Here is a 72,089-nt window from a genome sequence, read left to right on the forward strand (position 1 = left end):
ACTGAAAAAGAAAGTGATGTAGAACACATGAATGAACTCTCTTCTATGAGTAGCTTGTTTTCTGATGATGTCAAGATGCGTACTTATTTCGTTGCTAAAATTTTTCCTTTCTCATTAAAGGATGATGCTAAAACTTGGTATAATAATTTGCCTCCTGGTTCTATTAAAAGTCCAGGTGATTTGCTTGATGTTTTCTTTCGGAAATACTTTCCTGCTAGTGCTCAACATGCTGCTTTACATAAAATTTATAGCTTTGACCAGGAAGATGGAGAGAAATTGCCTGAAGCTTGGGCAAGATTTTGCTCTCTTATCAGAGCTCGACCTAGACATGAATTGGAAAAGCATGATTTACTTGATATATTCTATAGTGGACTAACCGTTGAGTCTAGGCCATATTTGGATAGTTGTGCTGGTTGTGTTTTCAGGAAAAGAACTCCAGATCGAAGGTCGAAGAATTATTGGCTAAAATAGGCCGGAATCATGATGATTGGACTACACCTGAACCAACTCCAACGCCAATATTGAATAAGAGGGGTTTAATTAAATTGAATGATGAAGATATGAGGGAAGCCAAGAAGTCTCTCAAGGAGAAAGGTATTAAATCCGAAGAAGTGAAGAATCTACCTCCCATAGAAAATATATGTGAGATAATTCCCCCTTCATCCATGATTGAGGTAAACTCCCTTCAACGCTTTACTAGGGAAGATATTCCGTATTCAAAACCTCATGCTCAATGCTTAGATGAGTTTGATAATTATATTGTTAAGCAAGAAAATTTTAATATGAGAGTAGAGAATCATCTAATGGAAAATTCTCGAGCTATTAGCAATTTGCATGATATTGTGGAGAGAATATCCAATGATGTTAAGATGCTTGTTAAACATTTTAAAATGGTTCAAACTCAAATTGATCAACTCACTAAAGTATAAAATGACTTGTTAAAAAATAATTCTAAAGAGAAACATGCTTATGAAGTAACAACTAGAGGCGGTGTCTCTACCCAGGATCCTCTATATCCTGAAGGGCATCCCAAAAGAGTTGAACAAGATTCTCAACGAATTGAAACTAGTGCTCCTTCTAAGAAAAAGAAGAAGAAACATAAAAATGTTGTAGAATCCTCTGAACCTGTTAATGATCCTAATAGTATTTCTATTTCTGATGCTGAAACTGAAAGTGGTAATGAACATGATAATGATAATGATAATGATAAGAATGATGCTTCTGATAAAGAAGAGGTTGAAGATGAACCTGAAAAGCATGCTAAAAATAAAAAGTATACTAAAGAATATTTTATTGCTAAGAAACATGGTAATGAAAGGGAACCTTGGGTACAAAAGCAAATGCCTTTTCCTGCTAAGAAACTAAAATCAAAGGAAGAAGAACACTATAATAAATTTTGCGATTGGATGAAACCTTTATTCTTGCAAATCCCTTTGACTGATGCTATTAAATTGCCTCCTTATTCAAAGTATATGAAAGATATTGTCACTAACAAGAGGAAAATCCCCAATGAGGAGATTTCCACTATGCTTGCTAATTATTCTTTCAATGGCGAAGTTCCAAAGAAGTTGGGCGACCCAGGTATACCTACTATTCCTTGTTCTATTAAGAATAATTATGTTAAAACTCCTCTATGTGACTTGGGAGCCGGTGTTAGTGTTATGCCTTTTTCTCTTTATAAGAGACTTTATTTAGATAAGTTGATACCTACTGATATATCTTTGCAAATGGCTGATAAATCTACTGCTATTCCTGTTGGTATATGTGAGGATGTTCCTGTTCAAGTTACTAATAACTGCTTGATATTAACTGATTTTGTTGTGTTGGAAATGCCTGAAGATGTTAATATGTCTATTATTCTTGGGAGACCTTTTCTTAACACCACAGGGGCTGTTATTGATTGCAATAAAGGAAAGGTTACTTTCAATGTTGATGATAAGGAGCATACCGTCTATTTCCCCAAGAGGATTGATAAAGTATGTGGAGTTAATATCATTTCTAATGTGAGAACTATCAAAGTTGGAACTATCGATTGTCCTACATATGAGCCTAAAGAAGGATATCAAAGCCTTATGATTGGATCCATATCAATACAATTCAAGGTAACATGATTGATTTGAGGTTTATTTCTCTTTATGCTATGTAAAATTTATTTGGTGGCAAGACTTGATCAACCTTGTTAACAAATACTTTTTATATGCATAGAGGAGGTAAACAACATCTCTTTCTCCCTCCACTTGTCTTACTTGCTGTAACACTTTTGATTTGCGAAGTTCCTTAGTTAATTAGAGATTTTAAAAAATTTCCTCGCCAGTAATAATAAACTTAATACCCAGAAATGTGCATTTTTCAAAGTTTTCAAAAATTCACAAAAATTATACCGTTGGTCCTATTTTTCGAAAATGCACCCGGGAGCACCTGGGGATGATCAGTGGGGCACCCCAGGGTGGCACCCCACAGGCCGGCGCGGCCTGGAAGGGGGGCGCGCCACCCTGGTGTGTGGGTCCCCCTTTGCCCCACTTCAGCATCTCTTCCTCCCACACTCTTCTATCTCCCGAAAAAATCAGCACCAACTTTCTCTCACTCGTGTTTTTGCTCAAGAGCTCAGGATTTCTCGATCTCTTTGCTCAGCCCAGATTTCTGTCTGAAATTTGGCACATTTACTCTCCGGTATGTGACTCCTCCGATTATCTGTTGCGGTCAAAACCCACCGGCGGGCAGCGACGGGCAACACAGTAGAGCCGGGAACAACTTAGGGCTGCGGCTGGCCCTGGTCCCTCCGAGCGACGGCCCGCAAAGCCTTCTGGTCACACGTCCGATGCTGATTGCAAGGGCGTGCCACCTGACCTATACCCGGTCGGGAAGGTGATGGAGATGCCTCGCTTAGTTTCCCGCATGGCATACACGTAAACATTAAATACGAGCCTCGATCGGCTCTCGGGTTATCCCGTGAATCGGCTCAAGGAGCCGATCCACCCATGATTCGTACGAGGTGCACGAATATATGGTGGTCTTGCTTGATCAAGATAAAGCTAATGAGATCTACGACGATTTAGGGTTTTCACCGCATAATCGGATCATCCTACTCACGGTTGGGCCTCGCGGCCACGCACGGTGATCGTAAGCCGATCCTAAACAAGGCCTAAAAACCAACACGAGGTTGATCCCCGGAACATCCTGTTTAGGGCTAGCGAACGACACCCTACGTGCCGCTGGATCCTCCACCCCTTTGTAAGGCCTAACTATTGCAGATATTAAACTAATCCTTGTAGAACAAGGAGCAATCGTAACGGATCGGATCTACTAAATAATGATCAAGCGGGGTGCCGCCCCTACATCTAAGATAGGTGTAAGGGCGGCTAGATATGCAAGGGTTGCACTACGACAGCATATGATACGAAGAACAATGCTAACCCTAACATATCTATGATAACTACGTTGCTCGCCATAAAAAAGGCTTCAATACGAGCAACGCATGAACAACATAAAGCTTGTGCTGCCTAGATCGCAAGATGCGATCTAGGCAGCATGTTGCTTACCGGTAGAAACCCTCGAGACGAAGGAGTTGGCGATGCGCCGAGATTGATTTGGTTGGTTGAACGTTGGTTGTTGTTTATTCCATAAACCCTAGATACATATTTATAGTCCAGGGGACTTTCTAATTCAGGCGTGCACCTAACCGTGCACGGGTAAAACTCTAACTAACCGACACGTATCCTAATATGTTACAGATACACGGGCCAACTAGCCCACACTTTGCATATAAAGGCTGATTCACATATTTCCTCCATGTATATCTTCAAGTCCATCTTGATCGCGGCCCACCTCTAACTCGGTCAAATTCTGGTGATAACACATGCCCCCCTGGTTTTGGAATTGATAATTCCAAAATCACCCTGCTATTCCTTCGTTGGGTCATGTCGTGGCAGAACCGTCGCAATATCCTTCATCCTGATGCCTTGCCTTCTCAACTTCTCCGCGTGACCTGGCAGTTTTCTTTTTTTTAGGCACCACTTCCTCGGAAACTGCTGTAACATTGAATTTCCACTATATCCCCTTTTATTTAACCGCTATGAAAAGTTTTCTTCCGCATCTCCTTCGCATTAGCACTCCAAAAGCCCTCCTGCGCCACCATGTCTTCTTCCTCCTCTGCTTCATCGGATCTTTCCACCCAGTCCTCCTCCTCTCGCGAGCCGACGCCGGAGCCGAACCCGGCGGAGGTCCACGCAGCCAACACCCGCCGCGCCATTGAGGCCGGGGAGGAGTCTAGCCATGACTTCTCCATCTGGTCAGAGGACGACAAGTCCCTGACCGATGGGGAAAGTGACCTCCGCTTCCTCGCCAACAGGGAAACGGAGGAGGAGAGCGATGACGATCGCTTCTCCTGTGACTTCACCTCTCCCGAGGAGGAGGAGGACGAAGAAGAGGAGGAGGAGGAGGACGACACCTCCTCCGACAAGCCGCCGGCCAAGCGGTTCTGCCCCTGGCCGGGGAACCTCAGCGACTTCGACAGCGACGACGATGACGCTGACGAAGAAGACGAGGACAATGAGGGCCCGGTCGGCGGCCATTGGAGCGACGACGAGCCCGCCGGGAGCAGCGCCGATAGCGGCGACGACGGCGACGACGAGGGCAGTGACGGCCCGTAGATAGGACCTCTAGTATAGGACCAGTAGCAGTAGTGGGGGCAATGTATCCCCTAGTACTTCCTTTTGAGAGCAATCAGCTCTTTATGTAAGAAATCTATCAATGAAGAACTTTTCCCAATTTGATTTTGCCGATTTCCTTTGAGCTTGATTTAGCCGATTTCCTCCATACTGATCTTGCCGATTTGTCCCCTTTGCCAATGCGTAATGAGCCGATAGCAACGCATCGGTCCTTTAAAATTCACCCTTCCATTCTTCAACTGATGATTTTGAAATCTGGTGGATAATGTAGAATCTTCAGGGAAGCCTTTGAATTCTTCCAACCAAACCTAATGGTTTTCTTTAAACACTCATCATCTTGTGAAGAAGGTTGCGACGAAAGATCAGCCGATGGTACCCCAATCGGCTCCTGAACAGAGCATCCAGCAGGCCTGCTGCCCCCCGAGCCTCACTCGAGGCGAGAATGTCAGAGAGGATGCACCAAAGCCGATCACCTCTCTTCCTTAGAAAGCCGATATACCCCTTCTGTCAACACTGCTGAACTAGTACCAAGGGTTGAAAATCCTTGACAAGAAGGTTCCGGAACCCGGATCGGCTCAAAGCAGCTGAAGAAGTTCTCATTGTTTTTACTCCCGCGAAGAAGCGGAGGGCCCCACAGCTGAACTGGATTTGGTAGAGATCCGGTAATCCTCGTACAATTGCACTAGAGTCGATGGCTGCGCACCGGCTTCGTTTCCCAGTTCTAAAGTCGATACCCTTGCATCGGCTGTATGTCATAATTTTTTTTTTACTGGACGATTTTCCCTAATCGGCTCCCAGTGTTTCACTGCGCACATGTTTACACATGTTTGTCTGCACATGTTCATCTGACTATATGCCCCCCCGAGCCGAATCTGCCAGGTGACTGCAGATATCGGCTTTGTGGTTAGCCAAGGCACTGTACTTGTACGTCAGCTCCGCGAGAATTTGTGTTGACTGTCATCCGCCGACGTGACCGCTGCCCAGTAGATCGATGTTGAACACAAGCAGAACATGTGGTGAAGATAATTTTGGCCGATTGCTGGAATCGGCCACCACGTTGATTGAAGCGCTGACTGAAGGTTCTGTAATGTCCCTTCATAGATTTTTGGGGCCGATCACAAGGATCAGCCTCACCACGTTTGCTCGTCGGTTTGTCCTTGCTACTCGGTCAGGCTGGTGGATAAAACCAGCCCAACCTCTGACATTATGCGCTTGCTGTCGTCCATCTTGAGTGCATCGTGTAATCGTGGAGCACCAAGCTCCGTCGGAAGGACGAGCACCATGTTTGTGCCAGCCGATGTTTCATCATCGGCTTTCCTTTGCTTGGGACGCCACTCCATTTTCCGTGGACGATCCTCTTCGTCCAGGGTTCGCTGAACTTTCGCAGCCAGATCAGGTCGTGCCTTCCTTAATGAATGCAGGTATAACCTTTCGGCTTCCTCCAGGCCGCGCAATCGCTGAACCCTGTGCTTTTGTGAACGGCTGAGTCCATCAGGGCACCACCTTGGCCGGTGGTACCTGTCTTCTTCTTGTTCCTCGTCTTCTGAATCCTCGAGCTCTTCCGAACGAGGTGACTCAGCGCGTTTGCTTTGTGGCGGGAGAGGCCCTAGGCGCTTGAACACGGACACGTTGGCTGCCTCCTTCTTCTTCTGGTTGCATTCTGGGCAATTGCCGATTGTGGGTAATCGGCTCATTCCCGAATCCCAGCGAGTGTACGAAGAAGGGGCAGTCCCAGTGCCTATCGTTGTCGTCTTGCTCCCTTGATATTTCCTTGGCACGGCGCTCGTGCTCCTCCTCATCGCGATCGTGCCGACGATGTCTTCTGGCTTCTCTAGCCAAACAATCTCTTTCATCATCATCGCTGGATCGTCGGCGTTGGTCATACTGACTCACATACTTGTTGAGGAGGTGATCAGAGAGGGGTCGCTGATATCTTATGTTCTTCACTTCTCCCTCTGTGACGTAGCGCTTGCCATCATGATGGAGCCGATCGCGTGGAGCGGCCTCCTCTGTGTCCTTGCTACGAGAGCAGCTGCCCTCGTCTCCATCTTTGCCAGAGTGGTGCCCAGGTCCTACCATGTTGATGCTGAACGAGGATCCTGGCTGGCAACCCTCAGGGTAAGTGCATCCCACCATGTTAACGGCGGGGAAGGGTTGGGTGTCGACCTTCATGGCGTACTGGTTGAAAATCAGACGTCCTTTTTCTATCGCCATTTGGATCTGCTGACGCCAAACCCTGCAGTCGTTGGTGGCATGGGAGAGCGAGTTATGCCATTTACAGTATGGCTTTCCGTTCAGCTCCTGTACCGTGGGGAATTTGAGACCTTCGGGTATCTTCAACTGCTTTTCCTTGAGTAGGAGGTCGAAGATTTGTTCAGTCTTGGTCACGTCAAAATCAAACCCCCTGGGCGGGCCTGGTGGCTTTACCCATTTGCAGGACACGGGGGTTGCCCCCCGAGTCCATTCAGCCACTGCTACCTCTTGATCTCCCGCAGAAACTTCGTCTTCCTCTGCCTCGACCAGGACTACTGCACGCTTGAATTTGTCCTCGGTACAGGTCCGGGTGGCGCTGTTCATATGCCGACAGTTTCGAACCATATGCGCCGGTGAGGGGTAGTACGCTTGGGAGGCCATGTCCTTGAGCGGTGCTTGCAAGGCCTGCTACTGCCAACTCGATCGCTTCCTTTTCAGTTATACGAACCGAATAACATCGATTCCTAAGATTCCTGAAGCGCTGGATGTATTCTGTCACAGTTTCTCCACGCTTCTGACGTAGTTGTGCTAGATCGGCAATGCCGGACTCGGAAGCCTCTGAATGGTACTGCATATGGAACTGTTCTTGCAACTGCTTCCAAGTCCGGATGGAGTCTGGTGGCAACGAGGTGTACCACCCGAAAGCCGATCCCGTGAGGGACTGTGAGAAGAACCTCACGCGTAGTTGATCCGACACTGAGGCCGGTCCTAGCTATGCCAAATATCGGCCTACGTGCTCGATGGAGCTGGAACCATCTGATCCACTGAATTTGGAGAAATCAGGGAGCCGATATTTAGGTGGTAGCGGGATCAATTCGTAGTCGTCGGGGTACGGCTTGGAATAGCCGATTGCCCTCCTTTTCGGCACCATGCCGAACTGGTCTCTCGGTATGGTACGATCCGATCCGCCGTGCTGGGCCGTAGGAGTTGAACTCGAAGATTCGCCGGGGTGGCGTACTTAGCCAGCCATGTTTGCTTTTCCAGCTCCGAGCCAAGCTGCAGGAGCTGAGCTCTGGAGGTTCGTCGGGGTGGCGTACTTAGTTAGCCACGTCTGCTTCTCAAGATCTGTCGCTGACGTCCCTCCTGTTTTCCCAGAAGTCCCTGATGTTGTGGCCTGGTTCGTGAGCGCCCAGTTATCGCAATCCGGCACATACATGCACGCGTACCCATGAGGGATCTCCTTAGGCGCCTCATGCAAGAACTGGTAGTCACTAGGGTCACCACCGATCTTGTAGACGACGAATGCTGGTGAATTCGGCACTTCTGGTGCTGCCAACGCAAATGGCAGCGGTGGACGGGACTGGAGTGGCAACTCTCCTTGATGCGTCCCGAGAGCTGGTCCTGACGGCGAGTACTGGTGCCTCATGATCTCCTGGATCACCCGAAGAGCTACACGCTCCAACGTGTTTACCAGGTTCTCAGAGTGGCGATGTAGCGAGTGAGCCACCAAGAAGTTGATCTCCTGCCGCAGGGACCTGGTGCGTTCTTCTGACGGGGCAGAGAGGTCTATCCCATCGAGTGCACCATCGGGCGAGAACCCCTTCCACCTGATGCCATGTGAACGGGTTCTGTGAAAAGAGCCGATGAGGTCGGCTTCGAGGATGGTTTTGACCTCGTCATACTTCTTCTTGAGCTCGTCGGTCAGATCCTCGTACGTGACTGGCGTGCCATCCGCCATCTCAGATGTAGATGGCGATGTGGTTGATGTAGACGATTGTCCCACCGGGCGTGCCAGAATGTGTTGCGGTCAAAACCCACCGGCGGGCAGCGACGGGCAACACAGTAGAGCCGGGAACAACTTAGGGCTGCGGCTGGCCCTGGTCCCTCCGAGCGACGGCCCGCAAAGCCTTCGGTCACACGTCCGATGCTGATTGCAAGGGCGTGCCACCTGACCTATACCTGGTCGGGGAAGGTGATGGAGATGCCTCGCTTAGTTTCTGCATGGCATACACGTAAACATTAAATACGAGCCTCGATCGGCTCTCAGGTTATCCTGTGAATCGGCTCAAGGAGCCGATCCACCCATGATTCGTACGAGGTGCACGAATATATGGTGGTCCTGCTTCTACGATGATTTAGGGTTTTCACCGCATAATCGGATCATCCTACTCACGGTTGGGCCTCGCGGCCACGCACGGTGATCGTAAGCCGATCCTAAACAAGGCCTAAAAACCAACACGAGGTTGATCCCCGAACATCCTGTTTAGGGCTAGCGAACGACACCCTACGTGCCGCTGGATCCTCCACCCCTTTGTAAGGCCTAACTATTGCAGATATTAAACTAATCCTTATAGAACAAGGAGCAATCGTAACGGATCGGATCTACTAAATAATGATCAAGCGGGGTGCCGCCCCTACACCAAAGATAGGTGTAAGGGCGGCTAGATATGCAAGGGTTGCACTACGACAGCATATGATACGAAGAACAATGCTAACCCTAACATATCTATGATAACTACGTTGCTCACCATCAAAAAGGCTTCAGTACGAGCAACGCATGAACAACATAAAGCTTGTGCTGCCTAGATCGCAAGATGCGATCTAGGCAGCATGTTGCTTACCGGTAGAAACCCTCGAGACGAAGGAGTTGGCGATGCGCCGAGATTGATTTGGTTGGTTGAACGTTGGTTGTTGTTTATTCCATAAACCCTAGATACATATTTATAGTCCAGGGGACTTTCTAATTCGAGCGTGCACCTAACCGTGCACGGGTAAAACTCTAACTAACCGACACGTATCCTAATATGTTACAGATACACGGGCCAACTAGCCCACACTTTGCATATAAAGGCCGATTCACATATTTCCTCCATGTATATCTTCAAGTCCATCTTGATCGCGGCCCACCTCTAACTCGGTCAAATTCTGGTGATAACATTATCCAAGTAGAATTTTGTTTGGTTGAGTATATCTTGAATATTTTGCTGCTGTAGGTAACATGTTTAGTGAGCTTGCATGCTTGTTCTAAGTTGTATAAACTAGTTTTGATGCATGATTAGTACTCTAGCAAGTTCCTATGGTAGTTCCCCTCAATTATATGTCACCAAATCAAATTTTATAATGTTTGTTGAAAAATTTCAGAAAAGGAAGATGGATAATTTCAACTTTGGAGAAGTGTTTGAGAGAGAGACAACCAGCACCGGAAGGCCCTCTAGGACCGCCACCCGATTCAGGCGATCCTACAATGTGGATGTCATTGCGCCAAGCTTCGAGCCCGAAGAAGACAATGGAGTTCCTAACGCCTCATCTTTCCCATGTTATGACTTTTTGAGTAATGCAGGGTTGCTGGATGATTTCTTTACCCTCGTCAACAAGGCGGGCTTAGCCGCCTACGTGGGAGATGAAAGGGAGCAATATTTCATGCTCACCAAAATCTTTGTTGAGAGCTTCAAGTTCAACAACAAGCACTATGGCCCGACAGTTGCATTCAAGATTTATGGTGATACTATTACTATGGAATTGGAAGAATTTTGTGTTGCATTGGGTATTGCCCCTGTAGGTACAGCAAGGAGGATTGAGGACAACCCTAGGGTCTTGTTGGAGCTCTATCGAGGGATCACTAATGATGATTGTCGCACCATTCAGCGTGGCAAGATAAGAAACATCCAACTCCCCGCCATTAAGTATTTTGCCTACTACATTGCTACTAGCATTCTTGGTAGGGAAAACACTAGCAATATTTCTAGCTACCATCTTTCTTTCTTAATTGCTGCACTTACTGGAGAGACACCTTATCATCTTGGTTCTCTTATTGCTCACCGTTTGTCTAACAAGGGGCCTATTTTTGGAGGAATTATTGCATCACGCATTTTAGCACATCTAGAACTTCCTCTTGACCCTACTGATGTGCAATTAACTCCTAGGAGTCTTGATATTGCTGCTATGAAGAGCCATCATTTTGTTACTGCTGATTCTACTTCAGATAATTTGGTCTATATAATGTTGTTTGCTGACGGGGATGAGAAGGAAATCCCTCTTCCCCAGCCAGATTTGTTCAGTATTGACAGGGAACCATGGTCGCGCTCTAAGGAGGAGGTGGAGGAGAAAATGAAGATACAAGGCTTCCACCAGCAGCATGACTCCGAGGACGCCGAGCCCTCCTACGATTACACCGTCACGTATCCGGGTGCTTCTTCTAGCACATACCCGGAATATGATCCATCTTCGTCGTACTACGGAGGTGCTACTTCATGGGCACCATGGGATTGAACTCCACTTAGGCCAAAAGCCTAAGCTTGGGGGGGAGGTATACCGGCATCACTCATTCTTTGCATATTATGGTTGCTGGATACTTGTATATACTTGTTTAGTTTCTTTGAGTGGTTTTCTAATGAAAGGGAGATGATATTTGGGGAAGTGCTGCCTGAAAACAGATTCTGGACTGTTACCGAAAAAATTCCCAAAAATAGCCAGAACGGTATTTTGCAAAGCCAGTTTTTGTGCATGTTCCCCAGGTTGTTCTCTATCTTTCATTAGTTGAACACTTTTCGATTTGAGCAGTGGAAGAATTTCTTAAAAATCGAGTACTGTACTGCTGTCAAGTTTGACGAATTTCTGCTGCTTTGTGTTTATGTGACTCTTCTAGTTTCCATTTTCTTGTTTTTGCTTTGTTTCCTTCCTAAAACACAAAAAGACCAAAAATATTTCTTTTGTTTCTTTTCACCATTTATTTATTTTGGTTTCTTGCTTTTATTTTGCTTTATTTGTTATCGTTGGTTTGCTATAAGAAAATCCAAAAAGATTTTGCTTTGTTTGCTTGTTTCCTTTTGTTCTTGTTTCCAATTCGAAAAAACCAAAAAATATTTGCTGTTCTTCTTTGGTTTGTAAAGTTCACTATGAGTTCAATGGTCTTCGGTGGCTGGAGCGTGGTTTTCATTTCATATTATCCAAGCTACACAAGTGAAAGGCAATAATGACGATCTACGACAATTCGACTGTGGTAAGAGGCTGGTATGAACTCTATTTGTTTTCATTTTTGTACATATACTCATCCATGTGAGCATGCTTAGTTGGTTCATGTGAGGTATATGTCATTTAAGAAAGTCTAGTAGTTCATGATCTCTCATGTTTAGCTCCAATTTATTAATATGAGTAGCATGTCATGGATGTTTGCTTGCATTGTTTTATTCATAAGTAGGTATGACATTGTGGTATCCTCCTCTGAATAATTCATTTGTATCGACTTGGCACATGCTCACGCATGCATATGACTGAACAAAAGTCAATTAAGCCTCGATGATTTACATTGCTTCAGAGTTCTTGTATCACTTTTATGCCTCCGTTAATTTATTTTGCCACAAGCATGATTATGACAATGACTGCTCTCTTGATTTGTCGCTCCCCAGTCTATTGCTAGCCTTCACTTGTACTGAGCGGGAACGCTGCTCGTGCTTCCAAACACCTGAAAACCAAGTTGTTCCAAAGTGTCCACCATAAATACCTATGCATGGCATTTCAAACCATTCCAAGTAAATTCTCATGCGCTACCTTTAAACCTTCAAAATGCTTCTCAATTTGTGTTAATGTTTCATAGCTCATGAGGAAGTATGTGGTGTTTAACTTTCAACCTTGTCATTTACTCTTGACGTACTTTCATAATGGACTAGTGGCACATCCGCTTATCCAATAATTTTGCAAAAAGAGCTGGCAATGGGGTGCCCAGCCCCGACTAATAACTTCATTAATAATCCTCTTCACATGTTTTGCTCTGATTCATCAGTAAGCAACTTAATTTTGCAAATAGACACTCCTCCAAGGTATGAGATTGATGGAAGCCACCCGAGGATTCGGTTAGCCATGGCTTGTGTAAGCAAAGGTTGGGGGGAGTGCCGCCCATAATAAAACTAAAGTACATGTGTAAACAAAAGAGAAGAGGGATGATCTACCCTGCTGGTAGAAATAACGTCCTTCATGGGAGCCGCTCTTGAAAGTCTGGTTGGCGAGGTAGTTGGTGTACCCATTACCATTCGTTGACAACAACAAACACCTCTCAAAATAATTTTATTCCTGTTTTAAAAATGAAAAGCTGTAGCGCATGTTAATCCCTGCTTCCCTCTGCGAAGGGTCAATCTTTTACTTTTATGTTGTGTCTCCATCCTTTCTTTGAGCACTTTCTCGAGAGCACAACTGTCATTCTTAGTGTAATATTCTTGTCCCAGAATATGATTGACTGTGGTATAACTTTGATGCTTTTATCTTTGACAATCTCTATTTCTAGTCTTTCTATGAACTTCAGAGGTGCCTGGGCATTTAGGTTTTGCTAATCAAATATGGGCAAGCGAGATACCACTTTATCATACTCTTTTATGAACATCACAATCCTGCTTATAGACATGATTCATGATGCTTATTATTAATTGTTGGTACCTTTCCATGATTGACATAGCTGTTAGATGATCTTATTTGCATGTACCTTATTATGAATTGCCTAAGTGTTAGCCATATCATGAGAATATTTACATCATATGAGCAAATGCGTTCGTGAAAGTTCTTTTATCGCACTCAGTTGTTAACTGAATTGCTTGAGGACAAGCAATAAGCTAAGCTTGGGGGGAGTTGATACGTCCAAAACGTTTCTACTTTCCCGAACACTTTTGCTATTGTTTTGCCTCTAATTTGTGTGTTTTGGATACAACTAACACGGACTAACGCTGTTTTCAGCAGAATTGCTTTGGTGTCTTGTTTTTGTGCAGAAATTCAACTTTCGGGAAAATCCTCGGAATTTATATCAATGGGCCTATTTTACAAGAATACTCAGGGAGCCAGAAGGGCAAGCCAGGTGGAGGCCCGAGGGCCCCACACGCCAGGCCGGCGCGGCCCAGGGGGGGCGCGCCGCCCTAGTGTGTGGCCCCCTCGGCTGGCCTCCGACGCCCCCCTCTGGACTACTTAAGGGGTTCGATCTAAAAATCGCGAGGAAGAAGTCGAAGTCGCCAGAAACCCTCCAGTACGCCGCCACATCGCGAAACTCCGTCTCGGGGACCAGAAACTCCGTTCTGGCACTCCGCCGGGACGGGGAATTGGAGGAGATCATCGCCATCATCATCACCGACGCCTCTCCATCGACCAGCCATGTTTCCCCCATCCATGTGTGAGTAATTCCCCCACTGTAGGCTGAAGGGGATGGTAGAGATTGGATGAGATTGGTCATGTAATAGCATAAGATTGTTAGGGCATAGTGCCTAGTGTCCGTAATTGGTACTTTGATGATATTGTTGCAACTTGTTATGCTTAATGCTTGTCACTAGGGCCCGAGTGCCATGATCTCAGATCTGAGCATGTTATTGTTTCATCATGATATGCATTGTTTTATGATCTTACCTGCAAGTTGTATACACATGTCGCTGTCCGGAACCAAAGGACCCGAAGTGACAGAAATCGGGACAACCGGAGGGGATGGTAGTGATGTGAGGATCAGATGTGTTCACGGAGTGTTAATGCTTTGCTCCGGTACTCTATTAAAAGGAGTACCTTAATATCCAGTAGATTCCCTAGAGGCCCGGCTGCCACCGGCTGGTAGGACAAAAGATGTTGTGCAAGTTTCTCATTGCGAGCACGTACGACTATATATGGAACACATGCCTATTGATTGAATTGTACTTGGACACCGTTTTATTATTATCTGCAAATGCCCTGCTTTGATTGTTACATGAGTTTCTCTCATCCATGCAACGCCCATTATCCGTCCACTGTGCCTACGATATTTTAATCCTGCTTGTTTACTAAAATCACTACTGCTTGTCTTTGTTACTCTGCTGCTTGTTATTTCACTACGCTGCTCTGCTATAAAACTGTTACTACTGATAAACTCTTGCGAGCAAGTCTATTTCCAGGTGCAGCTGAATTGACAACTCTGCTGTTAATGCTTTCAAGTATTCTTTGTCTCCCCTTGTGTCGAATCAATAAATTGGGTTTTACTACCCGCGAAGACTGCTGCGATCCCCTATACTTGTGGGTTATCAGTGCATGGTCATGCCCTCTTTATTTGTCAATTACCCAACTGTAATTTGTTCACCCAACATGCTTATTCTTATCGGAGAGATGCCTCTAGTGAACTGTGGACCCCGATCCATTCTTTTAATCGAATACAATCTCATCGCAATACTTGTTCTACTGTTTTACGCAAACAATCATCATCCACACTATACATCTAATCCTTTGTTACAGACAAGCCGGTGAGATTGACAACCTCATCGTCACGTTGGGGCAAAGTAATTTGGTTGTGTTGTGCAGGTTCCACGTTGGCGCCGGAATCCCCGGTGTTGCGCCGCACTACACTTCGCCGCCATCAACCTTCAACGTGCTTCTTGACTCCTACTGGTTCGATAAACCTTGGTTTCTAACTGAGGGAAACTTACTGCTGTACGCATCACACCTTCCACTTGGGGTTCCCAACGGTCGCGTGCTGTACGCGTGTCACCAGCCCCGAATTAATTAACTTTCATAATTTTACAAATAGACACTCCTCCATGTTATGTGATTGTTGGACGGCACCCGAGGATTCGGTTAGCCATGGCTTGAGAAAGCAAAGGTGGGGAGGAGTGTCATCTAAATAAAAACTAAAGGCACTCCTTCATGGTATGAGATTGTTGGCAGGCACCCGAGGATTCGGTTAACCATGGTTTGTGAAAGCAAGGTTGGAAGGAGTGCCACCCAAAAATAAAAATCTTTCATGGGAGCAGCTCTTAGAAAGTCTGTCTGGCAAGGGGGTTAGAGTGCCCATTACCATTCGTTGACAACAACAAACACCTCTCAAAACTTTACTTTTATGCTCTCTTCTTGTTTTCAAAATAAAATGATATGGGGTGGCCCGATCTTCTCAGTAAGTGATGTCTACTCACGCTTCTTTTCCTGTAGACAGTGTTGGGCCTCCAAGAGCAGAGGTTTGTAGAACAGCAGCAAGTTTCACTTAACTGGATCACCCAAGGTTTATCGAACTCAGGGAGGAAGAGGTCAAAGATATCCCTCTCATGCAACCCTGCAACCACAAAGCAAGAAGTCTCTTGTGTCCCCAACACACCTAATAGGTGCACTAGTTCAGCGAAGAGATAGTGAAATACAGGTGGTATGAATAAATATGAGCAGTAGTAACGGCACCAGAAAATAGCTTGATGCTACAACTGGCGTGCGATCAATGGTGGTAATATTGCAGGCAGTAGAGATGCGAGTAAAACAAGTAAACAAGCAGCCGATAGCGATATTTGGGAACAAGGCCTAGGGATCATACTTTCACTAGTGGACACTCTCAACACTGATCACATAACAGAATAAATAGATAATGCTATACTCTACACTCTCTTGTTGGATGATGAACACCACTAATTGCATAGGATTACACAAACCCTCAATGCCGGAGTTAACAAGCTCCACAATATTCGATATTCATGTTTAAATAACCTTAGAGTGCACGCTAGATCAACACAACTAAACCAAGTACTAACATAGCATGCACACTGTCACCTTCACACTACGAAAGGAGGAATAGATCACATCAATACTATCATAGCAATAGTTAACTTCATAATCTACAAGAGATCACAATCATAACCTACGCCAAGTACTACACGATGCACACACTGTCACCATTACACCGTGCAGGAGGAATAGAGTACTTTAATAACATCACTAGAGTAGCACACAGATAAATTGTGAGATAAAACACATTGCAATCATAAAGGGATATAAATAAGCACTTCACTATGCCATTCATAACAGTGAATAAGTATTCACGTGAAATATAGCCTAAGAGACCCACACGGTGCGCACACTGTCACCTTTACACACGTGGGACAAGGAGTCTCCTGGAGATCACATAAGTAAAATCCACTTGACTAGCATAATGACATCTAGATTACAAGCATCATCATATGAATCTCAATCATGTAAGGCAGCTCATGAGATTATTGTATTGAAGTACATAGGAGAGAGATTAACCACATAGCTACCGGTACAGCCCTTAGCCTCGATGGAGAACTACTCCCTCCTCATGGGAAACAGCAGCGGTGATGAAGATGGCGGTGGTGTCGATGGAGGAGCCTTCCGGGGGCACTTCCCCGTCCCGGCGGCATGCCGGAACAGAGACTCCTGTCCCCCAGATCTTGGCTTCGCGATGGCGGCGGCTCTGGAAGGTTTCTCGTACCATGGCTTTTCCATATCGAAGACTTAGGTCGAGGGGCTTCTTATAGGCGAAGAGGCGGCGTCAGAAGGGGTCTGGGGCCACCAGACAATAGGGCGGCGCGCCCCCCTCCTGGGCCGCGCCGCCACCATGTGTGGGCCCCCTGTGGGTCCTCTCTGGCGGCTCTCGGGTGTTCTTGAAGCTCCCGGGGATTCTAAGATGCTGGGCGTTGATTTCGTCCGATTCCGAGAATATTTCCTTACTAGGATTTCTGAAACCAAAAACAGCAGAAAACAACAACTGGCCCTTCGGCATCTCGTCAATAGGTTAGTTCCGGAAAACGCATAAATATGACATAAATTATGCATAAAACATGTAGATATCATCAATAATGTGGCATGGAACATAAGAAATTATCGATACGTGGAGATGTATCAGCATCCCCAAGCTTAGTTTCTACTCGTCCCGAGCAGGTAAACGATAACAAAGATAATTTCTGAAGTGACATGCTACCAACATGATCTTAATCATACTATTGTAAATCATATGAGATGAATGCAACGATTCAAAGCAATGGTAAAGACAATGAGTAAACAATTGAATCATATAGCAAAGACTTTTCATGAATAGTACTTTCAAGACAAGCATCAATAAGTCTTGCATAAGAGTTAACTCATAAAGCAATAAATTCAAAGTAAAGGCATTGAAGCAACACAAAGGAAGATTAAGTTTCAGCAGTTGCTTTCAACTTGTAACATGTATATCTCATGGATAGTTGTCAATGCAAAGTAATATGATGAATGCAAACATGCAAGTATGTAAGAATCAATTCACAGTTGACACAAGTGTTTGCTTCTAAGATGGAAGGAAATAGGTAGACTGACTCATCATAAAAGTAGAAGAAAGGCCCTTCAAAGAGGGAAGCATCGATTGCTATGTTTGTGCTAGAGCTTTCATTTTGAAAACATGAAGAGAGCATAAAAATAAAGTTTTGAGAGGTGTTTGTTGTTGTCAACGAATGGTAGTGGGCACTCTAACCCCCTTGCCAGACAAACCTTCAAAGAGCGGCTCCCATGAAACATTTTTATTTTTGGGTGGCACTCCTTCCAACCTTTACTTTCACAAACCATGGCTAACCGAATCCTCGGGTGCCCGCCAACAATCTCATACCATGAAGGAGTGCCTTTTTATTTTAGTTTTATTTAGATGACACTCCTCCCCACCTTTGCTTTCTCAAGCCATGGCTAACCGAATCCTCGGGTGCCGTCCAACAATCACATACATGGAGGAGTGTCTATTTTAAAATTATGAAAGTTAATTAATTTGGGACTGGGAATCCCATTGCCAGCTCTTTTTGCAAAATTATTGGATAAGCGGATGAAGCCACTAGTCCATTGGTGAAAGTTGCCCAACAAGATTGAAAGATAAACACCACATACTTCCTCATGAGCTATAAAACATTGACACAAATCAGAGGTGATAACTTTTGAAGTGTTTAAAGATAGCACTCAAGCAATTTACTTTGGAATGGCGGAGAAATACCATGTAGTAGGTAGGTATGGTGGACACAAATGGCATAGTTATTGGCTCAAGGATTTGGATGCACGAGAAGTAATCCTTCTCAATACAAGGCTTAGGCTAGCAAGGTTATTTGAAGCAAACACAAGTATGAACCAGTACAGCAAAACTTACATAAAAACATATTGCAAGCATTATAAGACTTTACACCGTCTTCCTTGTTGTTCAAACCCTTACTAGAAAATATTTAGACCTTAGAGAGACCAATCATGCAAACCAAATTTTAGCAAGCTCTATGTATTTCTTCATTAATAGGTGCAAAGTATATGATGCAAGAGCTTAAACATGAGCACAACAATTGCCAAGTATCAAGTTATTCAAGACATCATACCAATTACTAGCTACATGTAGGATTTCCCGTTTCCAGTCATATAACAAGTAACGAAGCAGTTTCAACCTTTGCCATGAATATTAAGAATAAAGCTAAGAACAAATGTGTTCATATGAACCAGCGGAGCGTGTCTCTCTCCCACACAAATATTTATTCAAACAAAAACAAAAACAAAAACATACAGACGCTCCAAGTAAAGTACATAAGATGTGACCGAATAAAAATATAGTTTCAAGGGAGGAACCTGATAATTTGTCGATGAAGAAGGGGATGCCTTGGGCATCCCCAAGCTTAGATGCTTGAGTATTCTTGAAATATGCAGGGATGAACCACCGGGGCATCCCCAAGCTTAGAGCTTTCACTCTCCTTGATCATGTTGTATCATCCTCCTCTCTTGATCCTTGAAAACTTTCTCCACACCAAACTCAAAACAACTCATTAGAGAGTTAGTGCACAATCAAAATTTACATGTTCAGAGGTGACATAATCATTCTTAACACTTCTGGACATTGCACAAAGCTACTGAAAGTTAATGGAATCGAAAAATCCATCAAGCATAGCAAAACAAGCAATGCGAAATAAAAGGCAGAATCTGTCAAAACAGAACAGTTCGTAAAGACGAATTTTATTGAGGCACCAGACTTGCTCAAATGAAAATGCTCAAATTGAATGAAAGTTGCGTACATATCTGCGGATCACTCACGTAAATTGGCATAATTTTCTGAGTTACCTACAGAGAATTTTGCCCAGATTCGTGACAGCAAAGAAATCTGTTTCTGCGCAGTAATCCAAATTTAGTATGAACCTTTCTATCAAAGACTTTAATTGGCACAACAATGCAATAAAATAAAGATAAGGAGAGGTTGCTACAGTAGTAACAACTTCCAAGACTCAAATATAAAACAAAGGTACTGTAGCAAAATAAAAACCATGGGTTATCTCCCAAGAAGTTCTTTCTTTATAGCCATTAAGATGGGCTCAGCAGTTTTAATGATGCACTCGCAAGAAATAGTATTTGAAGCAAAAGAGAGCATCAAGAGGCAAATTCAAAACACATTTAAGCCTAACATGCTTCCTATGAAAAGGAATCTTGTAAATAAACAAGTTATGTAGGCATAATGCAACTAGCATAGGAAAACTAGACAAGCTCAACTTCAAAATTTTAAGCATATAGAGAGGTGTTTTAGTAACATGAAAATTTCTACAACCATATTTTCCTCTCTCATAATAATATCCAGTAGCATCATGAGCAAACTCAACAATATAACTATCACATAAAGTATTCTTATCATGAGTCTCATGCATATAATTATTACTACTCCCATAAGCATGATCAATTTTATTAGTTTTAGTGGGAGCAAATTCAACAAAGTAGCTATTATTATTATTATCATCATCAAGTATAGGAGGCATATTGTAATCATAATCAAATTTATCCTCCATAACAGGCGGCACCAAAAGACTACTATCATTATAATCATCATAAATAGGAGGCAAAGTATCATCAAAGTAAATTTCCTCCTCAATGCTTGGGGGACTAAAAAGATCATGCTCATCAAAGCCAGCTTCCCCAAGCTTAGAATTTTCCATAGCATTAGCAACAATAGTGTTCAAAGCATTCATATTAACAACATTCCCATTAGCATGCATATAAAGTTCCATGGGTTTTTTAATTCTCTCTTCAAACACATCATGTCCTAATTCAAGATAAAGTTCATAAAGATATCTCATATTTTTGTTGTTTTCCATTATGCCTAACTAGTGTAAACAAGAAACAAAAAGATGCAATTGCAGGATCTAAAGGAAATAGCTTTGAGTACTTACAACGGCGCCGGAAAATAGCTTAGTAGCCGAGATCCGGAGTGTGAGTACCTTTTACCTTTCCTCCCCGTCAACGGCGCCAGAAAAGTGCTTGATGTCTACTCACGCTTCTTTTCCTGTAGACAGTGTTGGGCCTCCAAGAGTAGAGGTTTGTAGAACAGCAGCAAGTTTCCCTTAAGTGGATCACCCAAGGTTTATCGAACTCAGGGAGGAAGAGGTCAAAGATATCCCTCTCATGCAACCCTGCAACCACAAAGCAAGAAGTCTCTTGTGTCCCCAACACACCTAATAGGTGCACTAGTTCGGCGAAGAGATAGTGAAATACAGGTGGTATGAATAAATATGAGCAGTAGTAACGGCACCAGAAAATAGCTTGATGCTACAACTGGCGTGCAGTCAATGGTGGTAATATTGCAGGCAGTAGAGATGCAGTAAAACAGTAAACAAGCAGCGATAGCAGTATTTGGGAACAAGGCCTAGGGATCATACTTTCACTAGTGGACACTCTCAACATTGATCACATAACAGAATAAATAGATAATGCTATACTCTACACTCTCTTGTTGAATGATGAACACCACTAATTGCGTAGGATTACACGAACCCTCAATGCCGGAGTTAACAAGCTCCACAATATTCGATATTCATGTTTAAATAACCTTAGAGTGCACGATAGATCAACACAACTAAACCAAGTACTAACATAGCATGCACACTGTCACCTTCACACTACAAAAGGAGGAATAGATCACATCAATACTATCATAGCAATAGTTAACTTCATAATCTACAAGAGATCACAATCATAACCTACGCCAAGTACTACATGATGCACACACTGTCACCATTACACCGTGCAGGAGGAATAGAGTACTTTAATAACATCACTAGAGTAGCACACAAATAAATTGTGATATAAAACACATTGCAATCATAAAGGGATATAAATAAGCACTTCACTATGCCATTCATAACAGTGAATAAGTATTCTGTGAAATATAGCCTAAGAGACCCACACGGTGCACACACTCGTCACCTTTACACACGTGGGACAAGGAGTCTCCGGAGATCACATAAGTAAAATCCACTTGACTAGCATAATGACATCTAGATTACAAGCATCATCATATGAATCTCAATCATGTAAGGCAGCTCATGAGATTATTGTATTGAAGTACATAGGAGAGAGATTAACCACATAGCTACCGGTACAGCCCTTAGCCTCGATGGAGAACTACTCCCTCCTCATGGGAGACAGCAGCGGTGATGAAGATGGCGGTGGTGTCGATGGAGGAGCCTTCCGGGGGCACTTCCCCGTCCCGGCGGCGTGCCGGAACAGAGACTCCTGTCCCCCAGATCTTGGCTTCGCGATGGCGGCGGCTCTGGAAGGTTTCTCGTACCGTGGCTTTTCCGTATCGAAGACTTAGGTCGAGGGGCTTCTTATAGGCGAAGAGGCGGCGTCAGAAGGGGTCTGGGGCCACCAGACAATAGGGCGGCGCGCCCCCCTCCTGGGCCGCGCCGCCACCATGTGTGGGCCCCCTGTGGGTCCTCTCTCGGCGGCTCTCGGGTGTTCTGGAAGCTCCCGGGGATTCTAAGATGCTGGGCGTTGATTTCGTCCGATTCCGAGAATATTTCCTTACTAGGATTTCTGAAACCAAAAACAGCAGAAAACAGCAACTGGCCCTTCGGCATCTCGTAAATAGGTTAGTTCCGAAAAACGCATAAATATGACATAAAGTATGCATAAAACATGTAGATATCATCAATAATGTGGCATGGAACATAAGAAATTATCGATACGTCGGAGACGTATCAGTAAGCAACGGTGGTGATGATGATCACAGGGTGATAGCAGCGGAGAGACACGACGATGTAGTGGATGATAACTTGTATGACGCAACGAGATCTCTCGATTGGTCCCTGTTGCCAATGCAACAGCTCTCAACCCTGCAAGATATTCGCAACTCCACACACTTGCGCACGTAGCCGCCGACCACGAAGCGGTAAGTTGCAACCGTCTAATTCCCAATGGAACAGCAGATCACACAAGACTTTTTCAGGATCTACACAATATCAAGCAATATGGTGTAGGGATTCAATAGTTTTGCTAGAGCAAACAACTAAGAACTAGGGTTTATCTTAAACGTGGTCTAAAGCGGCTAGGGGGGCGTCCTAGGCACTTATATAGGCGTCCAGGACGACTCCTGGTCGAAAAGATACAAAAATAACCGACCCAGAATAGATCTGGACGAGACAGACTCGGACGAATCCGATCTGGAATCCGGTCAACCGGGCCAGGGACCGGATCGGCCGGTCTGGCGTCCGGTCAACCGGGCGGCAACCGGAAACTTCGCAACTTTCCGGTTTTTGGCCGGTACGATGCTTCCCATCCGGTTGGCGCCCGGTCAACCGGGCCATTGACCGGGCTGGCCGGTCTGGAGGCCGGTCTAACCGGGTGCTAGACCGGCCTGGACGTCGACTTCTCCTCTCGCGCATGCCTCCCGCTCCTCCCTCGCGCGTCCATGAGATATCTTCATGTCCAACTCCATGTCCAGCTTCACGTCCATCTTGACGTCCGTGTTCATGTCCAGCTGCTCCTCTACTCCTCGTGCGATGCTCGTCTCCTCTTGATACCTGATGATACATAAGTAATAGGACTTAGGCAGTATAAAGTTCTCATCAATCGAAGTACCGTTTAGAAACAAGTTCACCTGTTGTTTAAGTAGCTTCGCACGAGCCCTTGTAATTGGTCCAATCCGAACTTCATTGGACTTGAGCTTCACAGCAGGTTCATCTTCATTTATCAATGACGGTGGTAGTGGTGTAGTAGGGATGTCCTCATCATCTCCCCCCTTTCAAAAGGCGTCGACCTCGACGCTCCAAGGTCTTCTCCGTCATATGGTGTCAAATCAGCAACATTGAAAGAATTTCTGACACCAAACTCATCAACTGGAAGATCTATCGGGTATGCATTATCATTGATCTTGGCAAGCACTTTGTAAGGACCAGCACCACGAGGCTTCAACTTAGACTTCCGCAGCTTCGGGAACCTATACTTGCGAAAATGTACCCAGACCATATCACCAGGCTTGAACAACATCTCTTTGCGCTTCTTATTCATCCTTGCAGCATTGCTCTTGCCTTTCTTCTCTATCAACTCTTTAGTCTTCACATGGATCTCAGCAGTTGTGACAAGGTTTGATTCACCACCTCAGTTTGACCATCAGTTTGGGGATGACAAGTAGTACTGAACAGTAGCTTTGTCCCTAGCTTTCCCCAAAGTGTCTTCTAGAAGTAGCTCATGAACTTCACATCACGATCAAAAACAATAGTCTTCGGGACTCCATGTAGTCGAACAATCTCCCTGAAAAACAGGTTAGCAATATGCGACGCATCGTCGCTTTTGTGGCAGGCAATAAAGTGTGACATTTTAGAAAATTTTTCCACTACCACAAATATAGAATCATGGCCTCTCTTAGTACGCGGCAAACCCAACACAAAATCCATACTAATATCTTCCCAAGGTGTAGTAGGTGCCGGTAATGGAGTATACAAACCGTGAGGCTTCAGCTTGGACTTGGACTTGTTGCAAGTAATGCACCTCTTCACATACCTGTCCACATCCCGCCTCATCTTTGGCCAATAAAAATGATCAGCAAGCATGAGTAGTGTCTTCTCACTGTCAACACCCGGATTTTTAAGTTCGGATGCCTATTATGTCATACATCGTAATCCCAGGAATATTGTTGTTGCGAGGCATAATAGTTAAGTATCACAGTCATCATTCATTACAACCATAATGTCTTACAAATTGGAATCACATGATCCATATTACACGAATAGTTGATCTATCGATCAACAAACAAACACAAGTTCATAGCGGAAGCGTAAGATACAAGGACTCTTTAGTCCACAGGCCAACGCTTGACGTCGGAAGACTCCTAGTTGTCGTAGGCGTCCTGCTGGTCATCTCCTTGTTCATCTTCATACTCTGGCCATTTGAATAGCCAGGGACAAAGCCGTGAGTACTTCAAGTACTCGCAAACTAATACTAATGTAAGTGCTAGACATTTCTAGTAAGGTTTGATAAGCTCTAGTTTCTTTGCATAAAGCCAATTTTAGTTCATAAGTTTTTTGAGTAAAAGCTTATTCCAGTGCCAACTAACTCAAGTGGGAACATTAGTGTCATTCCCACCATTCAGTGGTGATTTCAATTCAATTCACCACAAGTCATTTCACCATTTTATTTCAACATCATTTTCAAGAATTTGACATCGGAAACTGTATGGCCTTTCCAATTGTCTGTAACCGTGGACGTGGCTATTCGAATAGATTTACACTCTGCAGAGGTTGCACACTTGTGCCACAACATTTGATTTCATCCGTCGGGATTACCCCGAATCATCGTAACACAGTACGCGGATCATCAACCATAACCTTTCACTTACAAATCCTAGTATGAGCACCTCTCCCCATGAGCTTGGCCTCCCAGTGAAGACCAATCGTCAACTCGGGAACCGCACAGGGCTTGGCCGTACAATTCACCTCAATTTCATATCATTTCTCAACAACGGAGGCAGCCTCAAGCGTAACCCCTATGACGTGTGTTCAGAGGGAACCCATACTAAGATGCATAAACTTCCAGTTAAGCCCTACCCATAATCAGGTATTGTGGGGGTACTCAATATTGGAAAGGTATCGCATTCAAACCAATATCATGTTTATCAAAAATCACCATCTTCTCTTTGTCATATTCACCTTCAAAAATCATTCAATGGAATGCTTCATCATTCCAAGGTTTCAAAACTCAATTCAAGTCACATTGTTCCCATCTAGAGTAGTCAAGTTTTATTCATTAGCACTAGATCTAAATCATGAGGGGTGCTACCTTGCTTTGCTTGATGGAGTCTATCTTTACCACTCTAGTAACTTTCTCTACTTTGACCAAAGTTAACTATAAAAGTAACTTCTTAAGAAAACAAGTAAAAACTTGTAAGGTATAAACTTGGGATAGGCTTATGTAAGAAAAGATAAGATTCATGGTGCCTTGCCCCAAGGGGCTTTGCACTTTGCAAGAATATTAGCTTGCCTTGGTAGTTCTCAAAATTCTCCTCCTCCTCCTCTTGGTAGCAACCTTCTTCTTCCGTGTACTCTCCGGTGCTAGCGTCTAAATTTAAATATGAGTATAATTACTCACTAATTCAATGGCTATTCCATAAATCACATATAATCACACAAACTATTCTAGGCACACAATTAATTGAATTTGGGTGCATTGTTTGTGTGCCTTGGGGAGAATTTACTTCTTTTTGTTTAATATGTGAATGATAGTTTCCATAGGGTTCTTGAGGAATAATTTCCTCTCATTGAAATTTTCTTAAGATTTAATTTCTCAACAATCATACATGAACTTATATTGACCTAAGTCAAACCTTCATGATCATTATTTGAGAAAATGATTTAAATGAGGTAGATCACCTCATATCATTTAGTAATACTACATATGGTTTAAATCTCTAAGTAATTCATATAAGAGAGTTTGGGCCAGCGGTCCAAACATCACATGAATTCATTTGAGACCAAGTTTAAATGAGGTGTAAGACTTCATATTATTTACTTAATAGTTTTGGACAATATCCACTATATAAACTATCCATATTATCCATTAATTAATCTAGGGCATGATCATGCAAAGTGACCACACCATTTTCTTGCATAAACAATTAGTGTAAGTCCAATGTGAGCTATTAGAGTTGGAATTAACTTAATATCTATTTTAGTTGATTTTTAATAATTATTTGAATAGGGAAAAGTCCCTGCCTTCTTCTTTTTATCAGATTAATTCTACAACAAATCTAGTCATGGGACCAGTGCCATTTTGTGGATCTTTTTACTAGCTTTCCAACCATATAAAATTCATTGAATTTGGTTAAGCCAATTTGAATCTATCCAATTTCAAAGTTTGGGTAGTATTGAAATTTATTTGGAATTGATTAAATGAGATTTGAATTAATAGGGCCGGCGGGAAAGCTAGGTGGGCCGAAATGGTTTAAAACAGAAGAAAACGGCCCAGCTATGCATCACGTGCGCTTGGGCCGCCTGACAGAGTGGGGTCCACTCGTCAGCGACGTTTAAACGCCGAATCGGTACGTTTTAAAGGGAGACGTTGGATTAGAATCAGATCGGACGGCGCTGGTGCGTCGTCTTCTCCGGCGAGATCGAGCCACTAGCGCGGCGAGGGTAGGGGGTCGGAGGGCTAACCAGAGCTCCAGCTAGGGTTGGCAGTATGCTCGATGACGTTGTGGACGACGCCGAAGCTCCTGGTACCGGAGGCTCTTCCTGGAACGGCTCCAATCAACGGCGAGCTTCGGCGGCGATCACGGGCAGTGAGGCTTCGATTGGGTTGCGTCAGTGGGTAATGTCGATGGTGGAGTGGCTCTGGTGGCCGAATGAGAAGAGGGGAAGGTGATGGTGTGCTCAGATCGACGAGGGGAGGTCTCCTTTTATAGGCGAGCGAGGGTGCTGCGGGGCCGTGAAGAAGTCGACCATGGCGCGGCGGTTCTGGCGAGCTAGCGAGCTAGGCAAGGGCGCGGCGCTATTCTACGGTTCCTGGCGAAGCGTTTGGCGGTGACAGCTCGGTCGGGCGGTGGCTGGTTTGGTCGCATTGCTTCCTCGTCTGCCGCGGCGTTCACGGGATCGTGTCGTCGTCTCCGGCGCCGGCGGTGTCACGCATGTGCTCAACTCGCTCACAGGGGGTCCATGGCGTGCTCGAGGTGGTGGCGTTGCACGTGGCCAGTGCGCGTCTGTGGCGCGCCACGCGCGACACGAGCGGCATGGCGTGGCCACCAGTGGGCGCGCTGTCTCCGGCGAGTCTACGGCGTCTACGGCGACAAGGCCATGTCTAGGTGAGGTAGAAGAGTGAGGTGGAGCTGCTGGACACCAGGGCCAGGGTTGGAGAGCAATGGAGAGATGGGGAGGTTGTCGGGTTGGTGACATGGCCGGCATGGCCATGTCCTAGCCTTGCTCCTCCTCTCCCTTAGGGTTTCTATTTGTCATTGATGGTTAGAGGGGGCAGGGGAACCATTTAGTGTGGTGTAGATTAGGTTTGTGTAGAGCACTATTTCAAATAGTGTCAAATAGTTACATAATGATCATTTGTGAATTTTGTCCAAATTTGGTTCAATTCAAATGGTTGCAAGTTTTGAATTGTGAGTGTCTCATTGATTTAGAAATGACCAGAGGTGATGAAGTGTGGTGGTGGAATTGTTAAATTCAAAGTTTTGCAAAAATTGACAAGTGTGAGATTGTTGAACTTAATAAAAAGTTGCAACTTTGGTTGAGCATAGCTAATGATCAAGAAAGAATTTGGCATGGTGATCTTTACAAAAAAAATTGTTCGCCTTGATGTTGTCTTGGATGAGGTGCAAAGATTTAGCAAGGTTTAGTTTGAAAATTTTGAGTTACAGAGGCTCAAAGTGGTGATCAGACTATAATTGGCAGATTTGGCCATTATCATATGTGAGCAAGTTTTTGATTTGAAATCTATTTGAAATGTGATCTTTTGATTCCAAAAGTTGTAATAAGTGTTCAGTAACATTATTCAACTAATGTTGAAGACCAAATTGGTCTAGGGTCAAAATTTATAAAAATGCCATAGAGCATATGTGAGGGTTTTTAGGGTTTTTCATTTATTTGATTTTCCTTCTCGATACATCTCCAACGTATCCATAATTTCTGATGTTCCATGCTTGTTTTATGACAATACTTACATGTTTTGCTTGCACTTTATAATGTTTTTATGCGTTTTCCGGAACTAACCTATTAACAAGATGCCACAGTGCCAGTTCCTGTTTTCTGCTGTTTTTGGTTCCAGACGAAATCAACGCCAAACATCCTATTTTTCCCGGAAGCATCCAGAACACCGAAGGAGAGTCGGAGGAGAGCCAGGGGCCACCAGGAGGGTGGGCCGCGCGGGCCAGACCCTGGCCGCGCCCCCCTATGGGGAGGCCACCCTGTCAGCCCTCCTACGCCACCTCTTCACCTATATAATCCCTTTCGACCTAAAAACGCGGTACCAATTGACGAAACTCCAGAAAGACTCCAGGGGCGCCGCCGCCATCGCGAAACTCCAATTCGGGGGACATAACTCTCTGTTCCGGCACCCTGCCGGGACGGGGAAGTGCCCCCGGAAGCCATCTCCATCGATGCCACCGCCTCCATCATGCTCCGTGAGTAGTTCCCCCATGGACTACGGGTTCTAGCAGTAGCTAGTTGGTACTCTCTATCCTATGTACTCTAATACAATGATCTCATGAGCTGCCTTACATGATTGAGATCCATCTGATGTAATCGGTGTTGTGTTTGTTGGGATCCGATGGATGATACATTATGATTAGTCTATCTATAAAGTTTGTGAAGTTATTCTTGCTGCAATCTTGTTATGCTTAATGCTTGTCACTAGGGCCCGAGTGGCATGATCTTAGATTTAAGCTCTATACTTATTGCTTAGATTGTATCTACAAGTTGTATGCACATGTCGCTGTCCGGAACCAAAGGCCCCGAAGTGACAAGAATCGGGACAACCGGAGGGGATGGCGGTGATGTGAGGGACACATGTTTTCACGGAGTGTTAATGCTTTGCTCCGGTACTCTATTAAAATGAGTACCTTAATATCCAGATGAGATTCCCTTGAGGCCCGGCTGCCACCGGCTGGTAGGACAAAAGATGTTGTGCAAGTTTCTCATTGCGAGCACGTACGACTATATATGGAAAACATGCCTACATGATTAATGAATTGATGTTCTGTCTTAATGCTTTGATTCCTATCAATTGCCCAACTGTAATTTGTTCACCCAACACCTGTCACTTGTTATTGGAGAGTTACCACTAGTGTAGATCGCTGGGATCCCCGGTCCATATCTCATCATCATATACTTGTTCTCTATGTCATTGGAAGTACTATCAACTATTTTCCGGTGCCATTGCTCTCATACTACTGTTACCGTTGCTGTGTTACTTTTACTATTGCTCTCATATTACTGCTGCTTTCACATCACCCCTGTTACTAGTGCTTTTCCAGGTGCAGCTGAATTGACAACTCAGTTGTTAAGGCTTATAAGTATTCTTTACCTCCCCTTGTGTCGAATCAATAAATTTTGGTTTTACTTCCCTCGAAGACTATCGCGATCCCCTACACTTGTGGGTTATCACTTCTCTTTTTGATTTATTTGGTTGGTGATCTTCTCATGATCACATTAGGGTTTTAGGGTTTAGCTTATACACATAATAACAATCATCATGGCATATCAAGCAAATGCACAAGTCCTATGCATGGCACTATCAACAACAACAACCAAGCCTTTCAGTCCCAAACAAGTTGGGGTAGGCTAGAGTTGAAACCCATAAGATCTCGAAGCAAAGTCATGGTTCCGGAACGTGGATAGCTAACTTCCACGCACCCCTATCCATGGTTAAATCTTTGTCGATATTCCAAACCTTCAGGTCTCTCTTAACGGACTCCTCCCATGTCAAGTTTGGTCTACCACGACCCCTCTTAACATTCTCATCACGCTTTATCCATCCGCTATGCACCGGCGCTTCCGGAGGCCTCCGTTGGATATGTCCAAACCATCTGAGACGATGTTTGACTAGCTTCTCTTCAATCGGTGCTACCCCAACTCTCTCCCGTATATCGTCGTTCCGTACCCGAGCCTTTCTTGTGTGGCCACATATCCATCTCAACATGCGCATCTCTGCTACACTTAACTGTTGGATATGTCGTCTCTTCGTTGGCCAAAACTCAGCACCATACAACATCGCAGGTCGGATAGCTGTCCTATAAAATCTGCCTTTTAGCTTTTGTGGCACTCTCTTGTCACAGAGTACGCCAGAAGCTTGGCGCCACTTCATCCAACCAGCCTTGATTCGGTGGCCCACATCTTCATCGATATCGCCATCCTTCTGCAACATGGACCCCAAATATCGAAAAGTGTCTCTCTTCGGTACCACCTGCCCATCAAGGCTAACCTCTCCCTCCTCGTGCCTAGTAGAACTGAAACTGCACATCATGTATTCAGTTTTAGTTCTACTAAGCCTAAAACCTTTCGATTCGAGAGTTCGCCTCCACAACTCTAACTTTCTATTAACTCCCGTTCGACTATCATCGACTAGCACCACATCGTCCGCAAAGAGCATACACCATGGGATGTCTCCTTGTATATCCCTTGTGACCTCATCCATCACCAAATCAAAAAGATAAGGGCTCAAAGCTGACCCTTGGTGTAGCCCTATTCTAATTGGAAAGTCATCAGTGTCGCCATCGCTTGTTCGAACACTTGTCACAACATTATCATACATATCCTTGATGAGGGTAATGTACTTTATTGGGACTTTGTGTTTCTCCAAGGCCCACCACATGACATTCCGAGGTATCTTATCATAGGCCTTCTCCAAATCAATGAACACCATATGAGGGTCCTTCTTTTGCTCCATGTATCTCTCCATCAGCTGTCGTACCAAGAAGATAGCTTCCATGGTAGACCTCCCAGGCATGAAACCAAATTGGTTTTTGGTCACGCTTGTCAACCTTCTTAAGCGGTGCTCAATGACTCTCTCCCATAGCTTCATAGTATGGCTCATCAGCTTGATTCCACGGTAATTAGTACAACTTTGAACATCCCCCTTGTTCTTGAAGATTGGTACTAAAATACTCCGCCTCCATTCTTCGGGCATCTTGTTTGACCGAAAAATGAGGTTGAAAATCTTAGTTAGCCATACTATCGCTACGTCTCCAAGGCCTCTCCACGCCTCGATGGGGATACCATCAGGACCCATCGCCTTGCCGCCTTTCATCCTCCTTACGCCTCCTTAACCTCAGACTCCTGGATACGTCGCACAAAGCACATGCTGGTATCATCAAAGGAGTCGTCTAGCTCAATGGTAGAGCTCTCAGCATCTCCATTGTAAAGGTTGTCAAAGTACTCCCGCCATCTACGCTTGATCGCCTCATCCTTCACAAGAAGCTGATCATCTCCGTCCTTGATGCATTTGACTTCGTTGACATCCCTCGTCTTTCTCTCCCTAAACTTGGCACTATATGCAATTTGAAAAGTTTTTGTTGGTTTGAAAATTTGCTCTCTGGAATTCTTCTAACTTTCTTTTATTGAAATTTGGGATGTTACAAACCCTTCCTCCTTACAAAAGATCTCGTCCCGAGATCGAAAAGAAAGTTAGGTACTAAAGAGATCGGGGTACTCCTTCTTCATGAAGTCTTCGCGTTCCCATGTGGCTTCATCCTCGGTATGATTGCTCCATTGGATCTTCAGAAACTTGATGCTTCGGGTGCGGGTGGTTCGGTAAGCTTCCTCCAGGATGCGAATCGGCACTTCGCGGTATGTCAGGTCCTTGTTGATATCCACCGATCGGTGATCGATGTTCTTGAACACTTCGGTCTTCTCAGGGACTTCAAGGCACTTCCGGAGGAGTGAGATATGAAACACGTCGTGTACGGCCGACATTTCTTCGGGCAACTCCAGTTGATAAGATACTTCACCTCGGCGGCTGAGGACTTGAAAGGTCCGACATATCGAGGTGCGAGCTTTCCTTTCAGTTGGAATCTCTGCATTCCTTTCAAGGGGGATACCTTGAGATAGACGAAGTCTCCGATCTCGAAGGTCATCTCCTGACGTCTCGGCGTAGCTCTTCTGTCTTGATTGCGCCGTCTTGAGGTACTCGCGAATCTTGTGCACTTTCTCTTCGGCTTCACGAAGAACATCCGGTCAAAGACTTGGCTTTTTCCTACTTCCGACCAGTTCAGGGGGGTACGGCATTTCCTTCCGTACAAGGCTTCAAAGGGGGCCATCTGCAGGCTAGGTTGATAGCTGCTGTTGTAAGAGAATTCTGCGTAAGGTAAGCAGTCTTCCCACTTGGATCCGTATTCCAGTACGCATGCTCTCATCATGTCCTCCGAGATCTCGGTTGACTCTCTCGATCCGTCCGTCGGTCCGAGGGTGATAGGCGGTGCTGAAATTCAGACGGGTTCCTAGTCCTTCATGCACTTTCTGCCAGAATCTTGAGGTGAACTGTGATCCTCTATCTGACACTATCGATTTCGGGGTTCCGTGCAGGGCGACGATTCTGGAAATGTACAACTCAGCTAACTTTGGGCCTTTGTAGGTGGTTTTGACGGCGATGAAATGGGCGACTTTGGTTAATCTATCGACCACTACCCATATGGAATCATTGCCTTAGCTGGATTTGGGCAGTCCGGTGATAAAGTCCATTCCTACGGAGTCCCACTTCCATTCTGGAATCTGCAGTGGTTGTAGCAGTCTGGCTGGTCGTTGAGGTTCTGCCTTGACTCTCTGACAGATGTCACACTTGGCGATGTAGCTGCCGATTTCTCTCTTCATTCCATGCCACCAGAATTGCTCCTTCAGGTCTTGATACATCTTGGTACCTCCGGGGTGGATTGAATAAAGAGTGTCATGGGCTTCTTGCAGGATGACTTGCTTCAAGTCTGAGTCCGATGGTACGCAGAGGCGTTCTTTGTACCAAAGAACTCCGGTTTCATCTACGGTGAATCCAGGGGCTTTTCCTGCGGCTATCTGTTTCTTGATTCCGTCAATGCTAGCGTTGTCCTTCTGGGCTTCCTTGATCTGGCTAACCAAGGTAGGTTGGAGCTCTATGCTGGCTAGGAATCCTTCACTAACAAGTTCTAGGTGAAACTGTTCAAACTCTTGATGCAAGCTGGGTTGTTCGGTTGCGAGCATGGAGTTCAACTGGCACGGCAGTCGACTCAAAGCATCCGCTACCACATTGGCCTTGCCGGGGTGGTAGTGAATCTTCATGTCGTAATCCTTTATCAATTCGATCCATCGGCGTTGTCTCATGTTCAGCTCCTTCTGGGTGAAGATATATTTGAGGCTCTTGTGGTCGGAGTAGATCTCGCATCGATTACCCATGAGGTAATGACGCCAAACTTTCAAGGCTAGGACTACAGCTGCAAGCTCGAGGTCATGGGTTGGGTAGTTCTGTTCATGTTGCTTTAGCTGTCTTGAAAGGTAGGATACAACCTTGCCTTCTTGCATAAGCACACATCCAAGACCAGTCTTGGAGGCGTCGCAATATACGTCAAAGGGCTTTGCGATATCGGGCATGATCAGGATTGGGGCTGTTGTCAGTCTACTCTTGAGCTGTTGAAAGCTCTCTTCACATTTGTTGGTCCACTCAAACTTCTTGTCCTTCTTCAGCAGTTGGGTCATTGGTCGAGCGATGCTCGAAAAGCCTTCTACAAATCTGCGGTAATATCCGGCTAATCCAAGAAAAGCGCGGACCTCGGTTTGGGTGGTTGGGGCTTGCCATTCCATAACGGTCTTGATCTTGGCGGGATCTACGGCAATTCCTCCTGCGGACAAGATGTGTCCCAGGAATCCAACTTCTTCCAACCAAAACTCACACTTGCTGAACTTGGCATACAACTTGTGATGTTTAAGGGTTTGTAGGACAGTCTCCAAATGCTGTTCATGTTCCTCTTCGGACTTGGAGTAGACGAGAATGTCATCGATGAAGACAACGACAAACTTGTCCAAAAAGTTCATGAAGATCTTATTCATGAGATTCATGAAATAAGCGGGGGCATTGGTTAGTCCAAACGACATGACGTTGTACTCGTACAACCCATATCTGGTGGTAAAGGCAGTCTTTGGAATGTCGGTGGCTCGGATTTTCAGCTGATGGTATCCAGTTCTAAGGTCGATCTTGGAGAAAACTTTGGCTCCGGTGAGTTGATCAAACAAATCTTCTATCTTGGTGTTGACTGCCAAAACCCACCGGCGGGCAGCGGCCTTGTCAACACTGTAGAGCCGGGGGGAGCCTAGAGCTGCGGCCGGCTGAGACCCCTCCGAGCGACGGCCCGCAATGCTCTTCTGGTCACACGCGGCGTTGCGAAGTGCAAGGGCGTGCCACCTGACCTATACCCGGTCAGGAAGGTGATGAGGTTGCCTCGCTTAGTTTCTCCGCAGGGCATACATGTAAACGTTAAATACGAGCCTCGATCGGCTCTCGAGTTATCCCGTGAATCGGCTCAAAGAGCCGATCCACCCATGATCCGTACGGGGTGCACGAATACTTGGTGGTCCTGCTTGATCAAGATGAAGCTAATGAGATCTACGACGATTTAGGGTTTTCACCGCATAACCGGATCATCCTACTCCAGAGTTGGGCCTTGCGGCCACGCACGGTGCTCGTAAGCCGATCCTAAACAAGGCCAAAAAACCAACACGAAGTTGATCCTAGGAACATCCCGTTTAGGACTTGCGAACGCCACCCTACGTGCCACCTGGATCCTCCCCCCATTGTAAGGCCAAACTATTGCGAGATATTAAACTAATCCTTGTAGAACAAGGAGCAATCGTAACGGATCGGATCTACTAAATAATGATCAAGCGGGGTGCCGCCCCCACACCGAGATAGGCGTGAGGACGGCTAGATATGCAAGGGTTGCACTACGTAAGCATGCTTAAACGAAGAACAATGCTAACCCTAACACATCTAATGATAACTACGTTGCTCGCCATCAAAAACGCTTCAATACGAGCAACGCATGAACAACGTGGGGCTTGTGCTGCCTAGATCGCAAGATGCGATCTAGGCAGCATGTCGCTTACCTGATAGAAACCCTCGAGACGAAGGAGTTGGCGATGCGCCGAGATTGGTTTGTTTTTGGGGTTGAACGTGAGTTGTTTATTCCATAAACCCTAGGTACATATTTATAGTCCAGCGGACTTTCTAATGTGGGCGTGCACCAAACCGTGCACGAGTAAGATTCTATCTCTAAACTAAGATGCGATCTAATATGTTACAGATAAACGGGCAATTAAGCCCAACTTGGTATAAAATGCCGATTCACGTATTCCTTCTATATATATTTCTTCAAACCCATCTTGATCGCGGCCCACCTCTGACTCGGTCAAATTCTGGTGATAACACATGCCCCCCTGGTTTTGGAAATGACATTTCCAAAATCATTATGTTCTTTTCTCGTCGGGTCATGTCGTGGCAGAGCAGAGCTGCCGCAGAATATTCCATCATTACGCCTCGCCTCCCGGGCTTCTCTGTATGAGTCGTCAATTTCGGCCTCACGCCCTCGAGAACCGTATGGCATTAAATCTCCACTACACTCTCTTTATTTATCTGTGCCAAACGGTTCACCACTCCATCGCCTTGCTCGCTCTCGTTCACCAAACCAAAAAACCCTTCTCCCCTGCAGCCATGTCTTCCTCTTCCTCCTCCGCTTCAGGCACCTCTCTCCAACCGCTGCCGAAGAGCAAAGAAGAGGACGATCTCCGCTCCGGGGAGCACCCCATCTCCTCGGACAAGGAGAAGAAGGGAGGAGAAGCGGAGAAGACCAAGGCCTCCCCCTCCGCCAGGCTCCCGCCGAAGAAACGCTCCCGCATGTGGGCGGACAGCGAGGACGACGATGACGACGAGGAAGAAGATGAAGAGGAGGAAGATGATTCCTCTGCCTCCATTGGGTATCCTCCAACGAAGCGCTTCCGCGGCTGGGCGGATAGCGAGGACGATGATGATGACGGGGAGGAGGAGGAGGCTCCAGCGGACGGCCGGGGCAGCAGCGGCGAGGAGCTTCTGGGAGCAGCGCCGACGACCTCGACGACGGCGACGATGAGGACAGCGACGACTAGTAGAATAGGACTAGCAGTAGCGAGTGCACTAGGCACTAGATCCCTCTTTTGAGAGCCATCGGCTCTTCTTGTAAAGCTGCTCCTTTGAATTAATGAGAACCTGTTCTTCCAATTTCTCCTTTCATTAATCCAATTTCCATCCTTCCGCTTGCCACACCAAGACCGATAGTGACGAATCGGGCTATCATTGATTTTCTCAATCGTGGCGTTTTGCAGCCCCGCAGCCGATGACTATTCATCGGCTAATTTGAGGAACCAATCTCCTCTTTTCTTGCAGCACCAACACGGTCCAAACCTCGTACCAGACGACGGCTTTTCCTTCCCAGTTCCTCCCTGAGACGATCATGATGCAATAACAACCGAGGTAACTCCAATCGGCTCTTAAGAACAGGGCACCCATAGGCCTGTTGCCCCCCGAGTCTCAGCCAAAACAGAGACGAGGATACGCGAATTAGCTGTATGGACCTGGGCTTGATCGTGTGTGGGGAAGTTCCTTATGCAGAGCCAGCCGATTTGAACATAAATTGGCTTCTCAAAGCAGAGAGCCTTCAAGGCGAGCTGCCCCCGAGCTTCTTCAGTTCTTCCTGCAACTTGCCGGCTAGATCGGCTCTTTTCTTTTGGCGGATTTCATGCAATCCATCCTTGACCTGATCCGCATGTCTAGGCTGCTCCTGGCATTGTTCTTGAAGAGAGGATCTGAGCCTCCAAACTACTCCATTGAGGAGTTCCTTCATAAAAAACCTCCCTTTGTGCTCCATTGACCCTCTGATCGTAACAGTTATTCCTCTTGAGTCGATGGCCACGCATCGGCTTCCATATCCTTAAGTCGATGTCTGCTGCATTGGCTGTGCTCGAAAATTTTAGAATTTTCAGAATTTTCAGAATTTTTTTTTGTACGGCCGACTAGCGCATCGGCCCCCATATTCCAATACCCATCACCAAAAGATGAGATGCTTCCGTTGCATATCCTCGTATTTTATCCACCTGGGTGCCCCCCCGAGCCGATTCTCGTCAAGAGGATTGATGGTATCGGCTCGTTGGATAACATGTTGAACCCAAGCAGAACGGTGGGTGAGGATAATTTTGGCCGATTGCTGGAATCGGCCTCCACGTTGCTTGCTCGGTGAAGGTTTTGTAAGTTCCCATCATATATTTTTTGGGGCCGATCACAAGGATCAGCCTCGCCACGTTTACTCATTGATGTGCTCTTGCTACTCGTTCAGGCCGGTAGATAAAACCAACCCAATCTCTGACTTCATCATGTTAGCGCTCTTGCTGCCGCCCACCTTGAGTGCATCGTGTGACCGTGGAGCACTGAGCTTCGTCGGAAGAACGAGCACCATGTTTGTGCCAGCCGATGTTTCACCATCGGCTTTCCTTTGCTTGGGGCGCCACTCCATCTTCCGTGGACGACCCTCTTCATCCAGGGTTCGCTGAACCTTTGCCGCCAGATCAGGCCTTGCTTTCCTCAATGTATGCAAGTATAGCCTCTCGGCTTCTTCCAGGCCGCGCAATCGTTGAACCCTGCGTTTCTGGGAACGGCTGAGTCTATCAGGGCACCACCTTGGCCGGTGGTACCTGTCTTCTTCTTCTCCCTCGTCTTCTGAATCTTCGAGATCTTCCAACCGAGGGGACTCAGCTCGTTTGCTCTGTGGCGGGAGAGGTCCTCGAACACGGACACGTTGGCTGCCTCCTTCTTCTTCCGGTTGCATTCTGGGCAATTGCCGATTGTTGGCAATCGGCTCATTCCTGAATCCCAGCAGTGCCTGAAAAAAGGACAATCCCAGTGCCTGTCCTCGTCGTCTTGCTCCCTTGCCTTTCCCTTGGCACAACGCTCGTGCTCCTCCTCATCGTGATTCTGCCGACGATGTCTTATGGCTTCTCTGGCCAGACGAACTCTTTCATCATCATCGCTGGACCGTCGGCGTTGGTCGTACTGACTCACATACTTGTTGAGGAGGTGATCAGAGAGAGGTCGCTGATATCTTATGTTCCTTACTTCTCCCTCTGTGACGTAGCGCTTGCCGTCTTGGCGGAGCCGATCGCGTGGAGCGGCTTCCTCTGTATCTTTGCTATGAGAGCAGCTGCCCTCATCTCCATCCTTGCCTGCGTGGTGTCCAAGATCTACCATGTTGATATTGCACAGAAACCCGGCTGGCACCCCGCATGGCAAGCATACTCCACCATGTTTACGGCGGGGAAGGGGTGTGTGTCGACCTTCATGGCGTACTTGGTTGAAAATTAGACGCCCGTTCTCTATCGCCGCTTGGATATGCTGACGCCACACCCTGCAGTCGTTGGTGGCATGGGAGAGCGAGTTATGCCATTTGCAGTATGGCTTTCCATTCAGCTCTTGCGCCGTGGCGAATTTGAGACCTTCAGGTATCTTCAACTGCTTTTCCTTGAGTAGGAGGTCGAAGATTTGCTCAGTCTTGGTCACGTCAAAATCAAATCCCCTGGGCGGGCCTGGTGGCTTTACCCATTTGCAAGACACGGGGGTTCCTCCCCGAGTCCGCTCAGCCACTCGCTACTTCTTGGTCTCCCGCAGGAACTTCGTCTTCCTCTCGCATCGACCGGGGCTATCGCACGCTTGAACTTGTCTTGGTACAGGTCCGGGTGGCGCTGTTCATATGCTGAAAGTTTCGAACCAGGTGCGCCGACGAGGATAATCCGCTTGGGAGGCCGTGTCCTTGAGCTGTGTTGCAAGGCCTGCTACCGCCAACTCGATCGCTTCCTTTTCAGCTATACGAACCGAAAAGCATCGGTTCCTAAGATTCCCGAAGCGCCGGATGTATTCTGTAACAGTTTCTCCGCGCTTCTGACGTAGTTGTGCTAGATCGGCAATGCTAGACTCGGAAGCTTCGAGTGGTACTGTTCATGGAACCGCTCTTCCAACTGCTTCCAAGTTTGGATGGAGTTCGGTGGTAGCGATGTGTACCACCCGAAAGCCGATCCTATGAGGGACTGCGAGAAGAACCTCACGCGCAACTCATCTGACGCCGAAATCGTGCCCAGCTGTGCCAAATATCGGCTCACATGCTAGATGGAGCTGGACCCGTCTGATCCACTGAACTTTGTGAAGTCCGGGAGCCGATATTTAGGTGGCAGCGGGATCAGTTCGTAGCTGTTGGGGTACGGCTTGGTGTAGCCGAACGCCTTCCTTTTCGGCATCATACCGAACCGATCTTTCAGAATTGCACAAATCTGATCCGCCGTGATGGCCGAAGGTGTCGAACCCCGAAGATTCGCCGGGGTGGCATACTTAACCAGCCATGCTTGTTTTTCCGGTTCTAAGCCAACCGCAGGAGCTGGGCTTTGGAGGTTTGTCGGGCGGCGTACTTAGCCAGCCACGACCGCTTCTCGGGATCGGCTCTCGACGTTCCTCCTGCCGTTCCGGAGGCCGCCGTTATTGCAGCCTGGTTCGAGAGTGCCAAGGCGTTGCCGTCCGGCACGTATGCGCACGCGTATCCGTGCGGGACCTCCTTAGGTGGCTCAGGCAGGAATTGGTAGTCACTAGGATCACCACCAATCTTGTAGACGACGTATGCCGATGAGTTCGGCAGTTCCGGTGCTACCCATGCGAACGGCTGGGGCCGGAGTGGCATCTCTCCTTTGAAAGTCCCCGCAGCCGGTCCCGACGGGGAGTACCGGTGACTCATGATTTCCTCGGACGACGCGCGCAGCGACACGCTCCAAGGTGTTCACCGGGCTCTCGTAGTGGCGGTGCAGCGAATGAGCCACCATGTAGTTGATCTCCTCGCCGCAGCGACCTGGTGCGTTCTTCGACGGGGCGGACAGGTCCACTCCATCGAGCGCGCCTTCGGTGTGAAACCCTTCCACCCGACGCCATGGGAGCGGGTTCGGTGGAAGGGGCCGATGAGTTCGGCTTCGAGGGTCGCCTTGATCTCGTCATGCTTTTTCTTGAGCTCATCAGGCAGATCCGCGTATGTGACCGGAGTGTCTTCCGCCATCTTGGATGTAGATGGCGATGTCGTGGATGTCGAAGGTTGTCCCACCGGGCGTGCCAGAATGTGTTGACTGCCAAAACCCACCGGCGGGCAGCGGCCTTGTCAACACTGTAGAGCCGGGGGGAGCCTAGAGCTGCGGCTGGCTGAGACCCCTCCGAGCGACGGCCCGCAATGCTCTTCTGGTCACACGCGGCGTTGCGAAGTGCAAGGGCGTGCCACCTGACCTATACCCGGTCGGGAAGGTGATGAGGTTGCCTCGCTTAGTTTCCTCGCAGGGCATACATGTAAACGTTAAATACGAGCCTCGATCGGCTCTCGGGTTATCCCGTGAATCGGCTCAAAGAGCCGATCCACCCATGATCCGTACGGGGTGCACGAATACTTGGTGGTCCTGCTTGATCAAGATGAAGCTAATGAGATCTACGACGATTTAGGGTTTTCACCGCATAACCGGATCATCCTACTCCAGGTTGGGCCTTGCGGCCACGCACGGTGCTCGTAAGCCGATCCTAAACAAGGCCAAAAAACCAACACGAAGTTGATCCTAGGAACATCCCGTTTAGGACTTGCGAACGCCACCCTACGTGCCACCGGATCCTCCCCCCATTGTAAGGCCAAACTATTGCAGATATTAAACTAATCCTTGTAGAACAAGGAGCAATCGTAACGGATCAGATCTACTAAATAATGATCAAGCGGGGTGCCGCCCCACACCCGAGATAGGCGTGAGGACGGCTAGATATGCAAGGGTTGCACTACGTAAGCATGCTTAAACGAAGAACAATGCTAACCCTAACACATCTAATGATAACTACGTTGCTCGCCATCAAAAACGCTTCAAGTACGAGCAACGCATGAACAACGTGGGGCTTGTGCTGCCTAGATCGCAAGATGCGATCTAGGCAGCATGTCGCTTACCCGATAGAAACCCTCGAGACGAAGGAGTTGGCGATGCGCCGAGATTGGTTTGTTTTTGGGGTTGAACGTGAGTTGTTTATTCCATAAACCCTAGGTACATATTTATAGTCCAGCGGACTTTCTAATGTGGGCGTGCACCAAACCGTGCACGAGTAAGATTCTATCTCTAAACTAAGATGCGATCTAATATGTTACAGATAAACGGGCAATTAAGCCCAACTTGGTATAAAATGCCGATTCACGTATTCCTTCTATATATATTTCTTCAAACCCATCTTGATCGCGGCCCACCTCTGACTCGGTCAAATTCTGGTGATAACACTTGGGTAGGGGGTATTTGTTTTTTATGGTGACATCGTTAAGCTTACGATAGTCCGTACATAAACGATTTGCACCATCCTTCTTGTCCACAAACAAAACTGGGGATCTCCAGGGGGATGCACTTGGTCTAATCAGACCTTTGGCTAACATGTCATCTATCTGTTTCTTCAGCTCCACAAGCTCGGCTGCGTTCATGTTGTAGGCTCTCTGGGCTATGGGTCCAGTTCCGGGGATTAACTCGATGATAAACTCGATATCCCTATCCGGGGGCATACCGGGTAGATCATCCGGAAACACATCAGGGTAGCGACAAACGACCCTGATTTGATCCAGAGTTGGCTTGGATACACTTTGGTTGCAGGTAAATTTTCTGGGTATTTTTTCAGAGATATGCTCTACTACGATACCGGTGCTGCTGGTCATGGTTATGGCTTTCTTGGCACAGTCTATCAATCCATTGTGTTTTGACATCCAGTCCATTCCTAGGACGACTTCCAAACCTTTGGTTCCCAGAATGATTAGATTGGCATAGAAATCTACATCATGGATTTTGATGGGTACATTTTTGCAATTTTGTTTGGCTTTGGTGGTTGATCCGGGGATTTGAACTATCATAACATGCTTCAAACTGAGGGGTTGAATTTTACTTGTTGATGCAAAGTCTTCGGTGACAAAAGAATGAGATGCTCCGGAATCAAACAACACTCTGGCAGGGATGTGATTGATAGAAAACATACCCAGTACAACATCTGGTGCTTCCTGGGCTTCTTCGGCGTTCATGTGGTAGAGGCGGCCGTTGCGGTTATTGGGGTTGTTGGGGGCGAACTTCTTGCCGGTGGAGAGACGGCGTTGCTGCTGAGCAGGTGCAGCGGTGTTGCCGGCGAGCTTGGCGAGACGCTTGGGACACTCGTTGGAGTAGTGCCCCACTACACCACACTCATAACAAGTGATGGTGGTCTTTTCCTTGTTTGCAACGGGAATGGCGCTGCTTCCGGTTCTGGGGGCGGTGTTGGTGGTGTTGTTGTTGTTGTTGGGGGCTCTGGGCGGAGCGCGGTTGTAGTTGTTGTTGTAGTAGTAGTTGTTGTTGTTGTAGCCTCCTGGCTTGGAGTTTCCTCCACTCCGATTCTGATAACCGGGGCGCGAGTTCTGCATCTGGGGTTCGTTGTTATTGCCTCTCGGAGTGAAACCTCCGCTTGAGCTAGGGCGATACTTCTGGGGGTGGCTAGATCCACTCTGGTTCATCATGCGGCGCTTGTGGTTCTCATTGGCTTGGTTCAGCTTGCCCTCCATCTGGATGGCGGAGTCGACAAGGGCTTCAAGGTCGGCGAAGGGGATGTTGACGAGGACAGTCTGCATCTCATCATGCAGTCCGTTCAGGAACCTCTCCTTCCTCTTCTCAGCGGTGTCGGTCTCATCGGGGGCGTACCTTGACAGTGTAAGAAACTTGTCGCGGTATTCTACCACCGTCATGCGACCTTGTTTCAGTTCACGGAACTCATCCCTCATCTTTTTGATAAGACCCGGGGGTACATGGTACTTGCTGAACTTTAGCTTGAAATCCTCCCAAGTCATGAACTGACCTCCGTTCATGGCACGGGTGCTTGTCCACCAAGCACGGGCTGGTCCAGCGAGATAGTGGGTTGCAAACAAGACCTTCTCGTTGGCTTCCACTCCGGCTACTTCCAGATTGTTCTCCATAGTCTGGAGCCAGTCGTCGGCGTCGAGGGGTTCCTCGGTCTTGCTAAACACCGGAGGGTTGGTGTTCTGGAAGTTCTTGAGCTTGGATCCGGGGTGATCAGGATTTCAAGGACCTTGATTGGCAATGTTCTGCAAGGCTGCGATGTTGGCTTGGCGTTCAGCTCTTTCGGTTTCCCGGTCGGCAAGCAGGGTTTGCAGCAGTTGCATCATCGCATCGTTGGTGCGATTGGGAGGGGTGATGACCCACAAGTATAGGGGATCGCAGCAGTCTTCGAGGGAAGTAAAACCCAAATTTATTGATTCGACACAAGGGGAGGTAAAGAATACTTATAAGCCTTAACAACTGAGTTGTCAATTCAGCTGCACTTGGAAGAGCACTAGTAACAGGGGTGATGTGAAAGTAGCAGTAATATGAGAGCAGTAGTAACGGTAACACAGCAGCAGTAATAGCAATATGAGAGCAATGGCACCAGAAAATAGTTGATACTACTTCCAATGACATATAGAATGAGTATATGATGATGAGAGATGGACCGGGGTTCCCAACGATCTACACTAGTGGTAACTCTCCAATAACAAGTGACAAGTGTTGGGTGAACAAATTACAGTTGGGCAATTGATAGGATTCATAAAGCATTAAGAAAGAACATCAATTCATTAATCATGTAGGCATGTTTTCCATATATAGTCGTACGTGCTCGCAATGAGAAACTTGCACAACATCTTTTGTCCTACCAGCCGGTGGCAGCCGGGCCTCAAGGGAATCTACTTGGATATTAAGGTACTCCTTTTAATAGAGCACCGGAGCAAAGCATTAACACTCCGTGAAAACATGTTTCCCTCACATCACCGCCATCCCCTCCGGTTGTCCCGATTCTTGTCACTTCGGGGCCTTTGGTTCCGGACAGTGACATGTGCATACAACTTGTAGATACAATCTAAGCAATAAGTATAGAGCTTAAATCTAAGATCATGCCACTCGGGCCCTAGTGACAAGCATTAGGCATAACAAGATTGCAGCAACAATAACTTCACAAACTTTATAGATAGACTAATCATAATGTATCATCCATCGGATCCCAACAAACACAATACCGATTACATCAGATGAATCTCAATCATGTAAGGCAGCTCATGAGATCATTGTATTGAAGTACATGGGATAGAGAGTACAACCTAGCTACCGCTAGAACCCGTAGTCCATGGGGGAACTACTCACGGAGCATGATGGAGGCGGTGGCGTCGATGGAGATGGCTTCCGGGGGCACTTCCCCGTCCCGGCAGGGTGCCGGAACAGAGACTTCTGTCCCCCGAATTGGAGTTTCGCGATGGCGGCGGCGCCCCTGGAGTCTTTCTGGAGTTTCATCAATTGGTACTGCGTTTTTAGGTCGAAAGGGATTATATAGGCGAAGAGGCGGCGCAGGAGGGTCGACAGGGTGGCCTCCCCATAGGGGGGCGCGGCTAGGGTGTGGCCCGCGCGGCCCACCCTTCTGGTGGCCCCCTGGCTCTCCTCCGACTCTCCTTCGGTGTTCTGGATGCTTCCGGGAAAAATAGGATGTTTGGCGTTGATTTCGTCCAATTCCGAGAATATTGCCCGAACAGCCTTTCTGGAACCAAAAACAGCAGAAAACAGGAACTGCACTATGGCATCTTGTTAATAGGTTAGTTCCGGAAAACGCATAAAAACATTATAAAGTGCAAGCAAAACATGTAAGTATTGTCATAAAACAAGCATGGAACGTCAGAAATTATGGATAGGTTGGAGACGTATCAGCATCCCCAAGCTTAGTTCCTGCTCGTCCCGAGCAGGTAAACAATAAAAAGAATAATTTCTGTAGTGACATGCTACTTACATAACCTTGATCATACTATTACAAAGCATATGAAATGAATGAAGTGACTCAAGGCAATGATCTATAGTTGCTAACAAATAGATAACATATAGCAAAACTTTTCGTGAAGAGTACTTTCAAGACAAGCATCAAAAGTGTTGCATAAGAGTTAACTCATAAAGCAATAAATTCAAAGTAAAGGCATCGAAGCAACACAAAGGAAGATACAAGTTTTAGCAGTTGCTTTCAACTTTCAACATGCATATCTCATGGATAATTGTCAATACAGAGTAATATGATGAATGCAAATAAGCAAGTATGTAAGAATCAATGCACAGTTGACACAAGTGTTTGCTTCTAAGATGGAAGGAAGTAGGTAAGCTGACTCAACATAAAGTAAAAGAATGGCCCTTCGCGAGAGGAAGCATTGATTGCTATATTTGTGCTAGAGCTTTGGTTTTGAAAACATATAGAGAGCATAAAAGTAAAGTTTTGAGAGGTGTTTGTTGTTGTCAACGAATGGTAGTGGGCACTCTAACCCCCTCGCCAGACAAACCTTCAAAGAGCGGCTCCCATTTTATTTTATTTTTGGGTGGCACTCCTTCCAACCTTTCTTTCACAAACCATGGCTAACCGAATCCTCGGGTGCACTGCCAACAATCTCATACCATGAAGGAGTGCCGTTTTATTTTAGTTTTATTATGATGACACTCCTCCCAACCTTTGCTTACACAAGCCATGGCTAACCGAATCCTTCGGGTGCCGTCCAACAATCACATACCATGGAGGAATGTCTATTTTGGTTAATTAATTTGGGACTGGGAATCCCATTGCCAGCTCTTTTTGCAAAATTATTGGATAAGCGGATGAAGCCACTAGTCCATTGGTGAAAGTTGCCCAACAAGATTGAAAGATAAACACCACATACTTCCTCATGAGCTATAAAACATTGACACAAATCAGAGGTAATACATTTTGAATTGTTTAAAGGTAGCACTCAAGCAATTTACTTTGGAATGGTAGGAAATACCACATAGTAGGTAGGTATGGTGGACACACATGGCATAGGTTTTGGCTCAAGTATTTTGGATGCATGAGAAGTATTCCCTCTCGATACAAGGCTTAGGCTAGCAAGATTGTTTGAAGCAAACACAAGTACGAACTGGTACAGCAAAACTTACATAAGAACATATTGCAAGCATTATAATACTCTACACTGTCTTCCTTGTTGCTCAAACACTTTTACCCGAAAATATCTAGACCTTAAGAGAGACCAATCATGCAAACCAATTTCAACAAGCTCTACGGTAGTTCTCCACTAATAGGTTTAAACTACATGAAAAAAAACTTAATCATGATCTACTTGAGAGCTCAAAACAATTGCCAAGTGTCAAATTATCCAAGACATTATGAGGCATTTTCTGTTTCCAACCAAACAATAAGTATTGTAGCTTCCAACTTTTATCATTGAACATTAAAAGTAAAACAAAGAACAAGTGTTCATATGAAAAAGCGGAGCGAGTCTCTCTCCCAAACAAGAATTGCTAGGATCCGATCTTATTCAACATAAACAAAATAAAATCACACAGACGCTCCAAGTAAAGCACCACTAGTAGGAAAACCCTTATAGGCAAAAGCTTAGTTCTGTGGCGCATCACTAAAACTGCGCCACAGAAACTGTTTTTGTGGCGCACCAAGCAAGGTGCGCCACAGAAATAGCTTAATTTTGTGGCGCAGCAGCCGACCATGCGCCACAAAAACATGGCGGGCCCCACAACCTGTCACCCCCAATTATCGGTGTACGTATTTACGTGGCGCACGCGGTGCGCTGCGCCACGAGATTACTGTTTCGTGGCGCACTTTCTTTGGTGCGCCACGGAGTATTTGATTCGTGGCGCACTTGTTACGGTGCGCCACAGAACTAAGGGAACTTAGCTATATCATCCCGTGCCCTCCCCCGCCCACGCCTGTTCACCTCTGATCCGTACCGCGCGCCTCTCCCCTCTCCCCTCTCCTCACCGCGCGCCGCCATGGTCGTCGCCATCGCCGTCGCCGTCGCCGCCGCCTTCCTACGCGAGGGCCGCCTGCCGCCACGCTCCTCCCATCCCCGCCACCTGCAGCACAAGCTGCCGCTACGGCGAGGAGGGGCCGCCGTCGCGTCAAGGTGGAGGAGCCGCCGCGACCTCCACCCTTGCCGTCGTCGTCGGTGAGCTCCTCCACAAGCTGTTGTTGTCGTCGGTGAGCTCCCTCCCTCTTCCTCCCCTCCCCTCCCTCTTCCTCCCCCGCGCGAGCACAACGTGCTCGGCGAAATGCTCGCTCCGGATGTATTGCTGCTTGTTGCTCTCGGATGCATTGCCCCTAATCGTTTTGCTTCATATGGTGTTCATATGCATTGCTGCTGCTGCTAGTGATGCTTATTGGAGTGTTCTATATGTTGTTCCGAACTCGTACAATGTGACAATGAAATTGTTACTGAACCGTACCTGTATATGGTGTTCATATGCATTGCTGCTGCTGCTAGTGATGCTTATAGAAAGATGTGACAATGAAATTGTCTATGCTTATAGAAATTGGAGTGTTCTATATGCTTATAGAAATTGGAGTGTTCACTTGGTATTGCTTGCTAGTTGGACATTTGGTTGGTTTTGATGCTACTGGTTCATTTAAATGCATGAAATGCTACTATGGTATGCTACTGTGGTATCCTCTGGATCATTTGCAATAGTCTGGTGCACTGTTAATTATGCATTTCATTTATCTGGTTAGTTTAACTTGATTGATTAGATAAATGAGATGAACTGCTGAGCAGATAATGATCTCATGGATGGACTGGATGTAGCTAGAGGGTTGCCAATCATTGATTGGGTACCCTAGCTCATGCTTGAGCCCTATTGGGTTATGATGCGGTGGCTTAGTGAATGTTCCTATGGGTTTGAGGTAGCCCCGACAGCCTTTATGTTGTCCAAGGGTGGCTCCCCTTTCTGTGGCTGTTGTTGTGACTCTCTCATGCTATCTGGTTGATCCATGACTAGATTACCGGTAGCTTTTGCTTTGTTGAAAACAAAATAGACATTTAAATGTCTATATTCCGATGGTATAACTAGCTGTGTGGTGCTAGGTGAGTTTGGATGGCTAGTTAGGGATTAATCCATGTTGGATTTCTCTCGGTAGTGTCACCATACCGACATACCAATGTTCCCTTGGTGATTTCCTTCGGCTGATCTTCGGTTTGCTTCCACCAAATGGCTTAGTAGCCGGATGATGATACAAACTGGGTATTCTACCCATTTTGGCCCGGCAAGCATGTGGTGACTCACCGGCATGTGTGTGCTTGTTGGGCATGCACACCGCCCGGTGAGCTGTTTGGCTGCATCCGCCCCATGCTATATATGTGTATTTGACCATGCTTATGATGGATTTCTTTTAAGGACTCTAGCTAGATTAGAGGGGAAAAAGTTGCTTTGCTTTGTTGCCTATGATAATGGATCATAAAATGTTTCCCTTTGTCCCCTGGTTGCCTCCTTAATTGATGCCTTATGATCCAAATTACTATATTATTGGATTGAGTGATATGGCTACTGCTTGTTTGCTCTCCAAATTACCAAGTGATGAATATATAATCCCTTTGGAGCATCCGCCCCATGCTATATATGTGTATTTGACCATGCTTATGATGGATTTCTTTTAAGGACTCTAGCTAGATTAGAGGGGAAAAAGTTGTCTGCTTTGTTGCCTATGATAATGGATCATCAAATGTTTCCCTTTGTCCCCGGTTGCCTCCTTAATTGATGCCTTATGATCCAAATGACCCAAGTCCCTTGCATGATCCCATTTGTCCCTAATGTTGCTTAAGATGAATAAATTCCCTCTAATCACCATTTGGAGATCAAGACTAGTTCTTGATTTCCATTAGCTAGACTCCAATATTAAAAATGTCTCCCAAATATGGAGACAAACTTTTTAACATTACCCCAAGTGATTTACTTGTCGATGATTAGATGGTTGGTCGATCACTCGTACACTCGGGGGTGGAGCAAGTGAGGCTTGGTGTGATGGCACAAATATCAATATCTTGTGCATCCTACCTGGCCTCACTTACTCCATCCCTGGATGTTAATATTTGTTTCGACCAACAAAGTATGAGGCATTCCATTTAGTTGATACCACTTGGCTCTTTCTTCCATTTTAGTGCCGATGATTAGAATGTTCGGTCAGCTGTACACTCCGGGGTGTCGCTAGTGAGCCTGGTGTGATGGCACAAATATCAATCTCTTGTGCATCCTACCTGGCCTCACTAACGCCATCCCGGGATGTTCATATTTGTTTCGACCAACAAAGTATGAGGCATTCCATTTAGTTCATACTAGCTACTTCTTAATTGCATTGGCCTTTCTTCCATTTTAGTGCCGATGATTAGAATGTTTGGTCACCTATACGCCGCAATATACTTTGTAGACGAGCCCCCCTTTCCCTGGCCGCCGTTCCGTGAACGAGTCCTTGATGAGACAACAACGCCGACATGCCTCTCCGGCGCAGCACCACTTTTCTTCTCTCGCCGTCCGGTACGTGAACGAGTCCTTAATGCCAAGACGGTGCCAGCCTCCCTAGCATCATGCCGACCCCTGTTGTCGCGCTTCGGGCCGTGTCGATCATGCGCCCTGCACTCTTCGCCTTCTTGCCCGGTGAACGAATAGACTAATCGTTGGAATAAGGAAGCCGATGACGGCCGATCGCAATTTAATCTTGCGACCGGCTGTCATCGGTTTCCTTATTCCAACGATCAGCCTATTGGTTCACCGGGCAAGAAGGCGACAGCGTGGCGCGGGACACACGGCTTGAAGCGCGGCAACACGGCCCGGCATAATCGTCGGAGCAGGCCGGCACGGTCTTTGCATCAAGGACTCGTTCACGCTGGACAGCGAGGGACTGGCGTGGTTCGGCGCCGAAGATGCGGATCGGCGTTGTTGTGTCGTCAAGCACCCGTTGACGGAACGCCGACCGGGGAAAGGGGGCCCTTCCGCAAAGTATTTGTGTTGACCAACAATGTATGAGGCACATATTCTATTTTGTCATTCCATTTGCTTTGAGATTTTCAAAATGCCGATGATTAAAATGTTTGGTCACCGTACACTCGGGGGTGGCGTAAGTGAGCCTGGTAAGATAGCACAAATATCAATCTCTTGTGCATCCTACCTGGCCTCGCTTACACCATCCCTAAATGTTAATATTTGTGTTGACCAACAATGTATGAGGCACTTATTCCATTTTGTCATTCCATTTGCTTTGAGATTTTCAAAATGCCGATGATTAAAATGCTTGGTCACCGTACACTCGGGGCGGTGTTAGTGAGCCTCGTGTGATTGCACAAATATCAACCTCTTGTGCATCCTACCTGGCTCGCTAACTCCGTCCCGGAATGTTAATATTTGTTTCGACCAACAAAGTATGAGGCCCTTGTCATTCCATTTGCTTTGGTATTTTCAAAATGCCGATGATTAAAATGTTTGGTCACCGTACACTTGGGGGTGGCGTAAGTGAGCCTGGTAAGATAGCACAAATATCAATCTCTTGTGCATCGGACTTGGCCTCACTGACGCCATCTCTAAATGTTAATATTTGTGTTGACCAACAATGTATGAGGCACTTATTCCATTTTGTCATTCCATTTGCTTTGAGATTTTCAAAATGCCGATGATTAAAATGTTTGGTCACCGTACACTCGGGGGCGGCGTAAGTGAGTCTGGTAAGATAGCACAAATATCAATCTCTTGTGCATCGGACTTGGTCTCACTTACACTGTCCCTGAATGTTAATATTTGTGTTGACCAACAATGTATGAGGCATTTATTCTATTTCTCTTGTGCATCGGACTTGTTGGTCTCACTTTCTTCCATTTTCATCATAGTAGGAACTGGATGAAGGACCCCGATGCAAGCGAGCCTGGTGGGTAGAGATGACGGAGCAAAGGAGGAACCGGATGAAGACTACTTTGTATCTCGAAATTGTGAATTTTTTATGAATTAAGAGTTGTATGCAAAACATTTGACACTTGCCACTCTATATGTATCTCGATCGGGCTCTAAGTAATGTGATGATGATGTCTATGTTATATCTGTGCAATGTACATGATATTTATATTATATCTGAATGTTGCTGTATATAACCTGTGTATTTGTATTGCTGTCTATAAACTGCATATGTATAGCAGACAGCACAAAATCGTGTATAATACAAGCAAATTCACGTGGCGCACTTAGAACCAATTCTGTGGCGCACGCTTTTACGTGGCGCACCTAAGAACAAGTGCGCCACGAAACCTTAATTACGTGGCGCATGGGAAGGTGCGCCACGAAACCTTATTTTTGTGGCGACGTTTCTGTGGCGCACCTCCCATGCGCCACAGAATCCATTTTTGGTGCGCCACTGATGAGGCTTTTCCTACTAGTGCACATATGATGTGACCGAATAAAAATATAGTTTCAATAGAAGAAACCTGATAAGTTGATGAAGAAGGGGATGCCTTGGGCATCCCCAAGCTTAGACGCTTGAGTTTTCTTGAAATATGCAGGGATGAACCACGGGGGCATCCCCAAGCTTAGACTTTTCACTCTTCTTGATCATATATCATCCTCCTCTCTTGACCCTTGAAAACTTCCTTCACACCAAACTTCTCATAAACTTCATTAGAGGGGTTAGTACTCAAAAAAACTTGAATCCACCTTGGTCCTGTAGTGACACATTGCAAGAACTCAATAAAACATTAGCTACAGCTCTCCACGTCTAGAAAACCTCGCTTAAAGTCCACAAGAGACAATGCAAAAAACAGAGACAGAATCTGCCAAAACAGAACAGCCAGTAAAGACGAATTTTAAAGAAATACTTCCGTTGCTCAAATCAGAAAATTCAAAACTAATGAAAGTTGCGTACATATCTGAGGAACACGCACGTAAATTGGCATATTTTGCTGAGTTACCTACAGAGAAAACAGCCCAGATTCGTGACAGGTAGAAATCTGTTTCTGCGCAGAAATCCAAATCTAGTATCAACCTTCGATTAGAGACTTCACTTGGCAAAACAAAACACAAAACTAAGATAAGGAGAGGTTGCTACAGTAGTAAACAACTTCCAAGACACAACAAAACAGTAGCAAAATAAACACATGGGTTATCTCCCAAGAAGTTCTTTCTTTATAGCCATTAAGATGGGCTCAGCAGTTTTAATAATGCACTCGTAAGAATGAAGAGTTGGAGCAAAAGAGAGCATCAAAAAGCAAATTCAAAACACATTTAAGCCTAACATGCTTCCTATGCATAGGAATCTTGTAAATAAATAAGTTCATTAAAAGCAAAGTAACAAGCATAAGAAGATAGAACAAGAGTAACTTCAAAATTTTAAGCATATAGAGAGGTATTTTAGCACCATGAAAATTTATACAACCATATTTTCCTCTCTCATAATAATTTTCAGTAGCTTCATGAATAAACTCAACAATGTAACTATCACATGCAGCATACTTTTCATGATTTCCATACATATAATTTTTATCAAGCTCAAAAATAGTGGGATTAAAACTTTCGAACACACTTTTATCAATAATATAACAAGATGATTGATCAATCTCAAGAGATATGGGACTCATAGATAAAGTCAAGAACTCTCCAATCCCATTTTCATTAGTAGTACAATTAATATTATCAAGTAACATAGGACCATCATCTAGAGCTTTATTATAAACATTTGCTACGCAAAATTCTTTAGTACCATGCATTTCGACATCAGGCACAAACAAAGCATTATCATAAGATTTATCAAAGTAGCATGGATTATCATAGATAACAGTAGCATAATTATCTTCAGAAGTTTTACTCATAGGTACTATTTCAAGAGAATCCACAGGAACATAACATTCAACCTCTTCCGGTAAGCATGGAGGACAATTAAATAGTGTAAGAGATAAAGAGTTACTCTCATTAGAAGGTTGGCATGGGTAGCTAATCCATTCTTCCTCCTTTTGTTCATCACTCTCCTCTTCTTTTTCATCCAATGAGCATTCAGGTTCATCAATTTCCTCCTCTTTTTCATCCAATGAGCTTTCAGGTTCATCAATTTCTTCTTCCACCGGTTCCTGCAAGTTGTGAGTGCATTCTTGTGCATTAATGTGTCTCTCTTTATAATCAATGATATAAGGATTATCACTGTAGCATTCTATGCAAGAATTAAGGATAGTAGAGACATAATCTTTAAGGTCCTTACAAACAACACAAGTTTCATAATTCTCAACCATGAAGGATTCTATCTCGAAGGCTCCCATAAATAAGACAAATTGTTCTACCTCTTCGAACCCATAATGAATATAGCAATTACGATTATAGTTCTTAATTAAAAATTCCTCACTAAAGACACATTGAAATTTAAGATGTTTAGTACCCTTTTGAGAGCAACAGTTTATATCATGGCGTTTAAGCAAGAGTTTAGCAATTGTATTCAATTTTTCTATCATAGCACTCATTATTTTACCAATTCTTGATTCTCTATAATTATTATAACATTCTATAAGCTCCAAGTAGGTTGTAGGTTCTCCCATAACAGCAGTTTTTAATTTTTAGGTTTTTCAAATTTTTATGGATTTTTGGGTATATGAGAAAAGTAAAACAAGACAAAAAGAAACTAAGCAAAAGTAAACTAAGCAAAATAATACTAGACAGAAATAAACTAAGCACAAGTAAACTAGACAAAAGTAAACTAAGAAAAACAAAATAAAATAAAATAAAAAAAGAGAGAGAGGTAGAGTGTACTCCCCAGGTGAACTTATGAGTAGAGCTATGCCTCCCCGGCAACGGCGCCAGAAAACAGTCTTGATGACCCACAAGTATAGGGGATCGCAGCAGTCTTCGAGGGAAGTAAAACCCAAATTTATTGATTCGACACAAGGGGAGGTAAAGAATACTTATAAGCCTTAACAACTGAGTTGTCAATTCAGCTGCACCTGGAAGAGCACTAGTAACAGGGGTGATGTGAAAGTAGCAGTAATATGAGAGCAGTAGTAACAGTAACACATCATCAGTAATAGCAATATGAGAGCAATGGCACCAGAAAATAGTTGATACTACTTCCAATGACATATAGAATGAGTATATGATGATGAGAGATGGACCGGGGTTCCCAGCGATCTACACTAGTGGTAACTCTCCAATAACAAGTGACAAGTGTTGGGTGAACAAATTACAGTTGGGCTATTGATAGGATTGATAAAGCATTAAGAAAGAACATCAATTCATTAATCATGTAGGCATGTTTTCCATATATAGTCGCATGTGCTCGCAATGAGAAACTTGCACAACATCTTTCGTCCTACCAGCCGGTGGCAGCCGGGCCTCAAGGGAATCTACTGGATATTAAGGTACTCCTTTTAATAGAGCACCGGAGCAAAGAATTAACACTCCGTGAAAACATGTTTCCCTCACATCACCGCCATCCCCTCCGGTTGTCCCGATTCTTGTCACTTCGGGGCCTTTGGTTCCGGACAGTGACATGTGCATACAACTTGTAGATACAATCTAAGCAATAAGTATAGAGCTTAAATCTAAGATCATGCCACTCGGGCCCTAGTGACAAGCATTAGGCATAACAAGATTGCGGCAACAATAACTTCACAAACTTTATAGATAGACTAATCATAATGTATCATCCATCGGATCCCAACAAACACAACACCGATTACATCAGATGAATCTCAATCATGTAAGGCAGCTCATGAGATCATTGTATTGAAGTACATGGGATAGAGAGTACCAACTAGCTACTGCTAGAACTCGTAGTCCATGGGGGAACTACTCACGGAGCATGATGGAGGCGGTGGCGTCGATGGAGATGGCTTCCGGGGGCACTTTCCCGTCCCGGCAGGGTGCCGGAACAGAGACTTCTGTCCCCCGAATTGGAGTTTCGCGATGGCGGCGGCGCCCCTAGAGTCTTTCTGGAGCTTCGTCAATTGGTACTGCATTTTTAGGTCGAAAGGGATTATATAGGCGAAGAGGCGGCGCAGGAGGGTCGACAGGGTGGCCTCCCCATAGGGGGGCGCGGCCAGGGTGTGGCCCGCGCGGCCCACCCTTCTGGTGGCCCCCTGGCTCTCCTCCGACTCTCCTTCGGTGTTCTGGATGCTTCCGGGAAAAATAGGATGTTTGGCGTTGATTTCGTCCAATTCCGAGAATATTGCCCGAACAGCCTTTACGGAACCAAAAACAGCGAGAAAACAGGAACTGGCACTGTGGCATCTTGTTAATAGGTTAGTTCCGGAAAACGCATAAAAACATTATAAAGTGCAAGCAAAACATGTAAGTATTGTCATAAAACAAGCATGGAACGTCAGAAATTATGGATACGTTGGAGACGTATCAAGGGGCCATCTGAAGATAGAGAAGATCATGAGATAAGAGGGAACACTTCTATGGTTTATTTTGGGTAAGTTTAAAAACCTTTGAAACTTGTAATCTTTTCATGACAAACATAACATTCATTCATTCATTCAACACATGGTACAAACTAACACACTCATACTCCAATGGTTTTAAGAACCATTCCCATGCTACGATACAATGGACGGGATACAACTCACACCTACATAAGTGAAACTAGTGCAACTACTCCTCATCCTCGAAGTCGATCGGGATGTAGTCGTCAGGTCCTGCCTCCAGGAACTCGTAGTCCTCCTCCTCAGTGAACTCGTCCTCCTCAAAGTCGTCATCGTCGCTCAGGAAGGCTCCTCCTCCCTGAAGGTCGATGCCTCCGTCGTCATCCTCTAGTTCCCGAATCTGATCCTCCTGGGCCTTGACAGTGGCCTCAAGTGATGCGATCTTGGCGCGAAGGCGCTCAATCATCGCGTCCTTCCTGGTACGCTGCTGGCGAAGGCTCTTGCGGTTGTTGTTGAGTAGCTTGATCGCCTCACCCTGCTCGACAATGTGAGCATGGGTCTGGTTCGCGTAAGCGCGAGTGGCGTCGAGGTCCTTCTGAGTCTGGTAGAGCATGAAGTCCAGATGCTCAGCACGGTGCCTCAACTGCGGGTGTGGCTGCAGCTCCATGGGCACCCCCATGGCATCACGCCTCACGAGATGCGCGAAGCGCGAAGCGAGGATGCGCACCACGTTCTGTCCATAGAGGCGCGCAAGTGCCTCCTGAAGGCCACGTGCGAGTCCGTCGAGCCAGTTGCTCTCACGGAAGGAGAAGAGGATCCTCTCAGAAGTAGGAGGCTCCATCTTGCCCCTCAAGTCAGCGGTGATGATCCACTGCAACTCTCCTCCAGGAGTGTCGTCCACCTGAATTCCGTGGAACTCAGGGTGCGGGCGCTCGAGGAAGTCCGAAAGGGCGTTGAGGTCGTGCTCGAAGATCAAGCTCCCTCCGTTCCCAAGCTGGTAAAACTTGGTGTTGATGGGTTCATTCGGCTCCATCTGAAAGAGAATTTGGATGAGTAAGTTAGAGAGTGCAAAGTGTGGCAAAATTTTAAGTAGATTCAATAAGATAGAACATGCTTCATCAAATTTTTGGAAAAGTCTCAAAGGCAAGAGTGTAAGTAAATTTTCACAAATATTCACTTCATTTGATTTCAAAGTTAAGTTTTTCAGAACGCCCATTCTAACTAAGGTCTTCTAAGGTCAACCAATGGCTCTGATACTAACTTGTCAACACCCGGATTTTTAAGTCCGGATGCCTATTATGTCATACATCGCAATCCCAGGAATATTGTTGTTGCGAGGCATAATAGTTAAGTATCACAGTCATCATTCATTACAACCATAATGTCTTACAAATTGGAATCACATGATCCATATTACACGAATAGTTGATCTATCGATCAACAAACAAACACAAGTTCATAGCGGAAGCGTAAGATACAAGGACTCTTTAGTCCACAGGCCAACGCTGGACGTCGGAAGACTCCTAGTTGTCGTAGGCGTCCTTCTGGTCATCTCCTTGTTCATCTTCATACTCTGGCCATTTGAACAGCCAGGGACAAAGCCGTAAGTATTTCAAGTACTCGCAAACTAATACTAATGTAAGTGCTAGACATTTCTAGTAAGGTTTGCTAAGCTCTAGTTTCTTTGCATAAAGCCAATTTTAGTTCACAAGTTTTTTGAGTAAAAGCTTATTCCAGTGCCAACTAACTAAAGTGGGAACATTAGTGTCATTCCCACCATTCAAGTGGTGATTTCAATTCAATTCACCACAAGTCATTTCACCATTTTATTTCAACATCATTTTCAAGAATTTGACATCGGAAACTGTATGGCCTTTCCAACCGTCTGTAACCGTGGACGCGGCTATTCGAATAGATTTACACTCTGCAGAGGTTGCACACTTGTGCCACAACATTTGATTTCATCCGTCGGGATTACCCCGAATCATCGTAAGACAGTACGCGGATCATCAACCATAACCTTTCACTTACAAATCCTAGTATGAGCACCTCTGCCCATGAGTTTGGCATCCCAGTGAAGACCAACTGTCAACATGGGAACTGCACAGGGCTTGGCCGTACAATTCACCTCAATTTCACATCATTTCTCAACAACGGAGGCAGCCTCAAGCGTAACCCCTATGACGTGTGTTCAGAGGGAACCCATACTAAGATGCATAAACTTCCAGTTAAGCCCTACCCATAATCAGGTATTGTGGGGGTACTCAATATTGGAAAGGTATCGCATTCAAACCAATATCATGTTTATCAAAAATCACCATCTTCTCTTTGTCATATTCACCTTCAAAAATCATTCAATGGAATGCTTCATCATTCCAAGGTTTCAAAACTCAATTCAAGTCACATTGTTCCCATCTAGAGTAGTCAAGTTTTATTCATTAGCACTAGCTCTAAATCATGAGGGGTGCTACCTTGCTTTGCTTGATGGAGTCTATCTTTACCACTCTAGTAACTTTCTCTACTTTGACCAAAGTTAACTATAAAAGTAACTTCTTAAGAAAACAAGTAAAAACATGTAAGGTATAAACTTGGGATAGGCTTATGTAAGAAAAGATAAGATTCATGGTGCCTTGCCCCAAGGGGCTTTGCACTTTGCAAGAATATTAGCTTGCCTTGGTAGTTCTCAAAATTCTCCTCCTCCTCCTCTTGGTAGCAACCTTCTTCTTCCGTGTACTCTCCGGTGCTAGCGTCTAAATTTAAATACGAGTATAATTACTCACTAGTTCAATGGCTATTCCATACATCACATATAATCACACAAACTATTCTAGGCACACAATTAATTGAATTTGGGTGCATTGTTTGTGTGGCTTGGGGAGAATTTACTTCTTTTTGTTTAATATGTGAATGATAGTTTCCATAGGGTTCTTGAGGAATAATTTCCTCTCATTGAAATTTTCTTAAGATTTAATTTCTCAACAATCATACATTAACTTATATTGACCTAAGTCAAACCTTCATGATCATTATTTGAGAAAATGATTTAAATGAGGTAGATCACCTCATATCATTTAATAATACTACATATGGTTTAAATCTCTAAGTAATTCATATAAGAGAGTTTGGGCCAGGGGTCCAAACATCACATGAATTCATTTGAGACCAAGTTTAAATGAGGTGTAAGACTTCATATTATTTACTTAATAGTTTTGGACAATATCAACTATATAAACTATCCATATTATCCATTAATTAATCTAGGGCATGATCATGCAAAGTGACCACACCATTTTCTTGCATAAACAATTAGTGTAAGTCCAATGTGAGCTATTAGAGTTGGAATTAACTTAATATCTATTTTAGTTGATTTTTAATAATTATTTGAATAGGGAAAAGTCCCTGCATTCTTCTTTTTATCATATTAATTCTACAACAAATCTGGTCATGGGACCAGTGCCATTTTGTGGATCTTACTAGCTTTCCAACCATATAAAATTCATTGAATTTGGTTAAGCCAATTTGAATTTATTCAATTTCGAAGTTTGGGCAGTATTGAAATTTATTTGGAATTGATTAAATGAGATTTGAATTAATAGGGCCGGCGGGAAAGCTAGGTGGACCAAAATGGTTTAAAACAGAAGAAAACGGCCCAGCTACGCATCCAGTGCGCTTGGGCCGCCTGACAGAGTGGGGTCCACTCATCAGCGACGTTTAAACGCCGAATCGGTACGTTTTAAAGGGAGACGTTGGATTAGAATCAGATCGGACGGCGCTGATGCGTCGTCTTCTCCGGCGAGATCGAGCCAATGGTGCGGCGAGGGTAGGGGGTCGGAGGGCTAACCAGAGCTCCAGCTAGGGTTGGTAGTATGCTCGACGACGTTGTGGACGACGGCGAAGCTCCTGGTACCGGCGGCTCCTCCTGGAACGGCTCCAATCGACGGCGAGCTTCGGCGGCGATCACGGGCAGTGAGGCTTCGATTGGGCGGCGTCAGTGGGTAATGTTGACGGTGGAGTGGCTCTGGTGGTCGAGTCAGAAGAGGGGAAGGTGATGGTGTGCTCAGATCGACGAGGGGAGGTCTCCTTTTATAGGCGAGCGAGGGTGCTGCGGGGCCGTGAAGAAGTCGACCATGGCACGGCGGTTCTGGCGAGCTAGCAAGCTAGGCAAGGGCGTGGCGCTGTTCTGCGGTTCCTAGCGAAGCGTTTGGCGGCGACAGCGCGGTCGGGCGGTGGCTGGTTTGGTCGCATTGCTTCCTCGTCTGCCGCGGCGTTCACGGGATCGTGTCGTCGTCTCCGGCGCCGGCGGTCACGGGTTGGTGCTGCGCGCGTGTCTGGCGGCGTCGCGGTGTCACACAGGTGCTCAACTCGCTCACAGGGGGTCCAGGGCGTGCTCGAGGTGGTGGCGTTGCACGTGGCTAGTGCGCGTCTGTGGCGCGCCACGCGCGACACGAGCGGCATGGCGTGGCCACCACTGGGTGCGCTGTCTCCGGCGAGTCTACGGCGTCTACGGCGACAAGGCCATGTCTAGGTGAGGTAGAAGAGCGAGGTGGAGCTGCTGGACACCAGGGCCAGGGTTGGAGAGCAATGGAGAGAGGGGGAGGTTGTCGGGTTGGTGACATGGCCGGCATGGCCATGTCCTAGCCTTGCTCCTCCTCTCCCTTAGGGTTTCTATTTGTCATTGATGGTTAGAGGGGGCAGGGGAACCATTTAGAGTAGTGTGGTGTAGATTAGGTTTGTGTAGAGCACTATTTCAAATAGTGTCAAATAGTTACATCATGATCATTTGTGAATTTTGTCCAAATTTGGTTCAATTCAAATGGTTGCAAGTTTTGAATTGTGAGTGTCTCATTGAGTTAGAAATGACCAGAGGTGATGAAGTGTGGTGGTGGAATTGTTAAATTCAAAGTTTTGCAAAAATTGACAAGTGTGAGATTGTTGAACTTAATAAAAAGTTGCAACTTTGGTTGAGCATAGCTAATGATCAAGAAAGAATTTGGCATGGTGATCTTTACAAAAAGTGTTCACCTTGATGTTGTCTTGGATGAGGTGCAAAGAGTTGGCAAGGTTTAGTTTGAAAATTTTGAGTTACAGAGGCTCAAAGTGGTGATCAGACTATAATTGGCAGATTTGGCCATTATCATATGTGAGCAAGTTTTGGATTTGAAATCTATTTGAAATGTGATGTTTTGATTCCAAAAGTTGTAATAAGTGTTTAGTAACATTATTCAACTAATGGTGAAGACCAAATTGGTCTAGGGTCAAAATTTATAAAAATGCCATAGAGCATATGTGAGGGTTTTTAGGGTTTTTCATTTATTTGATTTTCCTTCTCTTTTTGATTTATTTGGTTGGTGATCTTCTCATGATCACATTAGGGTTTTAGGGTTTAGCTTATACACATAATAACAATCATCATGGCATATCAAGCAAATGCACAAGTCCTATGCATGGCACTATATGCAATTTGAAAAGTTTTTGTTGGTTTGAAAATTTGCTCTCTGGAATTCTTCTAACTTTCTTTTATTGAAATTTGGGATGTTACACTCACGCCCAAAGTGACCCATCAAACCTCCAGCATGTGATTCCTGCAATAAGAGAAAACGCACAGACGATTCTGGAACACATAGTTTGTTAGCTCGAAACAAGAACCCATCATGTATGTGATATTTTTCCCATGCTTTACCAAGAGCACATAAGCGATATGGTTCAGCAAAATCATGATCCGTAGCATATAAATCACATAGCACTTCTAATCCAGGAATTTTAACATCAAGTTGAGTTAATAGCATATTCTTCCTAGATAAAGCATCAGCAACAATGTTATCTTTTCCCTTCTTATGCTTAATAATGTACGGAAAAGACTCAATGAACTCAACCCACTTAGCAAGACGCCTATGCAAAGTAGATTGGGCTTTCAGATATTTCAAAGCTTCATGATCAGAATGTATGATAAATTCTTTTGGCCACAAATAATGTTGCCAAACCTCAAGAACTCTAATTAAAGCATACAATTCTTTATCATATATTGGATAGTTCAACTTAGCACTAGAAAGTTTCTCAGAAAAATATGCAATTGGACGACCCTCTTGCATCAACACACCACCAATTCCAATACCACTAGCATCACATTCAATCTCAAATTGCTTATTGAAATCAGGAAGTGCAAGCAACGTTGCAGAAGTTAACAATCGTTTCAGTTCATCAAAAGCATGATCTTGGGAAACGCCCCACTCAAATGCAACACCCTTTTTAGTCAATTCATTCAAAGGTGCAGCAATAGTAGAAAAATTGGGCACAAAACGGCGATAAAACCCAGCTAGACCATGAAAACTTCTAACTTGACTCACATTCATGGGGGTAGGACAATTTTGAATAGCTTCAATTTTAGACACATCTACTTCTACTCCATGCTTAGAGACAACATAACCAGAAATATGACCTTATCTTTGCAAAATGTGCACTTCTCAAGATTACCATATAGTTTACTATCACGCAACACTTGCAAAACATGTCGAATATGTATAATATGATCAGATTCATTGCGGCTGTAAATTAATATGTCATCAAAATACACAACCGCAAACTTGCCAATAAAGTCACGCAAAACATGGTTCATCAGTCTCATGAAAGTGATAGGTGCATTAGTCAAACCAAAAGGCATTACTAACCACTCATATAAACCAAATTTTGTTTTAAAGGCGGTTTTCCACTCATCCCCTTCTTTCATCCTAATTTGATGATAACCACTACGCAAATCAATTTTGGTGAAAACATCAGCACCACTCAATTCATCTAGCATATCCTCTAAACGGGGAATAGGATGACGATATCGAATAGTAATGTTGTTTATCGCTCTACAATCTACGCACATACGCCATGTACCATCTTTCTTAGGAACAAGAATAACAGGAACAGCACAAGGACTAAGGCTTATGCGGATATAACCTTTGTCGAGTAGCGCTTGTACTTGTTTCTGTATCTCCTTCGTCTCTTCGGGGTTCGTTCTATATGGTGCCCGATTGGGTAGCGAAGCTCCGGGAATCAAGTCGATTTGATCCTCAATACCTCGCAATGGTGGAAGTCCTGCGGGTACCTCATCCAGAAACACGTCGCCAAATTCCTGCAAAACATTACAAACACCAAGAGGAAGAGGTGTCATGTCGTTAGAAACCAAAACCGTACCCCTGTAGAAGAGCACAAGAGGCATGGTTGTAGGATCCTCACTAAATTCTCTCATGTCTTCTTTGGTGGCTAATGAGACTAAGGAATTCACTCTCTCACTTTTCGTTATATCACTCACAACATTACAATTCTCTCGTCTATCTAAAGAAGCATCCTCCAAGTTGACTTCAACTTTCTGACGAGACTCATTGACAATTTGCTGTGGTGTCATAGGCTGTAAATTAATTTTCTTGCCCTTGAACTCCAAGTGATACGTATGGATGCGGGTGCGGTAGATACTTCAACTTCGGCTTGGTACACAACTCCTTGCTTGCTAAATTGCGGCAACTCCCGCCATCAATAATGACCTTGCAAGCCTTGTCAGGACCAACTAAAGCCTTTGTTTGGAACAAATTGCAACGCTGAGTAGATGCACTAGGCAACACATTAAGAGCACGCTGCGACACAACAATGGTGCGAGCATCAGACGGATATGCATCTTCACCATCAGTGTCATAGTCATCATCTTCTGGAGCATTAGGATCAACATCATCTCCAGTCTCGTACTCATTGTCCTCATTGATAACCATGACTTTGCGATTAGGACAATCTCTCTTGAAGTGACCCTTGCCACCACATGTATGATAAACCATATCACGGTTACGCGCAGTAGACACATTAGAGCCACTCGTACTTGCAGCAGATTCGGACTTCTTTGTGTTAGACACATTGGAGACCGGCTTACTAGACGGAGTAGAGTAAGGTGCGGAGCGCGTCGAAGGCGCCGGCGCCGTTGATGGGGCCGCGCGGGGTGTGAAACGCCTAGCTCCTGTAGCTCGACCTTTGATCTTTGCTTCATCAGCCAACTGTGATTCAGCTTCTCTTGCATGATGTAACAATTGATTCATATTGGTGTAGCTGTAGTGACGAACAATGCCTTTGATATCATACTTCAAACCGTTGAGGAAACGCTGCATTGTCATCTCGAGAGACTCACGGACACGGCCACGCTGCATAAGCATCTCCATCTCCATGTAGTATTCATCCACAGTCTTCACACCTTGTCTCAAAAGAGTCAGCTTATCATATATATTCCGCAAGTAATTTGTAGGCACAAAACGAGAAGTCATTGCCTCCTTCATGGCACGCCATGTGCGTATAGGTTGCTCACGATCCTCTTCGCGGTTACGAACAAAAGCATCCCACCAACGCAAAGCATAGCCATCAAATTTGGAAGAAGCAAGCTTGATCTTCCGATCTTCAGTATAATGTGGATGTAAGTTCCACAACTTCTCAATCTTGAGCTCCCAAGTGAGGTATTCTTCAACATCAGCTCCTCCTTCAAACACAGGTGGCCGGCACGGCCCAAGGGGGGCGCGCCCCCCTATTGTGTGGAGCCACCGCAGCCCTTCCGACTCCGACTCTTTGCCTATAAGAAGCCCCCTGACCTAAATCTTCGAGAGGAATAAGCCACGGTACGAGAAACCTTCCAGAGCCGCCGCCATCGCGAAGCCAAGATCTGGGGGACAGAAGTCTCTATTCCGGCACGCCGCCGGGACGGGGAAGTGCCCCCGGAAGGCATCTCCATCGACACCACCGGCATCTTCATCACCGCTACTGTCTCCCATGAGGAGGGAGTAGTTCTCCCTCGAGGCTAAGGGCTGTACCGGTAGCTATGTGGTTAATCTCTCTCCTATGTACTTCAATACAATGATCTCATGAGCTGCCTTACATGATTGAGATTCATATGAGCTTTGTATCACTATTAATCTATGTGCTACTCTAGTGATGTTATTAAAGTACTCAATTCCTCCTCCATGATGTAATGGTGATAGTGTGTGCATCATGTAGTTCTTGGCGTAGTTTATGATTGTGATCTCTTGTAGATTATGAAGTTAACTATTACTATGATGGTATTGATGTGATCTATTCCTCCTTTCATAGCTTGATGGTGACAGTGTGCATGCTATGATAGTACTCGGTATAATTGCGTTGGTCTATCATGCACTCTAAGGTTACTTAAATATGAATATCGAATGTTGTGGAGCTTGTTAACTCCGGCATTGAGGTGCTCTTGTAGCCCTACACAATTAATGGTGTTCATCATCCAACAAGAGAGTGTAGAGTGGTTTTATTATGTGATCAATGTTGAGAGTGTCCACTAGTGAAAGTATGATCCCTAGGCCTTGTTTCCGAATAGAAAAGTAACACCACAAAGATTCCTATCTCCCACATCAACTGCACGCCAGCAAGCTATTTTCTGGTGCCATTGCAGGGGAGGTCACCGTTTATTTACTGTTCCACTGCATGTTTACTCGCTGCCATATTTTATTCAGACTAGTTGAATGCTCGTGCGTTGCTACGGAATAATAATCTTAAGTAATAGAAATATTCTCATAATTCACTTTGTTTATATTATCATAATTCACTTTGTTTGCGTCACATGCTACTTATAATTATGATGCGCCAAATATTGTACTATCCAGTCCTAAATATTTGTCGCATAAGTAGGTAAAATGTTAACTAAATTATGCCTAGATTTATTGAACTCGCGATAAATGTTTAGGTCCGAAGAGTGTATTAAATTGATTAAAGATTGATCTATGCTCAGAGACTCTCAGCTATAACCTTATTAAATTGATTAAAGATTGATCTACACTCAGAGACTCTCAGCTATGACCTTATTTGTATGATTTGATTATCATATACTTCTTTCTGCCCTTATGTGTCATATCTCCTTGAAATATTTCCCAAAATTATTAAAATTGTTAACGATGTTTAAATACATTCTTTTGTAGTATAAGCAATGTTTCATATTAAATGATAAGGTACCTAAAAAAGGGAGTTGTTACTATCATTTCATGCTAAAAAACCTTAAAATAGATACAGCCGGGAAAAAACAATGTGAGCGAACAGCCTACGCCATTTACATGACTTGGTACTCCCTCCGATTCATAATAGGAGTCTTGGTTTTAGTTCAAATCTACACTAAAACCACAACATTTATTATGGATCAGAGGGAGTAGCACATTTGGATTACCATTTATTTTCATGGAAAAGTTCACACCATAAAAAGTATAAATATTTAATCAGATTCCCCAGTTCCATCCATCCATCGGTTAGACAATCCTTTCAGTTTAGACAATGCATGCCTAAAGACCATATATAGGAGTGCTCTGATGATAATTGGTCTATATGGCAATCAAGATGACCAATCATGCTCTACTTGTGAAATTGGTCTGCATGAGCTTATACTGATGGAAACCGCTAAGACAAGCTATATGGCAAGAAAGCTATCAGTCCACGGTCCTTTCGAATCTTGATTCCCAACAGAATATCAATGCAACATGAAACACAATTTTCAGGTAATGTGACATGCTGCCATTGTGAAAACATAGTGGGGAAAACTGTAAACGCAAATTACACATCAAAAATTATCAGTCCACATTGCCCAGGTGTTTCTGATTCCCACCAGACATCAAGCCACAAATTTAACAAAGTCTGCAATCTGATATCACCAAACTTAGGACGCAGATTTCATAGTTCACATCCAAAAAGCTCGTACCGCTCCACGTGCATTAAGCTTCGTCAACGAACTCCACTTCCTAGCTGAAATGGTCCTCCGAAAGGGAATTAATTGCTTTTTAAAAGCTACATTGTCTGCCTCCTTAAGTACCTTCACTCCCGAGAATCACCATTTGGCAGTTGTTACCGGCCATCTTCTTAGAAGCTTGCTCTACTTTGAATTGCCCTCATCCATCCAAAACAATGTGAAGCTCGGGTTAGCCATTCATATGGAAGCACTCTTGAGGGCCCTCTCACTCCGGATGAAAAACCTTGGGATGGAAAAATCCCCGAGCTCTCCTATGTATTCTCTAAAAGGGAACACCTTGATGCATAACTTGACACATTCAGTGGACCTGGCCGACTCCCACAAGTTGAGGTTTAGACTGACACTCCCAGCTTGGTAATCACTTTTTTCAGACTGCAAATAATGGAATCATTGAACATTTTAGCTATGTTGAATCATGTTAAGTGCTCGTAAACACAATGAAAATTAATAGCATATGCAGTGCCTGAATGCTGAATTAATTTCTAGGCGAAATGACATGCAAGTACTTCCATGCATGAACCCAGCACAAAGTAGCCTAGTAGTAGAAAGAGAAAGTTGAGGTGGCCTCAGGATTATCATTCATGTATAACAAATGAAGAAGTGAACAAAAATTAAATGCAGTCAAGTTAACCACTAACATTCTTAGATATCTATGTTGCATGGACAAAAAGATTCATCTTGACATGAACAAAAGTGGAAGAGGGCCACAAACAGAGAGCTTTATTCATTGTTCAGACTTCAGATAGATGACTACCATCGTGGCTGGTTAAATCAGAAAGTATATTTTGTATCTCACTTCTAGTACATCGGGCTGACACAGTTTTGTGATCAATTGAAACGTCACTGATATCTGCTCTTATCAAACGTCATAAAGAAAAGAGATATGTAAGAGATGCATTATCTAGTCGTCAAGAAAGCTATCACAGACCATCAAGAACTCAACATTCCATATGTACCTATGCATTTGCCGAAGTTCTCCTCTTGTAGGCGCTCATCTCTGAGTATATTTGCTATGAGCAAGCTTCCAAACATGTGGACTGGAACCTGTCGGTAACTAAAGCATTAGAAACATTAAGACTATTTCGAAAATTTTAACAATCCCCTTTTGACTAATCAGAAAAACATGTGGATTGGAACCTCTCGGTAACTAAAGCATCAACACCTACAAAGGCAGAACTGAGTTCAGGTACTGCTTGACGACGCCGAGCATCATGGAGAGATAGATCTAACCCGCGAGCAGACCAGTGGGGCGGTGGCGGCGATGGTGACGCTTCGTGCCAGAGAAGTCGCCGCATGGAGCGCGACGGCCTTGTGTTGAGGAACAGCGGTGGCTGCATCCAGACCGTACTTGATGTGGGCGGAGGGATCCAGTCGCACGAGGTTTGGGTGGCGCCCCGACGTACGCCCCAGCAAGGTGGTGGCAGTGGCGTACAGGCCAGAGGGGTAGGGCCGGCGCCGGCGGTGCCCATGCCTTCAAGGTGAGGGACGGCGGCAGCGTCCAAGGCGTGGGGGTGTCGTTGGACGGTGAGAGAATGGAGTTGGTGGATCAGGGAGCGGTGAATTGGGGAGACGGCGTGGAGGTGGAGTCGTGGCCTCGTAGTAGAACGTGGTATGCGGTTCCTCTCAAGAATTTTATCACGGAAGTAGATTTTTTTTAACAATGCGAGACATTTTCTATGAGTGGAATCGGACGCGACGTACCATGGGACACCACCGCTAGAGCTTTAATATAGTAGAGATTGCTATTACCACTCATATACATTCATATTACTTGCATCTCATTATTTCTTCGCCGAACTAGTGCACCTATACATCTGACAAGTGTATTAGGTGTGTTGGGGACACAAGAGACTTCTTGTATCGTAATTGCAGGGTTGCTTGAGAGGGATATCTTTGACCTCTTCCTCCCTAAGTTCGATAAACCTTGGGTGATCCACTTAAGGGAAAACTTGCTGCTGTTCTACAAACCTCTGCTCTTGGAGGCCCAACACTGTCTACAGGAAAAGAAGCGTGAGTAGACATCAGCGCGGCAGGCCGCCTGGCAGGTGGGCTCCACTGTCAGTCTCCTTTAAAACCCGAAACAGTACCGAATAATATCAGACACACGATTAGAACAAGGATCGATGGCTCACGCTCGTCTCCTTCATCGACGGGGAGCAAACCCTGGGCGCGGTAGAGGGGTTGCGACGGAGGGCTTACCGGCGTCCGGCGAGGCGGGCAACGACGGCGGAGTCGACGACGAGTCGAGGGAGGGTCGCAGCAGCGCTTGAGGTGGACGAAATCGACGACGTCGCTGAGCTAATGGTGCGGCGGCTCCGATCAAATTCCGGCGGCTGAGGGTGTAATCGTCGAGGGGAGGTGGTCAGGGAGGCTCAGGAGGGAGAGGGGAGCTCATTGGTGTGCAAAATGGAGGCGAGGGAGTCCTCCTTTTATAGGGGCGCGAGGTGGCCGAGGGGGTGTGGCAGGTCATCCATGGCGCGGCGTCTCTGAGGCGCGAAGAGGCAAGGGAGTGGGCGCGTGAGGTCACTGGCATCATGGCGATCCTGGTGAGTGTGACGGCACGGCGAAAGGAGGACAGGGGCGTGCGGGCGACGTAGGCATCCTCGCGGTACCCGGCGGCAGAGGTTGACGATGACGATGTCTTCAGCGCGGGCGACGTCTAATGGGTGATATGGATATCCGGGCCTGGTACTCTAGGACAGCCATTGATATGCTATTTGGGTCTAAGGTTGTACCAGTAGTTTATTATAATCTTGTTATTAGGAGATAATAATGTAGCTAGGTCATGCTGTGGGCCATCTAGGGTTTTAATAGAGTCCGTTTGACTTGGGCCTGTCCAAGTCGAACTAGGTTAGGCCCAATAAGGGGGCCGGCCGGCCACCTCTCCCTCTCATATAAGGAGATGGCACGGCTAGGGTTTAGGGTAGTTTTAGAATTGATCCAGAATAATGTAGAACTCCAAGTTCATATTATCACCGTCCCTATGGGATCGGCGTGTGTGACGGCGTCTTGGACGTTCGTCCAGTTATCCAATAAAGGTGTGAGAGTTCTTGAATCTGTCAAGAGTTATCATGCGAGTAGAGGCGTGCAAGTCCTTGAATTGTCAAGGGTGATCGTGCAAACTAAAGGCGTGGGTGTTCTTGAATCTGTCAAGGGCTACTGTGCGTTGGGATTCATCCATATGTTCTTCAGGTTGCATGTTCATCATGTGATTGGAAGGATAGTTATCTGGTGGTGTATCGCAGTGAAAGATCGGGACAACAATTCATTGGATCTGCAGGGTTGGATCCTCATCATGTGGATATGGATATCCGGGCCTGGTACTCTAGGACAGCCATTGATATGCTATTTGGGTCTAAGGTTGTACCAGTAGTTTATTATAATCTTGTTATTAGGAGATAATAATGTAGCCAGGTCATGCTGTGGGCCATCTAGGGGCTGTCCAAGTCGAACTAGGTTAGGCCCTATAAGGGGGCCGGCCGGCCACCTCTCCCTCTCATATAAGGAGATGGCACGGCTAGGGTTTAGGGTAGTTTTAGATTGAATCCAGAATAATGTAGAACCTCGAGTTCGGTTATCTCCGTTCCTATGGGATCGGCGTATGTGACGGCGTCTCGGACGTTCGTCCCATTATCTAATAAAGATATGAGAGTTCTTGAGTTGTCAAGAGTGATCGTGTGTTCTCGGAGGTCCTTGAATCTGTCAAGGGTAGTCGAGCTTCTTGGCGTGTCTATTCTGCTTGAGGTTCGGCGTTCTTCGTCGAGTTGCTCGCCGGATTGGCGTTCCCCATCTTCAGGCTGCGTGTATTGCTCACGTGGTTGGGAGAATTATCAGGTCCTATGGATCAAGGAGATGCACCATGAAAGATCGGGCCAAAACCCCGTATCATCTTGGTATCAGAGCGCTAGGTTGATCACGGTGCGGTTTGTTTGTTGTTCGCCATTGTTTTTCTCGATTTGGAGTGGATACCATTGGGTACGTCGCCGCCATACTGTTGGCGAAGATCGAGGAAGCCTTCGTTCATGCGGAGGAGGAGGTGGCGGCAAGGGAGAGGAAGGAGAAGCGCTACCGAAGTTCTGCCACGACAGGAGTTTGCAGGAATTCTCTGCCACGGCAGGAAAAATCGCGGGGAAGAAGGTCAGATCCGTTAGGAGACCGGCACTGCCGGCCTTGACACCCCGGCACTGCCTGCCACACCGGCACTGCCGGCCCCGACACACCGGCACTGCCGGCCTCGCAGAATTTTTGACAGTTTTCTCTGCCGCGGCAGGATTTATGCCAGTTTCTCTGCCGCGACAGGAATTTTCTGCCGTGAGTCAGTTTTTGGCTGTTTCCTGCTGCTGTTGTTGCTGCTGTTGCTTGTTCGTCGTGGAGGGCAAATTTTGTTTTTCAAGGAAGAAGACATTGGTGTTTCAGAAGGGTGCATACTCAGGTGTTTTCAACTTATTTGGATCTAAGGCGGACAGGAATTTGTTCTGTTTGTTTTGGGTGATATGTATGGTGCGCTTCAGTTGCATTTGGGAGGATACTTGTGTCTTCAATCAGGTTGATGGCGTCGAAGACCAAAGGGGCGCCAAGGTCAAGATAAGCTAGTCGAGAGGGAGGATGAGGTGTGGAAGACTGGCGAGGCTTGAGGATGAAGTTCGGTGATGTTCTTATCTGACGCTACCCTTTTTCTAGCAGACCCTCACGCGTTGGGGACAACGCTTCTTGAAGAAGGGGAGAGATGATATGGATATCCGGGCCTGGTACTCTAGGACAGCCATTGATATGCTATTTGGGTCTAAGGTTGTACCAGTAGTTTATTATAATCTTGTTATTAGGAGATAATAATGTAGCCAGGTCATGCTGTGGGTCATCTAGGGTTTTAATAGAGTCCGTTTGACTTGGGCCTGTCCAAGTCGAACTAGGTTAGGCCCAATAAGGGGGCCGGCCGGCCACCTCTCCCTCTCATATAAGGAGATGGCACGGCTAGGGTTTAGGGTAGTTTTAGATTGAATCCAGAATAATGTAGAACCTCGAGTTCGGTTATCTCCGTTCCTATGGGATCGGCGTATGTGACGGCGTCTCGGACGTTCGTCCCATTATCTAATAAAGATATGAGAGTTCTTGAGTTGTCAAGAGTGATCGTGTGTTCTCGGAGGTCCTTGAATCTGTCAAGGGTAGTCGAGCTTCTTGGCGTGTCTATTCTGCTTGAGGTTCGGCGTTCTTCGTCGAGTTGCTCGCCGGATTGGCGTTCCCCATCTTCAGGCTGCGTGTATTGCTCACGTGGTTGGGAGAATTATCAGGTCCTATGGATCAAGGAGATGCACCGTGAAAGATCGGGCCAAAACCCCGTATCAATGGGGGTGTCTGGCAGTGTCCTGGTGCGGTGTGGAGTGTGCGTGCGCAAAGAGAGAGGGAGGTGGAGGACAGATGCGACGGGGCGCGGGCGTGTTCTGGCGTGTCCAGAGACATGCCTGGGCGTACTCTGGCATGGCCTGGGCGCGGTGATCACGTCGGGTTCAGGGGGTTCTCTTCTTCTCCTTGGCTAAGGACCTTGTCTAGCATGCTCAGCATGAAAAAGTGGAGCTATGTGACATGGTCAGAGGAAGAGGAGGGTCCAGGGGCATGTTTGGGCATGATGGTGAGAAAGGGGCTGACATGGTCTGGCATGGGGATGCTTTGGGCATTGTTCATTGTCTCTGAGGGTTTGTCATGCATGAGTGAG

This window comes from Lolium rigidum, chromosome 2 (assembly GCF_022539505.1).
Source record: "Lolium rigidum isolate FL_2022 chromosome 2, APGP_CSIRO_Lrig_0.1, whole genome shotgun sequence".
Taxonomy (NCBI): Eukaryota; Viridiplantae; Streptophyta; class Magnoliopsida; order Poales; family Poaceae; genus Lolium; species Lolium rigidum.